Source organism: Lepisosteus oculatus, chromosome 18, assembly GCF_040954835.1.
Source record: "Lepisosteus oculatus isolate fLepOcu1 chromosome 18, fLepOcu1.hap2, whole genome shotgun sequence".
In the NCBI taxonomy this organism is placed as follows: Eukaryota; Metazoa; Chordata; class Actinopteri; order Semionotiformes; family Lepisosteidae; genus Lepisosteus; species Lepisosteus oculatus.
The window spans coordinates 2,973,173-3,036,535 of NC_090713.1; the positions used below are offsets into that span (position 1 = coordinate 2,973,173).

The window sequence follows — 63,363 nt, forward strand, 5'->3', positions numbered from 1 at the left end:
GTTAGCAGGCTCCATCATGCCTAACAATGCAGCCATACCAAAAAAAAGTCTTCAGTGTCCTATCCATATCAACACTAACTAACCAAACCAAAAGCAAAAAAGAAAAGCACACAACATATCTTTCCCCCATCCCTAAAACACACCACTCAACTAACCTCATTCACCATCTCCGATCTCTCAGTGTTCTCTTTTGCAGTCTCATTTTCCCTTTTTTGTTTCTGCCTCATTTGCTTAATATATTAATTGGCAGCACACGGAGAAAAAACGAGAAAACAATTAGAGAAAAAAAATAACTCTCCAACTAAGGACTATAACACAGGCCTAGTGGTCATTTTCTTTATGATTAGTTTAATTTTCCATTGCACCTCAAAGTGGACATTGAAAAGACTGTAGACAACAAAGATTTAACACAGAAACGCAAATTCCAATCTCCAGCTTTCAAAAATCACTGTTTTTTTTCCAAGCTTAAACTATGCTTTATTAGAGCAAAGCAGCCAAAGAGCAGGTGAGAGAGTGAGAGAACTTTTACAGTACAAAAGGAGTTTTGCGTTTGAGTCCAATGAAGCCAAGATAGCTTCCCATTACGTGTAAACTATTTCATGAAAAGAAAGATCAAACTCTTTTCAAGATTATTTTTATTTCCTTCAGTTATTTAGATTGTACAATTAGGATTGAGTCAAAATTAAATTATTTTAATGTGCATCTTAACCTGAAAACACATCACCTTCACAATAGACTAAGCAATAAACTATTTTTCAATATATGGAACTAAGTGGTCTTACTGGAAATATCCCCAGACTGTCACATATGCTACAGTAACTTTGCAAGTCATTGCTACTTTTACTATTAACATTAACATACTGTGATATACTGTATGAAAGTCATTTAAAAATTGTATTGTATTATTTGAGAAAGAGTCTTTATTATCCCCAGTGGAAATTTGTTGAAAGTACAACTAGCACATTGACCGGGAACGTCACTCTGCTTGGAGTTGCGAAAATAAAAAACTACAAGCTTTTCATTTTCCATTACACTGCAAAGAAGCATTATACATAATATATGAATGACAAATAATTCAAATTAATGATGTTATAATTTATTGCAGAGGAACTGAAACCTGGGAACGCTTAGAAGCATTTTGAATGAAAAACGCTGAATGAAAACTTACACAAATTTCTGAGAAACACACTAAAAACAGTTTTACAGAGTAGTGCAGCCCTGCGTGCCAGAACCTATCTTGGAAAGCAATGGGCACAAGGGGAATACACAGTCTGAATGACACACCAATGGTTTGCAGGGCACGACAGACATGCACACACACACCAGGGCCATTTATTTCAGAAGCCAGTTAACCCACCAGCATATTTTTTGGGCTGTAGGAGGAAATCAGAGAACCCAGAGGAGACCCATGTGACCCAGAGCAGAACATACAAACTCAACACACCCAGGAGTCCAGCGCTACCCACAATGCTACCATGCTGCCTCAACAATGTCCTATTTTGTCGAACTGCACATTTTTTGGAAGTGAATAGTTTTAGTATTTTAAAATGCTTGTTTTATTTAACACTTCAAAACAGATCATTAAAAAAAAATACAAAGTGTTGAATGCTAATTCATCCATCTCAATCAAAATTTGGTATAAGCAGCTCTGACAGCTTTTATAGCTGTGAGTCTTTTTCGATCTTTGGTCTTTGCCAACTTCCTCAAGTTCTGTCAAGTTGATCAACAACTATTTGTAATTCGTGTTACTGACTTTCTGCCTGAATGGTTTGATTTGTCACTAATGTCACTGTAATGACATGTAGTTTCCCTCTGCTTGGGGGAGGTCTGCACACCATGGTGGCTCTCATGGGGACTTTAACTGAGCTGGGAGCTAAGAACCTGCTGGACACCATCATGCACCTTTGTGGAGTGTCAGGATCCACCTGGTGAGTCTGAGACACTGGGCTCTGAGGTCAGCTGTGAGCCTGTGAATTCAGCTCAATTCAGCAGTGTAACCCAGGATATTCAGATTTCAGTCCAGAAGGTTTAAAGAGAACCGTAGAGTTAGCTGAGTAGAGTGCATGCCTTGGGTAAATGTTTTCAGTTTCTTTCCTGATTTGTTTGTTTGTGTGTGTGTCTAATGCTGCAGGTGCACCTGTACCGTGACCCACAGTGGTCCTCTCACGTGGAGGAGGCAAAGACAAAGATGGTGGAAACACTCAGCATAGACAATTTCAGCTTTTTTAAAATGAGGCAAAAACTCCACGAATCAACAGAGGATGAGAAGTTTTCCTTAACAGATGTATGGCTGCAGGTTTTGTTTACAATGTGGTGAGAAAGGTCAGCATTGCTTCTTGTGTGTATCGGTTTCTTTACTCAGTGTATCTTTCTCCTTGTGTAGCTGTTTCTTTGTGAACTAGTCTGACAGAAGTCCTTTTGTAACTGAGCGTCTTGTACAGCCAGTGAAAAGAGTCTACTGCCTGTAGACATTGTCAGTCTTTTTGCCCCTGATGAAAAAGGGTTAAAATTCCCAAATGTGTCTGAGAAGTGGAGAGGGGTGACTATTTAAATTCATCTTCAGAGATAAAATAATGAATTAAACTGTAATTAATAATTCTAACAACAAAAACATGATGATTTAAAAAAATAACTGCAGAACAGTAAAACAGATTAGCACAATGAGGGAAAGAGGTTCTGTACAATTGGGTGTACTGTAAGCACCTGCACTCTCAAGAGAGATTTAGTTTATAGAGTTGACAGGTTGCAGGATCGTGTTCCTCATTTACACTTTAAACAAGTGACCTAATCCATTGGGAAGGGTTCTCTCAAGCTGAATTTGAAGTCTGAGAATCACAGTTACAGTACCATACAGATATCAGAAATCTTCCACAGCAGATAATCATTCACTGAACTTGTAATGGGAAAGGAAGCTAGGTTCCCCATATGCATACTGTCATGAAAACGATCATCTCTGCTGCATCGATAGGCAATGATTGCACAATATACAACTGGAAACACTGGTAAAAATGTATAGTACTATTAATGCAGATCAACAAATAAGAAGAAACACTTGGTTTAATAATTGTTTTAATAACCACAACTCACACATTTTCAGGCTGTAACATCAATGCAGTTGCATTGTAATTAACCAGTTAAGATTAAGGTTAAGGTTAACCAGTTCAATCACACGGTCCTCGTTGTTCAACTTATTGAATCTGTGCCCAATCCCGACACCTGCAGCAACATGCTGTGAGAGCTTGATCTGGTTGAAATTTAAAATGGTGAGTTACAGTGACAATACAGTACAGAATGGGACAAATGTACTGTATGCTAACAAAAATAATGATACTGTAAAATGATTTTTAGTTTCTTTAGTTGTTTTTAGAGCAAAACTTTCTTTAATCAATCACAGAGCAATTTTTGTGTTTATATTCATAGCTCTTTCTGTCTTCTGAGGTTTAAAAAATAGTAAGAACAAATTAATGAAATTAGCAGATACTGTATGACATTTAAAGATGTTATAACATATACAGTTGCAGCCACTCAGAACTTTATTTCTTAGAAATGTGGTGACTATAACGCAGTGCGGTACGTTATGTGATTCACTGGCCAAAGACTATCAATTGGTGGCACTTGTGGTATGTTAGATGTTAGTGAAACGATAGCTTCATTTAATCTGTTTCCCTACTATTTATCATATTTAAATCCACTTAATGTGGATTATTAATTAGTTATTTTGTAACTAAAGGGAAATATTGGTATATGACCATAAAAATAACAGAAACATAAAGTCTCTGAATGTCATAAACGATATTCATTTAGGAATATAAATATATTATACATTCTGTATATGGCTGGTAGTGGTAACTAAAAAAAATCTTACTGTATCCAGCTTCTTCATAGACATTTTCTGCATCAAAATCTTTAACTCACTTATTGTGGTTATTTTGGAAAAGTTCTGACGATATTAAGTTTATATACTTTATGAAAAGCTATAATGTTTTAACCTTTTCTGTAACTACTTACTGTTGCTATTGTTATAAAAAAAGTTGTTGTATTTTATTATATCCACTGAATAGGGAATATTAAAATGAAATAATGTAACTAAATAAAATTTGGTTGCTGAAAATAAAAATAATTTCTGAATGTCATTAATAATGTTAATTTATGGAACAAGTAAAGGTGTATTTCACGCTGAAAAAAAAGAAATGCAATGTTTCGGCTGTTTAGCCTTCTTTGGGTGAAGAACTGAGAACACCTAAAGAACATGCATACTAAAAAAAAAACAAATTCTGACTACACAAAACAGATCAAAGATCCTGGACCAGCCCCCAAACATATTGCAGAGATAGTTATGTCTAGGGGAAAAGAATAAATAAATGAATGCACACACAAATTAAATAATGATACAAAGTGTATTTACAAGAATAAAGATAACAGTAATACACAGTAAAAGGGAGGTTGCTCACAGAAGAAGGCTCCACGGCTAAAACGTTGTGTTTTCTTTCTTCTCTTTTCAGCATGGAATAAACCTATTATTTGTTACTCATACAGAGTAATACACTGTTATATTAAAACTAACACTCAATGGGCACTACACGGTGAGGGGTGGCATGATCAAACAGCTGACTTCCAATCTGGTGAAAAACAAGGTACAGTAGCATGGGAAAAGATACCACTTTTAATAGCACAAACTGTCCCAAACAGAACACAAATGAATGTGGGGGGTTTCATTGTTTGTGCTGTTTATAGAGGGGTCAACTTCATGTAGCTAATTTGCAAATGGATATTTGGAGTCATTAACTGTGTTAAATAGTGAGGGAATTAACTAAAAGTTTTTACTAAACGTTTGTATTATATCTTGTTGGCTATGCATAGTATTTCTTTACTTATATTTTACTAACTCTGTCTCAGGATGTCTTGTCTCAAAAGATAATATAGCCACACTGTATCTTTACGCATAGCTGGCATGGTTCTCAGGGAAATGTCTGAGTGACCTGGAACAAATGGTCTATTCAGTTACAAGCAGAAGGGGCTTAGCAGTAAAAAAATATATAGGTACTGGTCAGCTTTCTAGAATGACCATATACTGTACAGCCACAATGCAAGTAGAGATTAATGTGGGAGAGTATCTTGTATCATTTGTTTCACTGTATAGAAGAGCACTGTAAGAGTTGTCGTTTGAGTGTTGCGTACAAGAGCAAGACTCCCATATGCATATGAAATAAAGATGAATTTCAACACACAAACTCTCGGCTGATGCCCTTTGTTTGGCACAAAAATAGGGCCCCGGTACTCTCTGAATCTTCACACCTTCAGTATTAATTAGTGCCCACCTGATGGGCACACTGTGAGTGTGAAATACAGCAGGGTTAATGACTTCTGTTTTAAAAGATTTCAGATTTGTCTTAAAATTTGTATCTGTTTGTAGCTAATACCATGGTGAATATAATTGTAATCCTACTGTCTATCTCCTAATTTTGTGAGTCATGTGCGTGTTGTTGGTTGAGTGTACAGTTACTCACAGGTTCAGTCTTAAAATTTTCACACTGAAAAAAATAAGCATGTGCTGTGTCGATATTAGTGGTTTTATAATAAATCAGCCTGCTTTATTACTTCAACTCTCAATAGCATTCCTGAGGTACTGTAGCACACAAACACTACTTTCAAAAGCACATTGTTTGTGTGATTAAAGGATGTGCAACCCTATTTTTATCATAAGATGGGCTATTTAAAATGGAACAATTTTCATTCACAACTTTACTGTAATTTTAAAATGTCGGCGATACGAATCAAATACAAGAAGAAAGGCTGCAATCCCTGACGTGCCACACATCTCATGAAGTCATATCCACAGAGATGTCACAATAATAGTGTACAATGAACTGCTGTATGATCAGTATACTATATAAATATACTGTATATACAGTTAATACAGTATGACAACATATAGTTTTAAAGCCACTACAGTACAGTATGTTTGAAATATATTTTTCACCATCAAAATCTAGACTAAAATTGTTGCTGAAATTAGCATTAAGACAAAATATAGATAATTTTAATGTGGATTTAAACCTCACACAAGCAAATCACATTCATAGCAAGCTATAATAATAAACTATTTTATATATGTGGGTGAGTAGATTTGCTTTGAAAAATAGCCCTTTGTTACTTTGTAAAACAGACCCTTTCTAATATTAATTTAATATAGTATTGAATATAATGTAATATGCAATCTAAAATCTAAAGTCAAAACAGTATGTTAATAAAATTCTGTAACTGGAAAAAGGTTGTCCCCACGGGGCTGAGTATTGACAGGGATTCTAAACAAGACGTTTTTGCTTGAAAGCCCAAAAACTTCCACATGCAGTCCTGCACTAGATTATTTCAAAAATGTGTTGCATTGTTGTATGTATGTATACTGCATTATCATGCATTATTTGTCACATATTTTGAAATCTACTAAATGTAGATTTAAATGCTATAAAATTAGAACCATTCAGTACACAAATTTCTTAATATTCCAAACACAACACAACAAAATTTGGTTAAATCTTTATTTAACTACATATACCTTATATGACTACATATACTTTTTACTGTATTTCAGTTTTAGTTGGCTAGAAGTAAGTTGTTTTAGTAAATTTTTAGTTGACCAAACCACTTAATTAATACATCTACTGATGCACCTAGAAACATTATCAGTGACATTCCTGGGTTCACGGGGTGTTTCAGGTCTTTCAACATCATACAACCTCTTGCAGGTGAGGCTGATCAGATCTCAGCTTGTGTCTGATCACTAAACTTAACCTCAAGAATCTCCACTCTTAAGCCAGAGACATCTTGAGGCTCTTTCTCCAGCTTCAGGTTTGTGGATGACTCATCTCCTTCTCTCTCACCACAATGCCCGGTGCACTGAGAATCCTAAACAGTGATCAAGCTGCAAAACCTCTAGGTCTAACCTTGGCTGGCATGCATCTTACGTTCCAGCCCCACGTACTTGATGAATTTCCTTTCAAAGGCCTTCTCCAAATAGTCTTCCCAAGGGAATAAGCTCCAGGAAGAGCTCCAGGAAGATAACGATCTCCAAGACCAGCACAATGTCTGGTCTAAAGGTGGTGTTTGCAGTGTGTTGGAGGAATTTAAGCTGTTTCTCCAGGTCTGTCAACAACTGACAGTCCCCTACAGAAACCAGGATCCCTACTGATGAGTTTGTTGAGGGCTTAGGGTGTTCTCCAGCTCTTATAAATGTGATGGCTTGTGTAATAGCAGTTAGCATAGGGATGGTAGTAGTATAAAGCGACACCTTTCGTCAAACTTTTTTGACAGGTGCCACGCCCCCTTTTTCAGCCACTGGAAGTCCACGGTGGGGCGGATGTCCCGCCCTCTCAGGAGCCAATAGTGTGTCGTTAAGGGGCGGATGTCCCGCCTTCCCCCTGCCGGTCGGGCCTGAGCCTCAGGGTCCAAAAGCCCCGGCCACCGCATCCCTCAATTTATAAATAAGTGTATGAAAGCGTGTGTTAGGGTTAGAAGGCGACCATGTCTTCCGCGGGGTTAAGCATGCTCTATTATAACCCTAGGGAATCAGGGAGTTACAGTGAGGTGGGGAGTCTGGTGAGGGCCGCGAGATACTGTGGTGTGAGCGGCACCAGCCGCTGCCGGGTGGACGAGTGGTTGTCTGGCCAGGCTGCTTATACGCCGCACAAGCCGGCGCGCATACGCTTTAAGAAAAACAGGACTTTGGTGTCTGAAATGGACTGGCAATGGCAGGCCGACTTGGTGGACATGAGAGAGCACCGCGAGTTCAATGACGGTTTCTGTTGCATCTTAACATGTATAGACATGTTGTCTAAATATGCCTGGGCCGTGCCGCTGAAAACCAAGGGGCCTGGAGGGGCCGTGACAGGCGCATTCCGAAATATAGTTCAAGAGGGTCGTACTCCTAAAAAGGTACCAACGGATGAGGGTAAAGCATTTCTTAACAGGACCTTCCAAAATTTTCTCAAACGTGAGAATATTGAACGTTTCATTACGGCCAGCGATGTGAAGGCTAGCGTGGTCAAGAGGTTTAACAGAGCTATTAAAACAAAAATGTGGAGGAACCTGATACACAAAAACACCTTTCGATATATCAACGTCCTATCAGATCTTATTTACTTTTATAACCTTAGTTACCACACGACTATTAAACGAACCCCGGCTTCTGTTACGGTCGACAACTCCCTTGAGGTGTGGAGAACGGTCTATGGTGAACACTTTAAGAGAAAACCGTCAAAGTTTTCATTTAATGTGGGTGATCGCGTACGGGTGTCCAAAATAAAGGGAGTGTTTGAGAAGGGATATGAACAGACCTTCACAGATGAAATTTTCATTGTCAAAGAGCGGACCTCGGCTCTGAGACCCTATTACAAGCTGCAGGACTACGCAGGCGATGACATTAAGGGCTCCTTCTATGCAGAAGAGCTACAGAAGATAAACCCCAATGTTGAGAACGTCTACCACATTCAAAAGATTTTAGCAGCCAGGGGGTGTGGCAAAAACAAAGCTTTTGGTAAAGTGGCGGGGCTGAAGCGATAAATTCAATAATTGGGTAAAGGCTTCTGAGGTCCGAGACATACAGATGCAGCCATTCAAAATGGGTGGGGTATTTCGCGGCATACCCCGGTGGGCGTGTCGCGGTATCACGCAGTATCTCGCGGTATCATGCAGTATCACGCGGTTAATCGCGTCATTTGACGTCATACCAGAAAGTATCCGGCGTCACCTTGTAAAACCACTAGGGGGAGCTTAACCTCTCATGTACAGCATTTGAGCTTTTAAATTTGAACTGTGTATTACAGCATGTTAATCATCAGTCATTAAAATGTTGGTATATTTTATGAAAGCAAGATTGCTCAGTTGGACAAAAGTACACAACCTACCTTTATCAGAAATATTTATGCATCAAAGCCTTTACCGAAGATATTACTAATAGTATTAATAATGAATGACTTTGGACAAGCTGTATACTCAAAGTATAATTTCTTTAGCACATTTGTACAAGCACTTGGAATCTGTCCAAGCCCTACTTTGTCAGGCATTTTGTTTTACTTCAACGGGCATAAAAACTCCCTTGCTTTTAACAGGGCGTTTCATAATTTCTAACTACGAAAATGATTTAAAATGCGACACTTATCATTCAGCTAGAGCTCAAAATATCACAAGGATCCTCAAGAGCACAGCAAAGACTGTATTAAAAGATACTTGTATGAGATACATGAGAATCCAGGCTTTTTTATCAATGCTTTCTTTTCCGTATACCAGATATTATGGAACCACTTCAGAAGGGTGTCAGCCAGTCAGATTCCAGGAATCGGTACTTTAATGGAAAAATACACACCGGTATTCCATTTCTCCCTAAACATTTTAAGCATCGAAGTATTTAACTAACATGTGAAATAGCGTGTGAAAAAGTGGTAGTTTTAAGCTTTTCTGCTAATATAATATGGAATCGCGTATCTAAAGAAATTAATAACGATAAGATTATATTCGTGTACTGCAACAGGGCTGTGTAGCATTGTTTCGCCTCTCTCTTCATGTGACTTCCCTTGTAGCCCACTGGTCTATGTGCCCGATTATGAACTCATGGGTTGTGTGTTCAAATCCAGCTGGTGCTGGACTTTTCTTTTAACAAACATTTCTTGAAAAAATAGAATAGCAATATTACGGACAATCAATTGACTTTTATATTTCAAAATATCACAACATGATCGATTCTAAGTCATTTTTGATAACAATGAATAGTCACCTTCTTCCCTTCTGACAACGGTCCCTGCTTCTGCTTCCTGCTTCTATTGTGTGTGTTTGGGGGGGGGGGGATCCCTTCCGATCTCCCTTCAGATTTAAAAGGTTATTAATCATATCTTCGGTGTCGCATCTTAGCAGTGCAGCTGATCTTTTGCTGCCTGGGTGGGTCAGCTATCACAAAGCTTTAGAGAACCTAACATTTCTATTATCAACAAATTGTAAATTTGTAATAGAGCAAATTTTTATGGAGAAATGGAGGCTGGACAGTATGCGTTACAATATAAACATTTATATTGATTTAAATCGTGTTTTGATTTAAATCGCAAGCGCGTGTTTAATTATATGTGTTTTTTTCATCATAATCAGACTAACGCAACATAAATTGATACAGTATCTTTGTCTTCTAAGTATCTTAATAAACTTTCAGTATAGCTTTCTACCCATTTAGATTTATTTTTCTTGGGATTTTGGGATCAAACGTGGAAGGATTAGATTGTAATCGTTTTTATTTTTCAAATACGTTTTAGAAAAGTGTAATCTATACCTGCCCAGACTGTACGCCTTCCTAAACCCCGCCCTCACCACTTTCACTCCTGTCCTGCTCTTCCCCGCGCACCCCAGCCGGGCGCTCTTCGGCGTCTGCCCGGGACGAATGTATATTTTGCTATTTACACCGGCGCGGCACCGAGGGAGCGTCTGCATATATAACTTAGTTTTTAAAATTAGTCAAGCAATATGAAGCATCTCCTTTTACTTTTAAGTCCCTTAAATACATTGAGCACAGCTTTCTCACCACTTAAGATTACTTTTTGATACCATCCTTACACAAAGCAGAAACGTCCTGTATTTTCCGATGACACACAGTACAAGTGGAAAGATTACAGATTTTAATCGTCTTTAATTTTGTTACGTTAAACGTTTTAGGAACGTTTCATCTAAACAAACACCACAAAACTATTCTCGATTGTATTTCTGAATGTTATGTTACACCTACAGTAGTTCACTGCTTTAAATACATCGAATTAAGAAAGGTGTAGCACTTTAGATCTTTTTTTCTGAACCAGGGAAAATCTGATCATGTTTCTCTATAGCAATAATAAAAAACTTTATTTTACATATCACCTTTAAAAGTGGCATCTCAAAGCAATACAGTACATGGAAAGACAGTTAAAAGGGACCAAAGTAAATACCAGACAAACGCAGACGCGTTTTTAATAAAATGCTTTTATTCATTCAGCAGAGAGAGAGGGAGACATCCAGCAGAGAGAGACACACACACCGGTTTTCATTGACAAAAAGTAATTATTTTTTTTTACATTTTTTACATTTTTTTTACATGTTTTTTACTGTCTTTCTCAGACTCACATCCCCGAATGTCCCCCATCCCGGTCAACAATCCTAGGAAGAACACGAAACAGCCTGTTAATAAAATTGTTACAATTTTGTTCGGTCAGTTCTTCCTCCCAGAATTTATAGATCGCATCGATCAGTTCCTGCTTTGTGACGGGCTTAGCAGTTTTCCGAACGTAGTCTTTCAACGAATGCCAAACCATCTCTATCGGATTTAGATCTGGGGATCCGGCTGGAGTTTTCACCCAGTTCACTCCTTCTGCTATAAGCCACGCACTTGCTGCTGTGTGTTTCGGATCGTTGTCTTAAAAGAGACGGTGCCTTGATCCAAACTGCTCCCTGATATATGGGGCGTCATGCTGTGTGACCACGACTTCCTCGAAGAATTCACGGTCCATAATTCCTTCGAAAATAAGAAGTGGTCCCGGGCCTCTTCTAGATATACCCCCCCCCCAGACGTGAACCTGGAACCTGGAAGTGGATGTTTGGGCTTTGGTTTGTCCACATATCTCCCCTTTTTGCAAAATGCCATTGTTGAAAACTGTTCCAGAGCCACTGTTGTTTCGTCGGTGAAAAGTACACAATGAAATGCCTCCCCCTGTTCAATCCATTGGAGCGCTTGTTTGAGTCTTTCCTCTTTGTTTTTTAGCCTTATCATGGGGCATGTGTTGGTTTTTCTGTATCTCCATCCAAGCCTCCTGCGTACTCTTCTTATCGATGTAGGGCTAACGGTCGCACCGAGGTCAGTCCATAGCCGTCTTTGGACTTGCATCGCCGGTAGCTCATCATTTTCATCAATCAGTTTGTCGATAGCTCGCACAATTGGACTTGAAAAAAAAGAGATCAACAGTTAGTTTTAAAAATAATGTGCGTAGTTGTATTTACATGCAAGAAAGGTATTTTTAGAAATGTATTTACCTTTGAATCGTCCTCGGTTTAGATTCTCTTTGCCTCCTCTCCCCTTTATAATGCCGTCTCACTGTGCTTTCAGAAACAAAGATGTCCATCGAAGCCAACTGCTGTACAATGTTCTGTGTTGACTTCCCGTTTCTTTTCATCTTCATTATTTGGTGTGAGAGAGTCTTCGTGATTTTGGCCATTGTCCATCTCCTTACCAAAGCGATACAGTGGTGCAGCTTGAATTCTGTACCTATATACTGTATGGTATGGTACAGATAAAACTTACACCATACCGATGAGCTAATACCAGGGAAAGACACTCCTATTTTATTTAAAACACAATACACCAGGAAATGTGTCTGATGCATTAGCAAGCTAAAACAATTGGGTCGAAAACCTGGGCGTAAAACCATTTCCTTTTTCTGATCACTCGCTTTCTAGATACACGTCTCACCTGTCCTGTTCTTTGTTTTCCTGGTTTGCTGATTATGCCTGCTGCTGTCCACTCCTACCCTCACACGTAAAGAAGACTATTTTAAATTTCTTGGCGCAGTTCATTGTGCAATTAACCCTTGTATGTGCTGTCCGCGCTCAAAATGCAATTTAAAAAAAGTCAAAAACCGCGCTCAAAATGCAATTTAGAGCTTTCTGGCAAGAGGAGACACCCAAATCAATAATGTAACATGCCACTGTTTGTGCATGAACAGGGTTATACTACTATTCCCTTTGATACCCGATTAAAAAAAAATAAAAAATGTTTTGAATCCCCGGCGGAACCGGGCATCCATATGAATCAAGTAACAGGTTTATTCCATGCTGAAAAAAAGAAGAAAGAAAAACACATTCCATAAGAATTGACTGAGCTCCGCTCTGTACCACGCAATGATCCCCCCAGAGTCTCTGCCCCGGGTTATTTGGGTTTTTAGACAGAGGGTAAAAAACTCTCTCTCTCGCTTGACCTCCCCCTCCCTGTGTATTGTCTGTTTTTTTGTTAACAAGGCTCGCCAGTGTAGCGGCGAGGCTTATTAATAAGAAAGAATTAAGTGTTTCTGAGCTTTCCCAAATTAGGGCTCATCTCTCTGTTCATCTCTGTGGTGCAGCCACAGAGAAACTATTCATGCAGGCTGATTTAAGGTTTCCTTTGATTTAAGGTTTCCTAGGACAGCTCCCAAAGGGGGATGCACTTAGCTAAGCCTGGCTATCATGATCAATGGTCATCCATTGGCGCCTATCTGTCTAAGGAGTGCCAGATGGACATCTGGACTGCATTCCTATGTGTCAGGAGTAAGTGACTCATATCTCACGTTGATCAACCAATCAGGGACTTGTAGGGCCGAGTAACCCACGTGGGACTCTGATGCCCATGGAACTTTCAGCCAATCAACGAGCTGAAGTTCCTCCAGGTAAAAACAGGCAACACAGTGTAGTGATTCATAGCCGTTCAGGGACGCCAAATATGTAGTGATTCATAGCCGTTCAGGGACGCCAAATATGTAACGTTGCCATAGCCAAAATGTAATGTAGTGGCTCTCTGAAGGCACCAGTTCTGTAGGGTTTGGGCATTTACTGAGACAATTATTAATTGTAGCAGTAAATCACAAAGTTGATTCTTTTGATGGCTTTAGAGTTCAACCATGCGACATAACTCAAACAACGCACACACACAGGTACTAATACACGAGGATACATTTATTAATACATAGAATATGCCTTAAACCTAACAGATCTTATCGAGAGGTTTATCAGAATACAAAAGGTATGTATTCAGTCAGTTACAAAGTGTTACACATATCAAGAGGACATACGTTCAGTATATCATTCATTTAGACTGTTTCGTAAATGAACTTGGTTATAACTTCTACATTAGATACTCGAAACAAGTACATAACTCTTAAGAATTAAATTGATATCAACTGGTTGGGATAACAATTGAATTCTCGAGCTGTAATGCATTGAAGTTGAATACTTATCCAATCTCTGGGGATTCAGATCTCCTGCGGACTCAAAGAAACAGTTGCAGGCTGTTGCTGTCCAATCCGTGCTCTCTGGCTCGGTGCCAGGCTGTGCTGTGCGGCTTGCGACGGTGCGCTGCTGATGCTCACTGAGCGGCTAGTTAGTGTTGGCTTTAACTAGCAAGGTTTGTGCACAGGAGAAAAGATGACTGTGGGTCCCAGCAAGTCAGGAAGAGGACCGGTTCGTTCCTGATGAAGAGCTAGTTCTGAATAGTGATTCAGCTGTCCACAGTTCCGACCTGTTCATGAGGCCTGCTGCTGGTTACTCTCTGGCAACCTCCACTCTAGACCCTTAGAACAAAGGAAAGTTCTGGCACTCGGACACACTGGCCGTTCCGTGGTTGTCCGGGCTGAGTCTCAGGATGGTCAGGAGGCGCGCTGCGAGAATGTCCTGCCCTTGGGAGCCTTCTGCTCCTGGGCCGTCCTACCCTGGAATTCTCCTTTGAATTCCCTTTAGAACAGTCCACAGAATCCTCTCCAGAATCTTGCTGAATCTTACTGAATCTCACTCTGAATATCTCAGGCTCTCTGTGTTGCCTGTTTTTACCTGGAGGAACTTCAGCTCATTGATTGGCTGAAAGTTCCATGGGCATCAGAGTCCCACGTGGGTTACTCGGCCCTACCAGTCCCTGATTGGTTGATCAAGGTGAGATATGAGTCACTTACTCCTGACACTTAGGAATGCAGTCCAGATGTCCAACTGGCACTCCCTAGACAAATAGGCGCCAATGGATGATTATTGATCATGATAGCCAGGCTTAGCTAAGTGCATCCCCTTTTGGGAGCTGTCCTTATCAAAGGAACCCTAAATCAGCCTGCATGGTTTGAACAGAGAAATGAGGCCTAATTTGGGAAAGCTCAGAAACACTTAATTCTGCTTATTAATAAGCCTCACTGCTACATATCCCCCCTTTTTGAAGGTCACGAGGTCCCGAGGCATTGTTGCCTTCAAAACAAAACAGAGTTAAGTGATGTCCCTTGCCATTAGAACATTAATCTTAAATGTCTACATTACTCCTCGAGAATTCATACCGGAACCAGTATTGGATACAAACAGGATGAATAACATCTGGAGTATGTATAAACACGGTAGGAGACATTATCTAAGTCTAGGAATTACACATTAGGAAGTTCACTGTCAATATCTGATACCTCTGTAGTAGATATTTGGGGAGAAGTCACTTCCTTTCTTTTGACATGCTACCTTTGACTCATTCGTGCTACCCAGAGTACATCTTGATGTGAGAGTACATCATTCAGAGTACATTGTCAGTCATGATCCAGCTTCCCGGCAGTAGTGTTACAATAACACCAGTTCCTGTTCCCAGCCCCCCGATAAACCACAACACCTGTGTTGGTTATCTGCTAGGGTGGTTTGGAGGTTTGTTCCATTAAAGCAAACTCAACTACCTGTACCTCTTCAGGGCTTACTGTTTCTTGGATTTCTATCCAATTCGTTAGTGTGGCACCTGAAGGCATCCTCAACTTTGGTCCTATATTGTCTGGTTCTAGACAGTACAGTGTTAAGTTCAAGAACACTGTGGCCTCCTCGGGAACTTGCAGGAAAACTGTTTGATTAGGTAGCTGCATTGCGGTAGCTGTATCATGCCTGTCACAAGTCATAGTGTCAGTTAAATGTGGTGTGCTGACCAGCCATTTACTTCCCACCTGCTCTTCATGGGGTTCATTAACCTCCCTCTGCCCATTAGTAGCTTTACACCCTTCATTGGTGAATCGTTTAGACACAGCCAATGGATAGCTTTGGTTGCCATACCCATCTCAAGATTTGGAACCGAATTCAATCTTGGATTGCCTTCTGGGTGAGCTATGAGCGATGGGGTTAATGTCACATACTCCTCTACTGAGAAGAGTGGAATCAAGTGGGTTGGGAATTGTGCCATGTCTAGACTGGCTACAGTGGCACTAAACTCCCTTAACAGGTCTTGTGTCAACATTCTGGCCTGTTGCACACAAGCATAAACCCACTGTATAACACCAACAATCATGTCCACTGGTTGGGGAATAAGGTTTAACCCTGTTGCATAGGAAGTTGCCTGTAGGGTTTTCCCTAAGCTTTCCAACTTTTGCTGCTGTCGATACAGTCTGTCACTACCCTCTGGCATCTTTGACACCTGCCTTCTTGGGGCAGTCAGGGTGAGAGTGCCAGTAGCACACAAACCTACCAGAAATAGCAAACGTGCAACAGTGGTGGCAGCAATCAGTCCTCCCAAAAGTCTTTTCGGGTGGCTGATCCCAGTCATCTCTTTCTGGGTGACTGTTGCCTTTCTAAGCTGGCGCAGCATGTACATGGTGTCTTCCTCACTATGCCATGTGGCATCTTGGGCACCAACCTCCTGGAAATCTGGGGAGATCTGAAGCAGCTGCTGATGCTGCTCCTCCTTTTCCAGGGCATCTGCTTTTTCAATTTGTTCATGCCTGTGCTCTAGGAACCCTGCAGGGGGTGGTGCAGCAGTGGAGCATGCCTGACCCTCGGCTGAGTGGTCATCTGGAGCACCTGAGTGATCTAGGATTGTTATCCCAGTCTCACTGTTCAGGTCCACCCTGCACACTTCCTGATTGAGGAATCCCTCTATCGGCATGTTTACAATCGTTCGCTGGGCGTGGGTGTAGGACACCTGCTCGCTCCCCCCTTCCCTCGCTAGGGGTTCATGGAGCTTCCCCAGCAGTGGGATAGCTAGTTCACTGTCTTTGAACTTACTATCACCCACCAGACCCATGTCAGTGCAGGCAGGGATTCTGCGATGTCCTGCACTGGCAGGCGGGTGACTTGACCATCCAGCTCCAGTCTGGCTGAACCACTGTTGGTCAGACTCAGACTGACAGGCTGAGCTGGTGGCTGTAAGAAAACCGGCTCGGCTTTCATTCCCTGTCCCTTCTGGGGGACTGCATGTGTTGGAAACCCTGCCGTTGAGGCAGGAACAATCAGGTCAGTCTCACTCACTACCTGGTAGTTGTGAGAAATAATGTTACCTGACTGCAGGTTCCCTGGGTCAAAGCAGAGGGAATCGGCATCTGGGATCAGGTGTGTCCACAGCGCAGTAGTCTCAGCGTCCAGCTGGACCTCCTGTCTAACCTGTGAATGTTGCACCAGGGGCACTTGGCGGTGGCCCTGTGACAGCTGCTCAAGCAGATCCTCACTAATAGAGGACCTCTCAGGGCTAAGGGTGAGGGCTACATCACTAACCTGCTCTCCTGCCATCTGGATTCCTTCCACCACTGCAGGGTGGTGTTCCTGACCCCTCTTGGGTGCCAGGGTGCACAGGGAAAGCTCCTTTTCATCGCCAGGTGGGGAGATCTGCTCCTCTTTAGGGATGTAAAAGGTGTGTGCTTTACCTGGTGGATCAGGCGGCTGCTTGGAGCACCGCTCCTGTGGCAGGGAGGCTGTTGTGACCTCAGCCGGGACACAACTTCCCTGTATATCCGGGGAACAAGAAAATATTTTTATTTCTTGTCCAGAGGGAACAGAAGGAATCTCCACATAGGCTTCTGTGTTCGGTGGGCACTGTGTGAGCACAGTCTGCCTCTTGGCCCCCCTTTCCTTCTGTACAGAAGGCTTAGGAGCCTTGACCTTTTTCCACACTTTGCCTTTCTGGTGATCCACCAAAGGTTCCACTCTGAGTCGCATGCCCTTTTCTTTTTCAACCCGTTTGAGCTTGCCGTGTGACATCAAACACCTTTCAACCTCAGTGTCAATCAGTGTCTCACTGTGTAAGACATCTCCCATGGCAGCCTTGAGGTAAAAGCTTCCTGCTTTTCCTCTGTGTTTTACTGCCTGCTCTGTGACTTCAGGGGTGGAGTCAGCACTCACTTGGGAGTGGCTGAATTCATCCAGGCAGGAACCCTTCCGCTCAATCAGATAGACTGAGGGAGGGAGAGGGGGCGGGTCTCCGCCTCCTCCAGTGGAGAGTATCAGCTCATTCACGCTTCCGGCAGCCTTGGGGAGCGGTTGTCCCTGTCCTAATAAAGCTTGTTCAAGCCTGGCCAGGCGGGCGGCTACTGAATCCTTTTGTTCAGCCTTTTCTAGCCCTTTCCCTTCCCAGGTGTTCTCATGGCACTTAGGACGCTGGGTGCGGTCCTGTGTGAGTGCTTTGGAACAGGGCTTAGCCAGCTCAGGAGCCTGTGCTCCTTCGAGCAGGGGGGAATTAACCCTGCTGGCTCTGACGGCGAACACAGTCGCTTTAGCAGCTTTTTTCTCAGAGCGACTTTGGACATCATACTCCCAGGCTTTCTGCACGAATCTCTTAATATCAGTCATTTTCATGGTCTGTGCATCTGTATGCATTAAGATCATCTTTCTGACTGACGGTTGGAGATTCGCAATGAATAAACCCTTGAAATGTGTGTTCTCTTCGCAACCCTCATCATTTCGCCCTGCAAAATAAGTTCGTCTAAGTCTCTCGTAATATTCGCGAGGGGACTCTGCTCTCTCGTGCTTAATGTTAAGGGCGGTGGCTATCGCGGCAGTCGGGTCAATAAACGCACTGTATTCTTCGATAAGTGCATGACAAAGTTGCTCAAAGTCATTACAGACTTCTTTCATCTGCCTAGCCATCCACTCATGTACAGCTCTGCTGGTAGTTTTCCTGACCAGAAACACTTTCTCCTGTTCTGTGGCGTTTGGCAGGTACTGCAGGTTATACCTGAGGTCTTGAATATAACTCTGGATATTATTCTCTGACACTGCGGGGTCAAATCTCTCTATGTCCTTCGCTAGCTCTCTCAGAGAATGGAGATTTATCCTTCTAGCTTCTCCGCTGACGGAGATATGGAAGAGATCGTGGTCAGACCTGTCGCTGCTAGAGAGAGTGCTTAATAGCGACTCGAATTCAGACCTTTTAGTAACCATCGTTAAACTTAAAGAGTATTACTTTTAAGTACGAAATCACAGTTTTACCACAGAAAACCACAAGATCAAGTATGCAATCAACCCGGTAGATTGCAAAAGATCACAAAACAATCAAGCACTGCTTAAAGAGCAAGGGGAACTTTTTTCCTTTCGGCTTTCAGCACACTGTATTGTCGTGTATGAAACCCACGGCGTTTTATATTGAATTATTCCGCTTGGTTGACTCATTTCAGTCTTGCCACGCCCGTGCCAGGGACGCCAAATATGTAGTGATTCATAGCCGTTCAGGGATGCCAAATATGTAGTGATTCATAGCCGTCAGGGACGCCAAATATGTAACGTTGCCATAGCCAAAATGTAATGTAGTGGCTCTCTGAAGGCACCAGTTCTGTAGGGTTTGGGCATTTACTGAGACAATTATTAATTGTAGCAGTAAATCACAAAGTTGATTCTTTTGATGGCTTTAGAGTCCAACCATGCGACATAACTCAAACAACGCACACATATAGGTACTAATACACGAGGATACATTTATTAATACATAGAATATGCCTTAAACCTAACAGATCTTATCGAGAGGTTTATCAGAATACAAAAGGTATATATTCAGTCAGTTACAAAGTGTTACACATATCAAGAGGACATACGTTCAGTATATCATTCATTTAGACCGTTTCGTAAATGAACTTGGTTATAACTTCTACATTAGATACTCGAAACAAGACCATAACTCTTAGGAATTAAATTGATATCAACTGGTTGGGATAACAATTGAATTCTCGAGCTGTAATGCATTGAAGTTGAATACTCATCCAATCTCTGGGGATTCAGATCTCCTGCGGACTCAAAGAAACAGTTGCAGGCTGTTGCTGTCCAATCTGTGCTCTCTGGCTCGGTGCCAGGCTGTGCTGTGCGGCTTGCGATGGTGCGCTGCTGATGCTCACTGACCGGCTAGTTAGTGTTGGCTTTAACTAGCAAAGTTTGTGCACAGGAGAAAAGATGACTGTGGGTCCCAGCAAGTCAGGAAGAGGACCGGTTCGTTCCTGATGAAGAGCTAGTTCTGAATAGTGATTCAGCTGTCCACAGTTCTGACCTGTTCACGAGGCCTGCTGCTGGTTACTCTCTGGCAACCTCCACTCTACTCTTAGAACAAAGAAAAGTTCTGTCACTCGGACACACTGGCCGTTCCGTGGTTGTCCGGGCTGAGTCTCAGGATGGTCAGGAGGCGCACTGCGAGAATGTCCTGCCCTTGGGAGCCTTCTGCTCCTGGGCCTTCCTGCCCTGGAATTCTCCTTTGAATTCCCTTTAGAACAGTCCACAGAATCCTCTCCAGAATCTTGCTGAATCTTACTGAATCTCACTCTGAATCTCTCAGGCTCTCTGTGTTGCCTGTTTTTACCTGGAGGAACTTCAGCTCATTGATTGGCTGAAAGTTCCATGGGCATCAGAGTCCCACGTGGGTTACTCGGCCCTACCAGTCCCTGATTGGTTGATCAAGGTGAGATATGAGTCACTTACTCCTGACACTTAGGAATGCAGTCCAGATGTCCAACTGGCACTCCCTAGACAAATAGGCGCCAATGGATGACCATTGATCATGATAGCCAGGCTTAGCTAAGTGCATCCCCCTTTGGGAGCTGTCCTTATCAAGGGAATCCTAAATCAGCCTGCATGGTTTCTCTGTGGCTGCACCACAGAGATGAACAGAGAAATGAGGCCTAATTTGGGAAAGCTCAGAAACACTTAATTCTGCTTATTAATAAGCCTCACTGCTACAACAGAGAGCCTGAGAAATTCAGTAGAGATTCAGTGAGATTCTGGAGAGACTTCTGAGACTTTTCTAAAGGGAATTCAAAGGAGAATTCCAGGGCAGGACGGCCCAGGAGCAAAAGGCTCCCAAGGGCAGGACATTCTCGCAGTGTGCCTCCTGACCATCCTGAGACTCAGCTCGGACAACCATGGAACGGCCAGTGTGTCCGAGTGCCAGAACTTTCCTTTGTTCTAAGAGTCTAGAGCGGAGGTTGCCAGAGAGTAACCAGAGGATCCACCAGAGGTTAGCACCAGCAGCAGGCCTCGTGAACAGGTCAGAACTGTGGACACCTGAATCACTATTCAGAACTAGCGCTTCATCAGGAACGAACCGGTCTTCTTCCTGACCTGCTGGGACCCACAGTCATCTTTTCTCCTGTGCGTAAACTTTGCTAGTTAAAGCCAACACTAACTAGCCTGCCAGTGAGCATCTGCAGCGCACCGTCGCAAACCGCACAGTACAGCCTGGCACCTAGCCAGACAGCGCGGATTGGACAGCAACAGCCTGCAACTGTTTCTTTGTGCCCGCAGGAGATCTGAATCCCCAGAGATTGGATGAGTATTCAACTTCACTGCATTACTGCTCAAGAATTCAATTGTTATCCCAACCAGTTGATATCAATTTAATTCCTATGAGTTATGTACTTGTTTTGAGTATCTAATGTAGAAGTTATAACCAAGTTCATTTACGAAATGGTCTAAATGAATGATATACTGAACGTATGTCCTCTTGATATATGTAACACTTTGTAACTGATTGAATATATACCTTTTGTATTCTGATAACCCTCTCGATAAGATCTGTTAGGTTTATATGCATATTCTATGTATTAATAAATGTATCCTCGTGTATTAGTACCTGTGTGTGTGCGTTGTTTGAGTTATGTCGCATGGTTGGATTCTAAAGCCATCAAAAGAATCAACTTTGTGATTTACTGCTACAATTAATAATTGTCTCAGTAAATGCCCAAACCCTACAGAACTGGTGCCTTCAGAGAGCCACTACATTTACATTTTGGCTATGGCAACGTTACACCAGCTAATGTGATTCGAAACCTGTCTTTCTAGCTTTTAAAGTCGTGCGATGTGTAAGCCACAATTCAAATAGAGAAAAAAGAGCTGACTGACAAGATTTAAGATGTGGGTGTCAATGTTGGATTAAAAAAAAACACATTGCCCGACGTTTGTTGCATTGCTTGAAAAATAACTTTATTTCGAGAGACTGGATAAGTAATTCAAGTGTTTTTTTTTAACTTCCTGAAAAACAACTAATAATTTAAATATATGTGCAAACGTTTTATGATATGTCGCTGTTGTGAATGTCTGTGGACATGTGCTGGCTGGACAGGAGGCTCTACTGTACACAGAGAGGGGCGGGAGGAGGGGACAAGCCGATACATACTCTTAGAGTTTGATTAGTAGGGAATGTAATACAAAAATATAGTACTAAAAATAAGATGCAATCTACAGACATTCACAACCGCGACTGTCAGAAGATAGGACACAGTGGCTCAGGCACCCGCTGAATGGAAAAGGGGCACTTTAATGTTCTGTATGGCTAATACTAAAGCCAATACTTTAATATTATTTTCTGTATGTTTAACAATAGTGGGTACTGGCCTAATTCGGCCCTGCTCCCGTTGTTAGGCGTTAATGTGTTGTTGTTGTTAAGTGTGAATTTGTACCTGTTTCCCTGAGGTCTGGCTTTTATTCTGGAAAACCATAACTCTGGTCTTGTCCAGATTGACTGTCAGCGCCCAGGTCTGACAGTGCTGCTCCAGCAGTGCCAGGTTCTGGCGCAACCTCTGTTCCTAGGGCGACAGCAGGACCAGGTCGTCTGCAAGGAGCAGGAACTCGATTTCCATAATTAATACAGATCAGTAAATCAAGGGACAAAACAACTATTGCGCCCGGGTCCTCAATGGGCTTTGACGTGCTAATGCGTTGGTTTAACAGTCCGGGTGTGGCAAACCTTTAATGTCTCCCGACTTCAGCAAAAGGCACCCACCTTACATTGGAAGACGATGATCACACTGTAGCCGTACATGTGAATATAGCATAAATACATCAAGGGATTGGGTGAGCTCCCATCACAAAAAAAACTGTGAACCTGCACTACAGTGACCACAGTACAGTATGGAGACCAAGACCTTTTACAGGAAGAGACGGGGTGCTTCTGCCGCCCCAGCTTCCAAAGAGCGAAGGGTAAGCAAATACAGCAGACTTCATCTGAAATACGCGATTACAGCGCATATTACAAGGTATTATTGCCATTTTGAATTTTAAATTCAATTATAATTATTTCTTTGTAGCCTGTTCTTCAAGAAAACACCGCACGGGCGAAACGATCTTCGAAATCTACCACCAGGACAGTAAAAAAGAAAGCGGTAAGACGGAAAAAAAGAAAAGTTTATTTTGACGTCTGTTCCACGACTGATGAATACTACTGTGTGACTTTATTTCTTACATGAATTATGTTATTTTGCCACAGGCCGTGGGTCTCTGCTCTCAGCCACTGGCCAGGGTGCCAACCTGTAGAAGCAGCACCTGTGTGGAGACTTTTCGGCAGCAGCGGGAGCAGTACGACGCATTACTGGGGAGGATTGGGAGGCTAGAGACACTCCTGAAAATGCAGAGGAAGGAGACAGTATGTTCCAGCAGTCAAACAGTTGAGCAGCTGTCTCCCGAAAAGTGCCTCTCCCCGCCACGCAGGTTGCAATGCCTGGCGGAAGCTCTGCCCCCCGCAGAGCACACACCGCCTCAGAACACTCCATCCCGGCCTCTCCGCTCACCACCGCGCAGGAATTTGTTGATGCTGTCCCCGCTGCCTATCTCCCCCCAGGAAGCACCGTTTACAGAGCGGAATTCACAGACGCCAGTGGGACGAATTATTGTCCCAGATATCCAACTGTTACCCATCACTCAGGAGATGGAGGGGGGGTTGTACTTGCAGTGCATCGTCATAGACGGGAAAGCAAGAGCCAACCGCTACGCCGCCCTCGTGTTTCGAAATCTTGTGACTTTTGAAATTTACTGGGGGTGGACAACGTCGATAAATTTTGATGGGTCCAGAGGCAAAAGTGCCTTGCCTTGCAATCTCCGGGAAACCATTAGTAGCATGGTGAATCGGAGATTCTCAACCCTTACTTCGTGCGACTGGAAAAGAATTTGTGATCGGATCAACAAAATGCTTCGTAGAAGGAGGCGCTCTTTTCCTCTAGTCTAACAGTCTGTCCACAAACAAAACATTCCTGTTAGACAAGAGGAATTGAAAAAAAAACAATTACTTTTGTCAATGGAAACCGGTGTGTGTCTCTCTCTGCTGGATGTCCCTCTCACTCTCTGCTGAATGAATAAAAGCATTTTATTAAAATGCGTTTGCGTTTGTCTGGTATTTACTTTGGTCCCTTTTAACTGTTTTTCCATCTACTGTATTGCTTTGAGATGCCACTTTTAAAGGTGATATGTAAAATAAAGTTTTTTATTATTGTTATAGAGAAACATGATCAGATTTTCCCTGGTTCAGAAAAAAGACGATTAAAATCTGTAATCTTTCCACTTGTATATCATCGGAAAATACAAGAAGTTTCTGCTTTGTGTAAGGATGGTATCAAAAAGTAATCTAAGTGGTGAGAAAGCTGTGCTCCTCAAAGCGCTTTACAGGATAAAAACAATAACAACAATAGTGGCTGGGCAAACGATTTTTTTTTATAGAAATACAAAATTAGATACTGTATAATGATGTGCATGAACAAAGTTATACTGCTATTTTCCTTAGATACATGATTAAAAAAAATAAATGTTTTGAATCCCTAGCGGAACACATTCCATAAGAATCAGCGCTTTTATATATCGCCTTTAAACACATATATTTAAACACGCGTTTACGATTTAAATCAAAACGCGATTCAAATCAATATAAATGTTTATTTTGTAACGCATAGGTGACTATTCATTGTTATTAAAAATACTTAAATCCGATCATGTTGTGATATTTAGAAATATAAATTTGTTTGGTGCGAGTGAGGTTTTATTTAATCTCTGACCAAGGGAAACGTTCATTTTTTCAAAGAAATGTTTCTTAAAAAAAAAGTCAGAGTTGCAGTGGGATTCAATCACAGACCATGTGACATGGGAGTCAGGGACCTAACCCACAGCACCACCAGCAAGGTCACATGGAGAGCGCTGAAAAAGCACTACAGAAACATTATCGACAGACAATGTACAGCATGTACTATTCTTTGTTGTACATGAATATAATTATATCATTATTAATTTTTTTAGATTCCATATTATATTCCCTTTTAATCAAATTCTAAAAGTATGCTTGTTGACTCCGGTATCTCTTTAGTTAGACTTCGATGCTTAAAATGTTTAGGGAGAAATGGAATACTGGTGTGTATATTTTCTTTAAAGTACCAAGACCAGCCATATACTGTATGTTTATGTTCCAAAATTAATATTGTTTATGGCCTTCACACACGTTACAGTATGCTCCTATTCTTTTTATGCTCAGCTACTAAGATTTCCCTTCAGTGGTAAAATTCAATATCTACAACGGGCACAGTAAAGACGTTTACTGTAAGTCTTTCTATGACAGACTAACGGACCACGAGTGCCCCTGTTGGTCAACCAATGACGTACCGCGGTACTGCGCGTCATCTTGCATCACAATGCGCGACGCCGTAGCCAATTGCCTCCGGTACGTGTCTGTACCGCGCACTTTGAATGGCTGCATCTGTATAAAGGTGGTGAAAAATGAACCCCAATGGCTTCTATGTCACGCTGGCCAGTAATTCATCCTCAAAGATGTTTCCGAATAACACCAGCGCATGCTTCACAGAGCATCTAGCAAAGGCTATTGACCTGGACGGGAGCTGGGAAGTGGGCCTGGTCGAGCTACACGAACCACATACGCTAAACAAGTTTGATGAAGACGAAGTTTTTCTGTTCGGCAGCGAAGAGCTCAAGACTATATGGACATGTACCTTACCTAGAGGGTACTACAGCAACATCGAGCAGCTCTTGCATGAAATGAAACGGGCTGCGGAAAAATCCAAGTTCACGACTGTAAGTCTTAAATACAACCCCATTAGCCGGTCAGTAAGGATTGTTGGTGATAACCGGTTTGTTATACATGTGCATAACCGTCTGGCGAGGATGTTGGGGTTCAAATCAGGTGTCGGAAGTGTAAAATTACCGCACCCAGTCGATATGACTGGCGGATTTAACACCATGTATATACACCGATATCATAGAACACCAGTTAATAGGTGACGTCTATGCACCGCTTTTGCGTTGTGTGTCCTTCAGAGGCGTGGATGGTGAATTTGTCACAGTATTGTACGACAAGCCCCATTATGTGCCGGTGAGCATTGATCATTTTAACAACATGTCATTTGCATTTGGTAAGGTCATCTTCAAGCTGCATTTCAGACCCGTGAAAAGGGACAAACATCTAAAAGGATGACGGTCCTTCTTGGTGGATCCTTCTTTGTATACACACTACTACAAACAACAGGCTGGTTACGGATTACCAGGATTTTCTGGGCTACCTGTTCAGTATGGCGCTGGTATAGGGGGTATTTTCAGGGCACTATTTAGAAAAGCCATGCCTTTTCTGAAACGAAGCTTTGAAATAGCTAAGCCGCACATGGCATCGGCAGCTAAAAACATAGTCAAAGACGTGGTTAGCAACGTTACAAGCGCGGTCATGTCTAAGGTGGCAGCACATCAGCAGGAAGGTTCGGGTCTAGCATACATCCGCAGGGGTGTCAAGAGAAAAAGAAAGATGTCATCATCTCATCGTCGGGGGCCACCGAAACCTGATAAAATCAATGAGATACGAAACGAGACATATTTTAAATATGGCTTCTGTTCACGGCGGGTCTGCAGAATGCGCAAAGTCGGAGCTGGACATATTTCTATTAGCGCCTACCCAAACAAGCATCGAGAAAAGCTTTTACATAGAAGTTCCGCCCCTCACGGCCCTAACAGAAAGCACACCTCTGGAATTCTACATTGCAGGCAACGGAGAAGATTATTTAGATTTAAACAACACGCTGCTCTATTTGACCTGTAAAATAACGTGAAGCAGACGGTCGGGACATTGATGCGGCAGCCCGTGTGAGTCTGGTGAATTACCCCATCGCTGCCATCTTCAGCCAGGTTGACATCACCGTAGGAGACCGGTTGATCAGCCAGAGCAACAACTGTTATCCTTACAGAGCTTTTATAGAGTCTGAACTACATTGAAGAGATGCTGAAGACGCAGTATTCAACCGGGCTCTTTTACAAAGACACAGCCGGGCAACACGAGTCCACAATTTTGGATGGACCAAATCAGAGGTACCGAAAAAGTGCATCATACACGACGCAAAGCCGAAAACTGGAGCTCCTAGGTCACATTCATGCAGACCTATTTTTTCAGGACAAACTACTGACCTGAAAATAAAACTCACGCACAACAGAACTTTCTGCTTAATGAACAACGCCGGAGAACACAAACTGAGCATACTCTCGGCATCTTTGTTTGTGAAAAGAGTCAGAGTGCCACCAGGGGTCAGACTGGGACACGCCGAAGCACTCCTGACGGCCAATGCTAAATACCCCATAGACCACGTACAGATGAAAGTCTTCAGTCTGCCTGCAGGGAGCCGTATGTGTAACCAAGAAAACCTCTTTCTCGGGCAGTTACCCAAAGTGGTAATTTTGGGGTTTGTGGACAACGCAGCATTCAGCCGCAGTTTTACACAAAACCCCTTCAATTTTAAACACTACAACGTTAACTTTCTGGCTCTCTATGTGGACGGTGAACAAATCCCCACTTAACCACTTCAACCTGACTTCCAGAATGGACATTGGGTCTGTGAATATTTTAATCTGGTGGAAACATCCGTGAAGCATCTGAAAGACAAACCCTTCTGGTGTATGCGCACGGTTACACATTGTTCGCATTCAACCTCAGCCCCGACAACGAGTGCATAGGTCATTATTCACTTATCAAAACGGGTAATCTGAGAGCTGAAATATGCTTCGCACTACCGCCACCCACTACAGTTAACATGGTTGTGTACGCACTGTTCGACAACGTGATAGAGCTTGATATGAGACGTCAAGTCATTTACGACTTCAGCTAAAAAACACGGAAGGCCACACACATACACATAAAGGTGAACACCAAACAGCTGGAAGACATTCTAACCCGAGACCGCTACACCCGCGACAGTTTTCTAGGCGTGTTCCCCAGTGATGCACTACCGATCGAGAGACTGGCTCAGCGCCCTCTGAGTTTAATAGTTAATACACACCCACACGACCGCCCCGGAGAACACTGGCTCGCTATTTACCTACCCATGATGACGGAGCAGAATTTTTCGACTCCTACGGATGTTCACCCGAAGCCTTTTTCTTTCCCAAGAACATTATTGATTTCTTAAACAGAAATGCTAATTCCATATCTTACAACAACAGACAATTGCAAGATTCTTTTGCAGTGACCTGCAGACTACATTGCGTCTTTTTTCTATACCATAGATGTAAAGGCTTATCTTTTAGAAACATTTTAGAACTTTATTCTACGAATGCAATCCAGAATGACTGCATGGTTGAAATGTTTCTGAAAAACCGACGACGTGTGAGACGGAGACCCCTGTACCCTTTTAAGCCATTTGAAAATACGAATATTCAATTATGCGGGTGCCTACGCCAATTTAAAACATGTCATAAATGTTAATCGACCGTCTAAAATAAAAATGAAATCGAACCATTTCATTGTCTGTGTGGTTATTATTTAAAAAGTAATATCATACAAAATATGAATTAAAATCAATACAATATTTTTCTTTTACATTCGCGGTTATATACGGTTATAATGCTCAAGCTTTTTTTAATACACATTACATCCAAGCCATTTTTTTTCAAACATTTTTAACATAACTATATTGCTCACGCTTTTTAATATACATTTCAAGTCAAGTCATTTATCACAAACACACATACCCTCAGATGAGAGAAAAAATGTTACAAAGACAGCCATGTGGGTCTAGGTATTAATGATTGTCTCCTTTCTGCGGTTATCTTAGAGACCAGGTCGGGCGTCGACATCTCTACCAGGTGTTTTAAAGTTTTGACAGATGCTGCACACCCCAGCAGGACACACTTGAGTTTTTCAAGTAGCTCTCAGTTACCAGCGTTGGCTAGCAAGGTGCTCAGCACGTTGATTTCGGCCATAGCCTCCATAAATACATCCCAACCTTTAACAATATCTCGGCATTTCTCCGGAACCGCTGAGACACGCTGTCCAAAATATACCCAAAATCAGTGTCGCTCGATGATGGCAGTTGTGGTAACGTGCGTGATAGCTCGGTGGGTGCATTTTCGGGTAGTACAAAGGTTAAAGTCCCCTTTTTAGAAGCCTCCTGGCGTACTAAAGTCAAATACCGTTGTAACACCTGACTGTACAATTTCACTTTTTCATATTCAGCCAGTTGTGAGTTCTGAAGAATGTCTCTCATTTCATCATCCAACCGGCGGGCTGTTATTTTTCTTATATCACTTTCAATGCCAGACCGCTCTTGGAGTCGATCGAGCTGTTTCTGAGGTACCAGGTACATTTTTTCAGCGTGCTCCATTATTGACGTTGTAGAAGCCCCGTAATCAATGGTACTGCAATACTCAACAGGGTCCCAATAAAAACTGGTTCACCAAGAGTCTTTCTTTTAAGAGAAAGACCCTTTCGACTCAAAGTCTTTATAAGTTTGCGCTTTCTCTTCAGGGTCCCAAACTGCTTAGCAGATAATGGTATGTTCCCTTTCAAGGTATTCAAGGCGATTTCAGCTATGGCCTGTACAACATCATTTGAAGCCCTGCAGAGAATAGCCTTCTGCTGATTGGAGTCGGCTTTTACCAGAAAATGTAAGAGAGTCAGGTTTCTCTGAACGCGTGAAGACATGACGACGGTCCGAACGTGTTTTTCAACTGAGTCTATGGTTGCGAGATCACCGAATTTTAGATTTTTTAAATACATAAGCCGTGGGTACATCTGGGGGGAAAAGACCTGTTCGCAAGCGATAGTCATCTGGGGTGTCGGCATTTAAATCCACCAACAAGTAACTGAAAGGTTTTTTAGTAGCGTCATCGAACGCTTCCCCAAAAAATTTGGCTCTTCTGGGGTACATCTGCCGGGACAGGGTTGTAATCTGTAGTTTATCTCTAGGGTTTTTAAACAGCACCATGTACTTTGTATTTAACGCTATGGTTCTACTTTTCCGGCCTTGACATAACACATTTTGGACGATATACATGATGCTAAGGTTTCTGTGGTGTACGTATTTGGTAAAAAATATCTCATTATTTTCACACGCAGACTCCATCAAATCATCAACTATAATCAAATTTACTCTACCTGGCGGCAGTAGCTGGTCGTCGGAAAACGACGTCGGTAGTCCTTCTATAAACTGAATGTATTGAAATTTCACAAGCAGCTCAGCGTACAGAGGTTGCCAGCAGCTGTAACACCAGACTATGTTTTCGGGTTTACGAGTCATAACGGTTGTTTTATAAAATAACTTTTACCGCAATTCGAGGGTCCGGACAAAATGCATGAAAAAGGGTGTTTTAACCTGACATCCATCGTGTTAATATCCGTAGGGGAACGATATCAAATTTTCTTGCAGCACCCGCTTGTCGAACACCACCTTCTGGGTTTTCTTTAAGGTCCGGGTCTCAATGCGCCAAACCTTTTTAACACGCACGATCATCGGCTGTTGAATAGAAATGTGGTTAAATTCCCGGCACTCTGCATAAGGGTTAACGCCATAGTCAAAAACCAAGTCCCGCAGACTCTCAAAGTTAACTTTTTCACAATTGTTCACATTGAGCGTAATGCCTTTCACCTTTAAACAGGCTTTCCCGCCAGACAGCTTGTACCCGTACGACATGGGTCCTGTTGATACAAACTCGGTGATGTGTTCTCCAGCATCGATTTCACTTGTCAGCTCACCCTAGTAGTCACCCAGTTCCGGATTACACTCACCCCCCCGGCTCACAAAGATAACAGAATCTGTGTCGTGGTACAGATAGCGGTTTTGCAAAGCATTTAGCAGCTTGTATAACTCCAAGCAGGCATAGGCTGTTGTAAAGCTAGCGATGAAAATGTTAGTGTTTGAATGTCCTGTATAGTGGTCCTTAGTGTGTTTTCACATAACACAGGCTGTGTTTTCATTGATAAATTCATAGGCTGACACCTCATGATAAGGCGCAAAGAAGCACTTGAACAATTCATCAGGGTTTCTCACAATGGTGGTCTGTGGTAAATTGAGTCTTTGACCATACTTGCCCCACAAACTGTTCAAGGCAATTTTTGAAAGCTGTCTTTTGGCCGGATTCTTTTTAATGTTGCCGGGGTCCAGTCAGACACCCTCTTTTTCACAATATTCGCTGATATATCTTTGTTGTTTCACGACATCAGTACACCACTCTGGAAACCCCGAAGCTTCCTGTTTCCCTTTCAGATGCAGCTTGATATAGTCGGAAAAAAGATTGTGTGAGGACTTTTCGAAATTTAGTAAATTTTACCCACTCTATACCCCAGATCTAAGGCCGTCTGTAATTCCAGAGTGCACCAGTCACCAGTCAAAGCGCGCTCTTCATCACTGTGCTCACAGGGAGTGGTCTGTTTTGTTTCAGCACACGTGCGACACAGTGTGAAAAACAGTTTTTTGCCAATTTTGGTTGGTAGAACTGGAAAGTACAAACATCTGGGTGGGTAAACTTTCATCTTCACTAAACCAAAATACCATTTTAAATCTCCAAAGTTGTTATAAATTATTCGGGGGTGACCCAGGGGGTATTTTTTAGTTTTGTTCACAAATGGATACAGACTGGTGAAATCATAGTAATGAATTTTTTCACCGGGTTGTGCGATGTAATGCAAACAAATAGCATTTGTTCTACCCCCAAAAAGTGAATCGTGTTGTTGCAGACGCTCTGGTAACTGCGCAACCGCTAGTTGTCCATTTCTCCATTTTCAACAAGCATGTCTCTGAACTCGTCTCCCACAAAACCTCTCATTTTGAGAAAATTAATTTTCACCATCGTCTTTCTGTGCAACCAACCAAAAGTAGTGTTTTTTTTCAGTGGATTAAAATAGTTTTCACAATAACAAACGTTAGAACCGTGAAAAAAGCAACAGTTGAACTCAAAGGCTGTCTGCACTCCGTCAATTACAGCATAACCATCCAGAAAATATGGGCCAACCTTGAACTCACCGGCCGTGGTTAACGTGTGTTGGATTTTAACGTGCTCTGTGTGCTTGATGTACATAAGCCATTGAATGCTGGGTGTAGAAAATCGTTTATGCTGGCGGTGGTAATTGTCATGGGGTAGCAATGCTATCGTCTCTTCCTGTAAAAACATAAGTCTGAACATAGCCATGCAGACACTAGCGATGGTTACAAACTGAAAGGGGTCGATGCACACAACGCAGGCAGCCCCCGACTCAGTCAGACGCGCCTGTCTGGTCATATTCATGACCTCGTCCCAAAACCTGACACAGCCTTCTCTTAGAATTGCCACATCCAGCTGGCAGTAGCATTTCAACTTTCTCTGTAAGTTAAACACAGTTCCCCTGCATTCTTCACACCAAGCCAAAAACTCGGCTTTCTCGCTCAGCAGCATGTAGTTAACGCCGTAAAGTTCTGGTGGCGGCATCGGGCCTACATAATTTTGGTTTTCTGAAGTGTTCATCAAGTGTGGAAAATAACCCTTTTTGTTTAGAGAATCGATAAATGTGATGTTCAGAGCTTTTACGGTTATACACATTATCTTACCACCCTGATTAATTAGTTAAACGTCCATCTTTACATCTTACAACTGTCTGATTACAAGGTAATTCTCATAACCCTTGCCACTGTGCGAAATGAATGTATAGTTTTTGAAACGACTATCGATAAATTTTCACACAAAATCCTTTAGATAAGTTTCACCATAAAATTCCCACCTTTGTTTATTGTTAATATGAAGAGCATGGACGTAATTTGGTATGTGTGTCCCAGTCAAAAGTCGAAAAAAATGTACAAATTTAGGGTTTGTCCAAAGGCTGTATGTAGCACAAATGTGTGTCAGGGGTGCCGATCACGTTGTTACAACGCAAGCACAGTTTCTCTTTACATTTGTGACTTGCGAGATTATAAACCCCATATTTCTCACAAAAGAACCTGCGCTCACACTTACTAACACCCGTCGCCACATTCTGAAAGTGTCTCGCCAAACACTGAGAGCTACGACAAAAGACCTTACAGGCCGGACAATTCTGAATTTCTGCATCAATTTCGCAACACTGGGGATCTAAACAGGTTTTACAAGATTTAACACAAGCGTGTGCGTTCCGATGACTATACGCTGCATGGCAGTTAGTGCAAAAATACTCCGCCCCCACAAAAGCTTTAATATTTAAAACACCGTAAAAATGCTCTTCATGCAGTAGAACAAAAAGTATTTTAGAATTTGGCGGCATGGGACCCGTTGTAAAATATTTCCAATCACCCTGGTCGGGTACAAAATTTTAATGACCACCTTTAAATGTTTTTCAAAAGCTGTAATGTCTGACAAATTAATTTTCCAATTCTCTGGAAAACCCAACTCTTTGTGCATTCCTTTAGCGCCCTGTAACATTTCCCTAACCTTCATTTAACAAACTGTACACACTCCCGGCGAAACACAGATTACCCCCCATGTAATGTACTGTAAGTCGATAAGGTGCACTTTTTTCCAAGCAATTACCCTGCTGTACAGAAATGATTGAAATCTTCTGCGGGCACCCCCCTGCATATTCTTAACTATCGTCACCACTAATCGGAGGCTGTCATCGGTGAGAACTTCTGTGTGGCTCTGTAAGAGGTTTGAGATATGGTTTAAAAAATCGGCAGCATTTAATTCTCTGCGGCATCTCCTGCATGAGAACAAGGGTTTGTTAAAACCACCCAAAGACAAACGCAGCTGTACAAAATCATTCACCCCTATGTTTGGAGAAAGTTCATCCAATATATGTGTCTATAGCATGTATATACGATGCTCTTCTGTCAAGATTAACAAAACTAAATTCTTCATAGTGCTCTGTTGCTCTAAAATTATTATAAGACCTGTTATAACTACGTATACGCTCCAGGAAAACTAAGGGTTCTCTATTCACAGCGACACCGTCACCAGTCTGATTCACATCGTTCATCACAACATGTTCTCGGTTTTCAAAGTTACCACCATCCCGTTCTGCTACAGCACCCCCGGCCATTAAGTTATTTTCTACCAATGCATTCTCATTGTGTGGTTTGGACGGCCCTTGGGAAATCTGATGCCTCTCTCTGAATCTTTTACGTCTCAACAAACATGCTTTTGCCAGTTTAATTCTTTTATTAATGTACAAACGCTTGATGTTGGCAAGAGGTCGGTCTTTTAAACACTTTTTAAACCGCATGTTTAGTCATTTATCACTGGGGATCTTCGCCAATGAACCATGAAACAGCATTATCAGGTTTTGAAATCCAGTGTTTAGAGCGCCATCCTCTTTAGAAATTACGTCTAAGAGGCTAGCAGCGTAAGCCTGGATCGGTTTTGGAAACAAGGAATGTACACTTGCTTAAGCCGCTCTTAGACACTCTAAATCTTAACAAAAGGCTTGACAAAGGCTCCAAAGGCTTGACATGCTTGGATTTCGTCAGCGTATTAACAGCCGTCTTCGACGCTGTCACCACCTTAGGGCCCGACGTTTCCTCCAAACTTTTTTCACCGCTCGTCGATACAGCTGCTGTGTGAATAAAAATAAAAGACTTTTTAATACCACGCCAATGCGCCATATCTCAAAATCAGAAAACTACACTAACCAGTATAAAAATTAAAATAAAAGACTTTTTAACACACCAACCAATGCAATCTAAACAGTCAAAATCAGAAAACTACGTTAAGTAGGATAAAAACTCCACACATGTGGCGCATCCTTACACAAAGGGCTGTGGGTGAATGGAACAAGCTACCCGGCCATGTTGATGTTGTTACACCGGTTTCCTTTAAGACAGTGATGGCGCTACTGGGACAAGCGGTTAGGTTAACAGCATATAGACACAAGACGCCGACCAGTCATTTTTTAACTTTAAATATGAAGTCTTAAAGGCTAAGCAGATTTAAAAATAAGACTTTTTAATACACCAAAACGTAAAACTACATGAACTAGGACCTTTCAACGAATTAACATTCTAACAAAAGAAGTAACTGTTGCAAGAAGTGGTTCATACCACATCTTGACCACTCTTAAATTATATTAACCTTTGGTTGCTGATTTTAAACATTTTGAGTTCGCTGTTTCAGTTAACATCTTAGCGGTTACCAAATTAATTTTTATAAATTAGTTATAGACACCTTTAAATGTGTATGCTAAAAGAATGTTTTATAACACGGCACAGACAATTCTTAACTAATACCGACCTTTTCTCACAAGCGATCTGGTAATATGCTCCGCACCCTCTGGTATAACGTGAACATCTGCCTGAGTCTCCACAAGGTTTTGAGGGGGTATTGTAAATCACAAACAAGGTTTTTTAAACTTGTAGCTCATTCCCTTACCAGCATCTGCGAAATAGACACAAGGGTGTATTGATGTGGAGAAAGTGCCCGTGTGTCTTTAAGATGGACATGGTCGTAAAGCGTTTTTCAAAACATTGTCGTAATTACTCACCGGCGTTGAAGTGTATCGCCATAACTGGACGTTTGTCACCTGTTGTTTTCGTTGCATCTAATGGAAAAGAATGGATACGCGCAGTCACTGCCATATTACTGAACAACTCCCTTGTAATTCCATTATAATAATTCAATATTGCATAATATACAAATATTATACAACGTTTTGCATCTATAGCTAACAACACGACTACATGAGATGTGCAATGTGACGCTGTAATTTTATCTCACAATAAGCCAGAAATACATACCTGAGAAATGTTGGAAACCCTCGTCTTCGTCTATCAAATTATGTAGTGTTAAGTCAGAAAATAAGACGTCTTCAGACTGTTGAATTTGATCGGTGTGATCCATTCTGACAAGTTAGACGATAACGCGGACTGATAGCCTTGGAATCCTGCCAAAGTTCAGATACCCCCCCCACCCCCTCAACCTCTTGTAAGAATCACGTTTCCCCCTAAATCCTTTAACCTTAGGTTTCATGGGGTGTGCACGTGTTGGGCTGTAGAAATTATTTTAAGAAACATTTTTAGAAAACATTTTAGACAGTTATAATGTTAAAATCTATATAATTTTAAGACATACATCTGTGTCTAAATTTCATAGCTGTTAAAACGTGGTGAAAATGTGCACCGGTGTCTATGATTGATTCAGCAACAGACCTCTAAGAATATTATTAAGAAAAATGTTTTTTTATTAATGGTATCGCTATAAGAAAATGTATCTGTTCTTTATAGCGATGTGTTCACAAACCATCCTTGACGTTTATTGTCACTGTTAATTGTACCCGCTTAAAATTTAAAACTTTTATTAACTTTCGCTATGAGGTCAATTTTAGCGCCCCCACCCCGCTGACCAGCCACATCCCTACTTCAGGACTCCTCACGGGGTGCGCACGTGTTGGGCTGTAGAATTTATTTAAAACCCTAACACAAAAGAGGCGTTAAATGATTATTTAAAGAAACATTTTTAGAAAATGTTTTAGACTGTTATAATGTATCTATTCTTCGCTATGAGGTAAAATTAAATTATTTTATAACTTTAAGACCAGTCCGTTAAAATATAAAGAACAACACCACATCATTTGTGTCACACTTTTGAAAAGCTGTTGCGAATGTGTTATTAAAAATAAGCTAAATGTGTCTTATTAAATTATTTTATAAGTTTAAGACCAATCCACGCGTGTTTAAAAGTTTCTACGAAAAAAAATTATTTTCTGCACAAACACATCATTTGTGTTTGAGTTGTGTGTTAATACTTTTAAAGTTTAAAACTTATAAGCTGATAAGTGAATACTTTTCGCTCTTGATAAAACACATGTGGCTTTGGGGGGGGTGGGGGTGGAGAGATGCAGCTGGTCGTTCTAAAACACCACAACCAATTGAAAAATGTCTTGAGTTATGTAGGCGTGGTTACACCTTTAGCTCATATTCTTAAATGCACCGGCTTGACAGGGGTGCCGCGTGTCCCTGGAGCTGTCAGACACCACCACTGTGTTTGTAGCTACGAAGATGGCTTCTTTGTGTGGAGAAACATGGGGTTCCTCTGCTCTACAAAGTGAAGAGGTAGGCTGCTAAAATATTTTTTCTGATGGTGGAATTGTTGTTTCAATCGGTGCTTAGCATATGTCATTTTAATACTTGGTCTTCTTTTTAGCAAAACCCGACCCCGCCCTCTGTGACGTGTGACAGTGGCTGTCGTGTGAGTTCGGATGGGGAACCTGGTGCTGAAGAACCGCCAGGTAGTGGTGATGAAACGTCGCTACAAATGGTAAATATTAACGAAAAACCCTAACACAAGAGGCGTTAAATGATAGATATTTTAGGTACAAAGCATGTCTAATTATTTTGTTAAGCCTTCCTTTTCTTTTTCCTTTAATAGAATAACGAAGAGGTTGACGCATCAATCTTCAAACTACCATCGTGCCTGAATGTGTCGTGTCTATGCCTGTGTGTTCATCTAAATGTTAATAATGATGATGCACAACCAGGTTTAGCTAATGATGTCCCTAATGAGCCCGATGTTATGGCCCAGATTGTGAAAGCAGTAGTTTATTGCATCTTCAAACACTGTTTAAAGGGGGTTCTGGTTGATGAATGCCCGGCCTGTTTGATTAACCACTCCGGTCAACAGGGTCACACATGCCTGGCTGTCGGCTACACAGATGGGTTTGAAGATGTGAGGTTTGCCGCGTTAGAAATGTATAAATCTCTCAGTTTAGCTCGAATTTCATCGGCTGTTCTGTACATCGCCAGGTGTCTGGATTTGTACACCGTTACAAATGACACTGAGCGGAGCATAAAACACTTACTGAAAAACATAATTGACGACCGCTCGCCATACGAGCATGTAGGCTCCATACTTGAACGGCTAGATGAAAAATTAGTAGGAGTGACTTTTGATGCATTGCAAAAGAAACATTATTCTTATTTTTACAGACGCAAAAAAAAAGATCTATGTAAAATGTGAAATACACGCTATGTGAATAGAGCTTTCACTCTGTTTTACAGACCCTGGTGTGCCATCGTCCGAAGAATGAAGAATTTCGAATGTATACGTCTGAATTCTTACAAAGAGTGCTTTACATACTTCTTTCTACAAAGCGTGATATGAAAAACAAAGAGTCGAATGCTAATGTCCTTAAATTTGTTAAAGAGATAGATGTGTATGTCAAGAACATGAGTGAAATTATGTTTTCAGATCAGAAATGGAAGCCTGGTGGCTTCTGCAGTGTGTATTCCAAAATACGTGTTTTGCACAGAACCTGTGGTAACACCATCCCGCTGATTATGCAGGCACATTTTTTTTGCTCTGCTAGATCGAATCGCCCAATGCAGCTTGCATGGTTTTAGACATGGGGAGCGGAAGGGCATTATGAATACTTTTTCAGATGCCTCAAAGTTCCTAAGCAATGTTGGGGTGGTAGTTACGTGTACTGAACTAATTTTCCGCACCAACATTTAATTGTTGATTGCAAACCGGTAACATGTGTGTACTGTGATGTTTCTGTGTTTGAAAACCTACTGTTGAAATAAAGTGGTTCACATTTCACATGCTTGAGAACAGGAACATTTGTGAAAAGTGTGTACTACAATGTTTCTGTGTTTGAAAACCTATTGATGAAATAAAGTGGTTCACATTTCACATGCTATTTGTCCTGCAAGTTCTTTCCGTGAGACTTTACACTATCACTGTGTGTGTCTGAAAGCTTACACGCCCTTGATGTTTTTTGAGACTTGTTGTCAGGGTCAACCACTCAGCCACCCAGCTGCGGCTGGTGCCGCTCACACCATGGGATCTCGCGGCCCTCACCAGACTCCCCACTCCCCCGTAACTCCCACATTCCTTAGGGTTATAATAGAGCGTGTTTAACCCCGCAGAAGACATGGTCGCCTTCCAACCCTAATACACGCTTTCATACACTTATTTATAAATCAAGGGATGTGGTGGCCGGGTCTTTTGGACCCTGAGGCTCAGGCCCGACTGGCAGGGGGAAGGCATGACATCCACCCCTTAACAACACACCATTGGATGGCATGGGGGCGGGACACCCACCCCACCGTGGACTCCCAGTGGCTGAAAAAGGGGGCGTGGCACCTGTCAAAAAACGTTTGACAAAAGGTGTTGCTTTATACTACTGATGGTTGCATGAATCCCTATGCTAACTGCTTCTACAATGTCCTTCAGGGCTTGATCATGGCGTCTCTCCTAGAGCGCAGGATGTGCTCCATGGTTCCTTGTTTTGAGCACAGAGGACACCATTCTGCTCGCCTCAGCACTAGGAGCCTTTTCCCCAGAATGCTCTGTAACTCAGCCAAGGCTCCTCATTCACACTCTTGAACTGATTTTAAGGGTTTTTAGCTCCTTCCTGACTTTATGGATCTTCACTGTTCTCAGGTTCATGGAATATAGTGCTTTAGCAAGTTTCTCCTCCTATGGACCAAACCTCTATGAAGCCTTGTCATAGTTTGCAGCTTTCTGTCAACACCAACTTTCTTTACCTCCAGCACTTTGTTTACATCATCATTAAACTGGTGCCACAGTGACTTTTTGCATGACGCTGGCCATCTGATTCATGTGCTTTTTGACTGGATACCGTTGGAGGCAGCATACGACACATGGAGGTTCTGGGCACTGTGGGGTGACTCTGGGGCTGGCTCCTCCTGCTTCCCACCAGATTGGACACCTGTGCATTGTGTCACATTTACTCCCTCCGAACATCTCATCTTTGCTTACTGAATTTTCAGACTCCTCGCATACTTGCAGGCTTTGCCACCGACCCAGTTCCTCGTCGTCTCCTCCCCGTGTCCATGTCCACTTACTTCTGGATTATACCATCTGCGTAGGGTCCTGATCAACACATCGCTACAGCCCCAGCCCCAGTGAAGGAAAAGTCTCCATCTGCCTCCTCCACCTTTGCAGGAAAAATTCAAAACCTTTACCAATCTGGTGTTGAAATGCCAGTGAGATTTTGAACTTTGAAGGTGAAGGAACAATAAAAAGAATGACATTTATAAGAGCTGGTCTGAAAAGCCATCTAGGTTAATAGAATAACCAGTGATTAAATTAAGTTGATAGGAATAGTAATAAACTCTTTCCAGCCTGGCTAAGAAAACCAGATCAGGTACAATTTTTGCCCAGATGTATTGCCTGGTATACAAGTTGATAATCCTTAAGACATCGATCATTGCAAACAGATAGCACTGTGCTTAGCTCCTTGGCTGTGCTAGGGTAAGGTTCTGAGCTAGTCCTTTCCAGCTACTCATTTTCAGTACAGTTAATATCCAAAATCACAATCAGCAGATTTGCACTGTCTCCCCTCAGGGCAATGTGCTGCCCCCCATCCTATACATTCTGTATATACAGTATACAGGCTATGGAAGCCCTTTTCAGGACAGACACATCATTAAGTTTGCTGATGACTTTGTCATTATAAGGACAGAAACTCAGTGCTTCTAACTGTCTCCACAGGGGAGCCGTTGATGTACAGTTGGGATCAATCAGCGTGGGCCCTCCTGAAGTCAATGATTATCTCTTTTGTTTTGTTTATGTTAAGAGATAGGTTGTTGTTTGTGCACCAGTCCACTAGTTGCTCCACCTCCTCTCTGTATGGTGCCTCATAATTGTTGTTAATGAGGCCCACCACTGTCGTGTCGTCGGCAAACTTGATGATGCAGTTTGAACTGTGCTTGGCAGTACAGTTATGATTCATCAATATGAACAGCAGTGGACTGAACACAGAGCCCTGGGGGTTCCAGAGAGGTGTTAAGGGGATGCACTTAGCTAAGCCTGGCTATCATGATCAATGGTCATCCATTGGCGCCTATCTGTCTAGGGAGTGCCAGATGGACATCTGGATTGAATTCCTGAGTATCAGAAGTAAGTGACTCATATCTCACGTTGATCAACCAATCAGGGACTGGTAGGGCCGAGTAACCCACTTGGGTCTCTGATGCCCATGAAACTTTCAGCCAATGAACGAGCTGAAGTTCCCCAGGTAAAAACAGGCAACACAGAGCTCCAGAGAACTTTCCAAAAAGAAGAATCCCAGGGGAGAGACAATTCCAGGGCAGGACGGCCCGCAGGCCAGAACAGTTCCCAAGGGCAGGACATTCTCGCAGTGCGCCTCCTGAACATCCTGAGACTCAGCCCGGACCACCACGTAACGGCCAGTGTGTCCGAGTGCCAGAACTTTGCTTTGTTCTAAGAGTCGAGAGCAGAGGTTGCCACGAGTAACCAAAGGATCCACCTGAGGTTAGCACCAGCAGCAAGCCTCGTTGACAGGTCAGTATTCAGAACTAATGCTTCATCAGGAATGAACCGGTCCTCTTCCTGACCTGCTGGGACCCACAGTCACTTTTCTCCTGTGCACAAACTTTGCTAGTTAAAGCTAACATTAACTAGCCGGTCTTCAGAGAGCAGCGCAGCAGGAATCTCTTCAGCCGCACCGAGCACTGCCTGGCACCGAGCCAGAGAGCGTGGATTGGACAGCACCAATCCTGCAACTCTTTCTTTGTGCCTGCAGGAGATCTGGATTGGATAAGTATTCAACTTCACTGCATAACAGCTCGAGAATTCAATTGTTATCCCAACCAGGTGATATCAGTTTAATTCCTAGGAGTAATGTACTTGTTTCGAGTATCTAATGTAGAAGTTATAACCAAGTTCATTTACAAAACGGTCTAAATGAATGATATACCGAACGTATGTCCTCTTGGTATGTGTAACTCTTCGTAACTGACTGAATATATATCTTTTGTATTCTGATTACCCTCACGATAAGATCTGTTAGGTTTACATGCATATTCTGTGTTAATAAATGTATCCTCGTGTATTAGTACCTGTGTGTGTGCGTTGTTTGAGTTATACCACAAGCTTGGATTCTAAGGCCATTAAAAGAATCATTTTGTGATTTACTGCCACAATTAATAATTGTCCCAGTAAATGCCCAAACCCCTACAGAACTGGTGCCTCGGGAGAGCACACTACACCAGTTACAAACATCTTGGCACTGTTGTCGATTATAAATTAACCTTTGAGGAAAACATATATGCCACATGCAAGAAGAGGCAACAGTGGTTGTTCTTCTTAAGAAAACTCTGCTCTTTTAATGTGTGTTTATGACTTTATTCTTTAGAACTTTCATTGAATCTGTCCTCATATTCACTGCAATATCCTGGTTTGGTAACCTTAATACTGTACATGGAATAAAAGCAGAGTGAGCAAGATTGAAAAGGTAGCCAGAAAAAATATTGGTGCACAGCAACTACAGCTTTCAGATATCTACTGTACTGTACGTCAAACAAATACTGTAGTGCAGAAGGCCATTATAATCACTGATTGCAAGACCACCCCTTGCACAGAGAATCTGACCTCCTTCCATCTGGGCATCGATTTAGACTGCTTAGATTCAAGAGCAATAGAACTAAGTCATTATTTATTCACACAGCTATTAACCTGTTCAGTTTGGACAATTGACTGTATATTTTACTCTATTTATATACCTTAATTTAATTTCTCATCATACATGTACTGTATGTCTTTTATTTGTTAATGGGTTCATGTTGTGTAATGGTATTGTGTGATGTGTTATGTCTTTACCTGCAAGCAAAGCAAATTTCTCATCTGGGACAATCAAGTAAGTGACTCACTCTCATGCTCACATTTTGTATGCTGCTATAGGAATTGTCAGAAAGACAGACAAAATGCACTAATTATTATTTTTTTATTTAGACTAAATTAAAATCCAAGTGAACTTAATCTTCTGTAGTTGTTTCAAATCCTTCGGATATATTTGTATATGATACTTATTTTACAAACATTTTTAAACACAGTAACAGCTTTTCAATGAGGCCTCCAACATTTGGCATTTCGCAGTGTAGCGGCAAGGCTTATTAAAGTACAGGAATTAAGTTTGCTGCTCCATTGCCAGACTCTCTCCTTCATCTCAGTAGTGCTTGATACAGAGAGGCCATTCCATGTGGTTCACAATGAAGGTGTTTTTTTTAGCTGATAGAGTGTCCTGTGAAATGGAAATCTAATAGGTAAATTGATTCTTAAAATGTAGAGAGCTTTGCAAAAAATATATTGGTGCTTTTGGAAAATATATAACTGATATGTAACTGCTGTGCTATGTGCAGGTTTTTAGAAGACAGTGCGTCAACAAAGTACACACTGTCTAGGTTACTTTAGAAGACAGTGTACCAAAACAATATATACTGTCTGGGTCATTAGATTAGCCGAAGGTAACTGACAAGCTTTGAAAAAAAATCTAGTGGTGCTTCTTCTTTTGTTTTTATGATGTAATCTGTTTTGTCTTAAGGAAAGGGGAAGTGTTAGAAGGGACAAAGTGCCCTTTGCAACATCTTATAAAAACCCTGTACTGCTTGTAACAAATTGAGTCTCTGACGCACTCTGCAGAGTGACAGCAGGGCTCCTATATTGCAATATGAATAAAGACCTTACTAAGTGAATGAGAATACCTCTCCTGGCTCTTCTTTGATCAAATTCCACGACACCTGATGAGGAACAACTCCCAAAGCTGAGATTCTCCAGCAACCCTAATAAATGGTCATCTCTGGTGCCTTGCAGTCTTGAGATTCGAATGCAGAGTCTTATCCCAGGTTGTTTACAACCCTAAGGTCAGAGTGCATTGTAACTCATCCTCAGCCATTCAGGAATTGGTAGGGCAGGTTAACCCCACGTGGGTCTTGAATTCCCATGAAACTTTCAACCAATGAACGACCGTAGTTCCTCCAGGTAAAACAGGCAGCACAGAGCCCAGAAGTTGTGCCTTCTGGACATCCTTAGACTCCAGAAGACAATTACGTAACGGCCAATGTGTCTGAGTGCAGGACTTAACTTGTGTTCTAAGAGTCGAGAACGGAGGTTGCCAGCGCGTAACCAAAGGATCCACCCGAGGTTAGCCCAGCAGCAAGCCTTGTGAACCCACCGCGAACCCTCACCTGATCAACAAGTGAACTACGGTCGGAACTGTGGACAGCTGAAATCAGTATACAGAACTAGCGCTTCATCAGGAACGAACTGGTCTTCTTCCTGTCTAAACAGTGTGATCTGTTTGGACCCGCAGTCACTTTTCTCCTGTGCACAACTCTGCTAGTAAGTCAGATCTAACTAGCTGGTCTTCAGAGAGCCCACTGCTAGAGCATCGCAGCAGGAATCTCTCCCACTTCTCTCCAGCCGCAACACCACTGCTTGGCACCGAGCCAGAGAGCGCCGATTGGACACAGCAACAAGCCTGCTGCTGTTTCTTTGTGCCCGCAGGAGATCTGAATCCACACAGATTGGATGAGTATTCTGCATTACAGCTCGAGAATTCAATTGTTACCTCAACCTGAGTTGATATACTTTTGAGTATCTAGTGTAGAAGTTGTAACCAAGTTCATTTACGAAACGGTCTAAATGAATGATATACTGAACGTATGTCCCTCTTGGTATTTGTAGCTCTTTGTGACTGAATATACCCCTCACGATAAGATCTGTTATGTTTATATGCACGTTATGTATTAATAAATGTATTTTCGTGTATTAGTACCCGTGTGTGTGCGTTGTTTGAGTTATCCTGCAAGGTTGATTCTAATAGCCATCAAAAGAATCATTTTGTGACTTACTGCTACAATTAATAATTGTCCCAGTAAATACACAAACCCCTACATTTACTGGTGCCTCGTGAAAGGATGCCTACATCAGCATAACTAATTTTTAATGTCTTGTTAAGAGCAATGTTCACCAAAGAATGAAGAATGCAAGATAAACTAGCTTGTACAAGAACATTCAAATACACTTCAACATACAGTAAGTGCATGTTTCAGTGTTTATTTGGTATTCCATATGTACTGTACAATGAAAAACTTATATCTTTAGTTGAGTCTTGTCTATGACATGTCTTTTAGATGTTTATCTGCTTTCATCTTTACCTTGTTCTCACACCATTTCAATCTTTTTTTCATATCAAACTCGAACTTAGACATTAACGACATAAAAGATATGTCATAGATAGGACTCAGCTAAAGATATATTTTTTTCTTTGTATGTATGGAATGCAAGACAAACATTGAGACACATACTTATTTTGAAGTGTATTTGAACGTTATTGTCCAAACTCGTTTTTACGTTCCCAGATAATACAATTCTTTAAAATTACACTGTCTAGTGCCCACTCTCTTGCTACTTAGATATACCTCACTCTCTGAAGGTCTGTGTTATTCAGAAAAGGAAATATCTGTTTGATGGTCTGGAGTACATAGCTCAATATAGAATGGCAAGAAAGTGATATTTTTTTATATTCTAACTGGTTTGCTAAAATGTTTCCCAACTTATGTTTCCTTAATTGATTTTGAGTTTTTTCATTGGATTGTTAGCATAAACATCACTCAGTTCTTTGATTTTGTTCCTTTTTTTTCCTGAGATGAATATGACAGAATTTTGTCCCTCAGTACTACTTTGATAGTTACCTAAAGTAAAATAGTAAACAGATCTGTTGAAGTCCTCATCTTTTAGGAGCAATGTACTAAAGCACCAGATTATATTGGGTTGTTTTAAGTTGCTTACTACTGGAAATTAAAGCAACAGGGTATGATCACTAATTGTAATGTGGTAATGTTAGTATCCGAAATGTAAGATATGATTGAGTTACGGTACTAGTGAGAAAGAAAACAATATGAGAAAATGACTGATGAAGGGGTGATACTGTAAATAAGAATATATGCTGTTTTGGTGTGTTTCTCAGTAGTGTTGTGTAGGTATTTGTTCAGTTTTTTTATTCATATCGTTTTATTTTTTGAAACACTTTGTGCTAGTTTGATTTCACTTGTTCTGTAAGCAATTAAAATATCATTCATTTTAATTATTGCTGTTTATATGTAATGTTAATATATAATATATAATGTTTCTTTTCAGTGTAATGGAAAATGAAACTTCCTAAAACATCAAATAAATTCATCACTTAGCAACACTTCTAGTTTTTAATTTGGCTCATGGCACTAAATACATGAACTAAGAAACTACATTTCCGACTTGTCCCACACATTCAGCCATTTAAAGTGGTGCACCACTGCAATAACGTGTATGTTAGAAGAAATATTTTTCATAGTGAAAATGTTAAAACCATAACTGTTAAGTAATACTGTACTTCCAACGATATTAATGGTACAACACATTTGTGTGACTTGCAATATTAAATGATAAACTGTTATTGTATTAAAAGATGTGGTTTATATTGCAATTGAAATATAGATATTATACAGTAATTACAACATAAAATGAAATAACTGGTTTTTTAATCATTATATGTACGCAATGATTTGTATCTTTTTTATATATAGTGCTAATAAAACTGGTAATTTAATTATAATTGTTACATTGTGATAAATTGCGTTAGAAATTATCACCATAGTTGAAAAGGGGTTTATGTACAAAGTAGTTTGACAAATTGTTTTTCACTAGTATGTTATCAGTGTATGAAAGCACAGACACTTACTGGCTTTAATTTCGATTTGCACCAGTACCTGTTTCTCTTGGCCACACGCAGTTACAATGTGCTCTTAAGGCAACAATTTCAGCCTTTTTCCACCCGCAATACACTTTATAAAAATGATTAAATTTCTCTTTCTCAGAAGCCAGAACAAAATTAATAATTACCCCATTCTTTGTGTAAGCAAGTAAAGCTTATTCTAAACATTCTAAATACTCTTTGCTGTGTCCAACAAAGGAGACACGATCCGGGTATGTATGAAGCAGCCATTTTCTTTATTACGTATGCAATCGGGAGCCAAGGCCGATGAAGCACTGACTCAACTTACTGATACAAAAGGATGCTTTTTATACAAAATCACAAACAGAAAACTCACCCAGAACAGTTTCAGGACAATTCCATGCCATATATGGTGTAAAGCCAAGGCTGCTAGCCTTGGTACGTGATAAACTGTAAGAATATTCTTGGGTTCCTTTAATCATTGTTTAAGCAGACATTATTTACTTCTAGATTTTGTTAATCATGGCTTAAGCAGATATCGCGCACTCTCAGTTCTGGACAGGCTGCCCGAAGCTGGCTCTGCCCTTCATGTTCCAGGCGCGCAGCCAGCTCACACTTAAGTTGCAGTTAATAATTTTCCATTATTCTAGCAGGATAATTAGTAAATTATATTAGTAAATTATTCACACAGAAAAAGCAAACTAGTGAAATAAGAGAAATAAATGTTTGATCCCTCACCTTTTAAAGTTTTAATTAAGTGATCTGGAATTTATTGATGATTTTTTTTTTTTACTTTTTGAGTGGTGTTTATTTGTTTTACATGTTTAACAAAACATTTGTCTTCTCTGCACCACCTGGCAGTGTTACACAGTAGTGCAATCCTGCATGGACTACTGGGGAAAAATAAGAACAAGATGTCGCATGTCACCTCTGCACAAAATAACCTACCGCAGCATGCCTACAGATAGCTTACTCATTTTTAGATGGCTGAATCTGTATTTAAGTTGTAAAATCATCAATTTTATTTTTATTATTGAGGGAATTATTCTTAATTCCTTCTCGGATAAGTCTTTTTATATTTTAAATGCTTGTGTCTTGTAACTTTTCACTGCAGCAGTTGTGAAAGTATGTAGTTTTGCTTTTGTCTATATACAGTATGCTGAATTGTCAACGTATGTTACATAAACAATGAGGAACTTGCTTGACTGCTCTTCACGTGCACAGCCAATGTCTAATCCCTTTTATGGACAAGTTTTACAGACTTTACAGACTTTAATGTTTAAAAAGACCACTCTTCTCTTAAATACTTGTTGGAGTCTGTCTAGGCTCCCCTGTGTAATAATGTAATAATGAAGACTTCTGCTACCCTTGCTGTCATTTGTTTGACACAACATCATTAAGCAATCAATCAAAAAGTATTGATTCTGTTCTGGGGTATTGTGAAGAGAGGTGGACTGCCATGGCTGGAGGAATAGATGAGTGTGTTGTGAAGTGTCCACAGTGCTTCTTAACACCATCATGTCCTTGAGCATACAGATTTTATACAATTTAAAGGTGATTAGCTACAGTACAGCAAATTAGGTTCAACAAATAAAAACAGTAAAAACAACACGATCTGGTGGTAAATTAATTATTTCTTGAGCAAAGTAATGTCAAAATGAGTAAGGAAAGTTATCAAGTTAAAAAAATCTGAGAAGCAATATTCACAGATAATATTGTCATGGAGCTGGTTCGGACTCCCGTTAAATGTGTAATCAAAGACCAGATGCAAGATGGTATAATCCGGAAGTGACTGGAGTAGGATATCAGGGAAGACACAGCAGGTTAAGGTCGGGTAGAAACAAGGGGTGATAACAGCAGTGATCTAGTGCCTGTGGGGAGCACAGGCGAATGACTCCAAAAGGAAGTCCAATGGGGGAAATCAGGGCACAGTCCAGGTGCTGGGAGATCCATCCAAGAATCTTGTCCCGAGGCCAGTCAAAGTGTCTCATTTAATTAACATAAAAGGGGAGAAACACTGAGTTTAAAAACATATCTGAGTGTGTGTTTGCACAGGCACGTAAAACAAACCTGCTCTTTGTATGACTGTAATTCCCTTCCCCTAACTTTTAGGGCATTTTCACATGTACTTATATAAAAACAAATATTTGTAGTGTTATTTTCATGACAGAAATATCGATTGACTCAATGATTTCAAATATGCAAATCAGTTTGAGGAAGTGTTACTTTATTTCTCAATGTATATTCCTAGTACACGCCCCTAACAAGTTTGATCAAGTGTGCGTATACTCTGTTGTCTTTTGTTGAGAGGGTGTTATCTAATTTCGAGATATACCACAGACGTACAAACTCTGTCAGTCAGGTAATTCAAGGAAATACATCATCCCTCAGAAATAAAATAAAAATCTCAGCTTTTTGTTTCTAATTATACTTTTGTACATGCTCAAACACATTGTGGTCCTCAAATAGCCTGCCTGAACTGGAGATTTGGTTTGTACAAAGGTGGAACACACTCACATGCACCTTTTCCTTCATCATATCTTAGTTTATAGCTTATCTTTAGCTACTCTGTTTTGATCAGGATGTGGAGGAAATTTTGTCCTGAGTCCAGTCAAAGTGTGTCTGTATATGAATATGCAGACACTTTGATCTGTATCAGTGAAGTACATCTCAGTTTAAGTTTGCACAAACATTCTCTATGTATAACTTAATTCTATTGTTTCCCATCATTTTCAGGTCGTTCACTCAAGTACTTATAAAAAAACACATATGTGAAGTTTTATTTCTATGTCCTGTGGTAGGCATTTGTAAGACACACTGATTTGTGCAATGATAAAGCAAAATGTGAAATATGCAAATCATTCTGAGGTCATTCTGAGTGTCATTTTATTTCTCATTGTAACCGTATATTCCTACTACATAAATGTGTGTACTTTTTTCACACTCTGCATTTGTTCTTTACTTTACTTTAGTTTACTTTACTTTAGGTGTGCCTGTTCCATAGAACAGCTTGTAAACTTCAAACTAGGTTTTGAGCATGTTGACCTTGCTGGGTTTTGTAATTTGAATGAAGATCAAAGGAGACATGAATGGGCAGTTTCATATCTGCACACCACCATCAATATTTTACACCTTGAGGTGAGAATTGAGAGATAGATCTAGTTCATAAAATGTATTATGCAGTTGTGATATTCCTGCTTTGCAAAAGTATTTATTTTAGTTTTGGCACTTTTCTTGGGGAGGCATTAAAACGGTTTAATATTACAAAAAGTAGTCTGTAAAAAGCACAATACCCTATTAAACCCTATTTGTTAATATGGTAGCAAGGTTTCACACAAACAGAGATTTATTTAGTTCTTTTAGCTCTGTCCGCTAGTGTGTAAGTGTGCCAACACAGTGGAGTTATTAAATCCTGGACCAGGGTACACTAATTTTCTTACTTAAGGTAAAATGAAATATACTATCTGCCCTCTGTCCCTCACTTTTATACATACAGCCAAAGGGAAGAGGATTAGAGTCAGACTGCAGGCAGACTCTGTATTAAAAAAGCTGTAAACTTAAAATGATCCACTAGTGATCAGAGTTTAGTATCACGTATATTGTTCCCATATTGGTTTAAAGGAGATGAAAACTCTGCCTGTAGGGAGTCTTTCATAATTAAGAACTTAACTTTATAATATTAGTCTCATTTCTTTGTACATTTCCCTTCTGCAGTAGGACCTTTGAAATGAAATAATTGTAAATGTGCTCTATTTCACCTTGGTTCTTTTACACTGTCAAGGAGTAGTGGAGATAACCAAGGGCTGTTTAGTAATTATTTAGGTATATTTTAGACAATGTACAGTACTTTGTACAAGTTTGAGTTGCACAGCAATATGGATTAAACTTTGATGATTTTGTCCAGCCTCGTTCCAGGCTGGAATCTGTCCCTTTCAATCAGAAAAATGAGACCTTCATCTTTACCAGATATTCAACCCCGAGATTAATATATTCAACCCAGATTGAACAGAATATTATCACGTAAAATAATGCTAATCTGTCATTTTTTTCTATGATACACCCTGTGTCCCTTGAGGGAATGTCTTTCAGAACCTGCATTTTTTTCACACTTTTTAACATTTGCCAGAGAAACAAAAAAGTCACGACTCAACATGCCTGCCTTAACAGGGACAATGAATGATCACTTGTTTCTCAGAGTTAACTGAATTTTCCAAACACTCTCTGTCTTTTCATTCAGTGGTTATTCTGTTCCTCTTTCTAACATTCGCCTTGTGTGCTTGTTACCAACTTATAAATTAGAATTGAAGAAAACATATATGGGTACAGTGTAGAATAGGCAGAACTTGCCACTGCAGTCCTTATTCTAACTTGACTCAACTCACTGCTTTGACGTAAACGCACACAGCTCTGTATCATATGAACACTTTCCCTCAGAATATAAATTCATCTAGATAAAAAAAAGGTTCAAATGGAAAAACAGTCCCCTAAGACATCCACTTACAAGCTTGGCAGTAAAGATAATCTGAGAATCATTGTGGCCAAATAAAATCAATTTTACAGCCTTCACAGCCTTCTATTCGATTAGACAAAGGAAGACAAGTTCTGATCAAAAGAGGTGGATGGACAGCAGCCAGAAAAGCAGATGCAGAGGGGAGCTCTGCAAAGAAGAGAATTAAAACTAAATGGAAAGACTGGGAGAGTGTGAAATCAGACAGAAGCAGACTCTGAGGGGGTATAGGTCAGGCTGACTGAGTGTTGAAGTGTGGAAGAGTCTAACTCTCCCAGAGGGACTGGTACAGTAGTTAAAGATGGAAGATTGTGGTATAGCTTGAAACAAGTGTGTATGGGTGAAAGAATGCAGGTTGTAAGACAGGTGTCTCTTTTACTCAGCAAAGAAATGTATTTGGCAGTCAGGCTCATTAAACATTTGATGACTAACAAAAAATCCTTAAGTTTTAAATATGATATATCTATAATAAATATGATATATATATATGAAATATGAAGTATGAAGCATGTCTGTCTAGACATGCCACTTACTGTATGTATTCACTTTTTATGTTATGTGTTAGGAATATACTTTTCCCTCAGAATCAGAATTGCACCTGAACTGAAAGGGGGGAGATTTACAATACATGCATTTTCAACCTCAGCAGTGAGGAGCGGACGGGGAACTCCACAGCCCTCTTAAGTATATTAGAGAGAATTTTAGAATACCATTATTCAAAACCCATGGATGGAAAGCAGCCAGAAAGTGGACTGTGACACCAAAAAAGTACCAACCCACCAGAAGGGCAAATTTCAGACATAATTTAACACTGTTTCCTGTTGCAAAAGAACAGTTGTGTAAGAGTCAGAGAATGCATACTGTAGCTTGTTCCAACTTGCTCTACCAGAGCCCAACTGTAGTGATTCTGAAGATTTCAGAATAAAATGATCTTCTAGGTCTCCTCTGCTAGGTTGTGTCTCTCAAAGTAAAGAGTGTACTATAAGCAACAAGAAGAAATCAGAAAACCTCTAGGATAATGTTCTGTAAAGGCACAGAAAAGGATATATATTGAATACAAACAGTATATAGATATAAAAAGATTTAAAGGTCTCAAATATCATTTGGAACAGTTAAGACTATCTGTTTAACTGTACTTATTTTACTGTAATGTGTTCTACTGTAATGTAACTACTTTGACATTTATGAAATGGTTTCACAAAACATTATGAGACAATAGTACAAGACTGTATTAGAGAGATGAGCTGGCAAAGACAAGAAATCAAGACAGCATCCACACAGTCATGATGGAACACAATCAGCAGTTTGCTTCTGAATTTCTCTGTCTGACACACCCTGCTGATGGATCACACAGATCAGCACACTGGCTGCACAGACACTCATCACTTCTTGTTTCCAGAATGGAATGAACCTGAACTTGTTTGCTTGCAGGCCCCACACTGATAACTCATTTCAGAATATGCTGCTTCTCAGAAATACAGTATTCACCCCACTTCCAACTGTCCGTCCCATCAATTTTCTGACCACTTCATCCAGTACAAGGTTATGAGGATGCTGGACCCTATCCTGGCAGAAATGAGCACAAGGCAGAGTACACCCTGGATTGAATGCCAGTCCATTGCAGGGCACACACAGGTACAGACATGCACACACTCACACCAGGGCCACTTTTTCCATGTGAATGTAACAAATACGCCCCTGGATATAACAGGGATCTCAGCCACCTGGACTAAGGGAGTTCTCCTTTAGCTCAGCCGGCAAGTTCCCTGCTGCATGACGCCAGAGACCTGGGTTCATGCCCAGGCAGTGAGGGACAAACTGGCACTAACACAGGAGAGACCCACTGTGCCACCGTGACATCTACAACAATGCTTCACTTTGTTGAACTGCAGGTGAGTTCAGGGCATTTTTTTAAATAAGTATTTTTAAAAGATTATATTATATATATACTGCACTTGCAAGCTCAAATGGAAAGTTTTCGAATACACTGCTTGCTATTGCACCCCATTCCCCCCCCCCCACCATGCAATCAAAACAAGAGAGTGAAATCAGTTTTAGCAGATAAGTCACTACCAGCTTGGCACAGAAGTGATTCTTATCACCTCACTTTTTATCGCCTTGCTGCTATAGGTGGACTTTGTTCCAAACAAGCTGGGAAGCTAAAGCACAGTAAAACCCATTTTTTTGCATTTGTTTTTTGCATTCCTGGCACCTTTTTTGCTTTCTATATGTGTTTCAAACAGTAAAGAGACAAAAACATGTTTTGTTTCACATTCGCCTTGCTTTTTCATACTTAAAACATCAGTTGTCGCTCTCTTCTGCGTCTGTTCCCCAGTGTCCAACTAAGCCTCAGGATTCCCCCTCCTGGCACTGTTACCCCTGATGCTGTCTTCTTGGCCCTATGTCTGTTCAGCATCCCATCCTATGATTACACTATCCCAGCTTCCAGTTCTTCCCCGGGTTCTCCAAACAACCCCCCCCACCCCCACCCCCAGCTCAATGCCATCTCCTCACCCACGGGTCTGTCCAGTGTCCTGTCTCCAGTTTAGTCATTGGGTATCCTGCAGCTTTAGATGTCTGCCTTCTCCTTTAGCGTTATGTCCGTGTTTCCACGTTCCTACCTCTCTGTTTATGCATCTGTTACTTTGGGGTTTGAGCAGCCCTGAGTTGAGCTGAGGTGGGCAGGGGGGGGAATAACAGTCAGATGATGCTGTTTTTTATCTGAATACTTAAAATTATAATGTGAATCTCTATCGTAAGCAGGGAAATGTTGCACAAATGAAAAAAAAATGCTGATTGCATTAGCATTCACCCTTCTGAGGAAATATTTGATGGAAGCACATTCAATAGCTATTGCATCTTTGAAAACTCAGAGAGAAAAAAAAATGAAATGCTTCAGCTACGCTATTTTTTTTTTCTTTCATTACTTCAAGCAATTTGCATTTAACAAAGCCACTGCTATGATTTATGATCTAGGATCTATGATATAAATCTGTGGGAAACTTGACAGGTGCACTTTCACTGAAATCAGGTTAAACCAGTTATGATTATACATAGAATTTGTGTCCATGACTGGTAATTATTATTTTTCTACTCTTCCAGTGATTTTCAATGAAACAGCCACTGCTATGAAGAACAAATGCACTGTGGGATCCATCTGCTCGTTTTTGCGCTATGAGCCCTGAAGAGTCTCCACCCAGGTGATCACCAGAGAGAGGGGAATTGTTTAATCTTACATTTCATGAGTGGAATACTATTACAGTCAAGTTATAAGAGCTCATTAACAAATATGGGCAGATAAGATGGCCATCTGTCCTGTGGTGGATATGTATGGCCAAAGTCAGGAGTCTCAAATTCAATTCCTGTAAGACCTATCATGTCCTACTTTTTTGCCACCTTAGCTCTCAGTTGCATAATTGTCAGCAGCTATATCGCCCTGCAGCTTACAGCTGGCAACCCACTGCATCTAAGCAGGTATGAGCCTGGTTAGTACAGTACCTGGATAGGAGAAAAACTAAGGTTGCTACTGGAAGAGGAGTTTGTGGGGCCAGCAGGGGACGCTCACCCTGCATTCTGTGTGGGTCCTAATGCCCTATACACTATACTGAAAAAAAGACCGCTTTCAGATGAGATGTAAAACCGAGGTCCTGACTCTCTGTGGTCATTCCAAAGACCAGGGTGTTTCTTGAAAAGAGTAGGGGTGTTACCCTGATATCCTGGCCATATTTTGGCTTTTACCAATCATGGCCTCCTGATAATCCTCATCTCTAGCAACACATACAAACACCGGTTCAATACATGAGATACATTTATTAAACATAAATTGTGCACCAAACATATATCAGTCTGCCTGGATACAGGTGGCAGACCTTACTGTGAGGGTTATCAAAAATACAAAGTATATAATCTCGAAGAGATGCAAACACAAAGAGATACACAATAGAGAATATACTTCAATATACCGTTCGGCTATTTCATATCACTAATCAGTGTCATTACCCACTGTTACACTAGGTAAATACAGTACTCATGAATTAAATTGATAACAACTTGTGTTGAGGTAACAATTAAGTTCTTGAGATGCAATTTAGAACATGGGGTTTACTTATCCACTGTGTATGGGTTTGGATTTCTCGGCACGAGCACCAAAGCCAGCTGACAGGCTCTGTTGCAAGCTCTGTCCCAGCTGTCGTCCAATAGGCGTCGTCCCGGCATCCTCTGGCTACCGGCCAACCAGTCGAGGTGCAGCTCAGCAAGCAGTGCAGTCGTTTCTCCCAGGTGTCTACTAGTAGTCCGGCTGACTAGTAGAAAGTCTCTATGCACAGACTTGCGTGTCCTCGCAAGTCACTCTTTTACACGGGAAGAAAACTGGTTCGTTCCCAGTCCAGCACTGCTTCTGAATAAACTATTCAGGTTGTTGACAAGGGTCCAACTGTAGGCTGCCGTTGATCAAGAGGAGCATTCATGTTGGTCGTTGCAGAATTCTCGGCCTTGCGCTTAGAACAAAGTCCAAGTCCCAGTGCAGACAACACTGGTTGTCATGTGATTGTCCCTGAGATTATGCAAAAATGGCAGAGGAGAGCAAAGACCTGAGCTTGTGCCAGTATTTTAACCAAGACACAGATGTGCGATTGGTTTAGAGTTTAGCGGAAATTGATAACTTACGTGGCGTTACCAAACCCTGCAAGTCCCTCATTGGTTCACCAAGGTGAGAGATGAGTTAATGACCCCTGACACCTAGGACAGCAATCCAGATGTCCCTAGGGATGACCATTTACAGATGCAGCCATTCAAAATGCGCGGTACAAACCCGCGGTACGGTAATCTACCCACAAGCCACCGCGGGGCACCGTAGGGCAAAATGACCGACAGGGGCACTCGTGGTGCATTGGTTGGTAGTGAAAAGATTTAATCATTTAATGTCTTTACTGTGCACATTTTAATCCGCTTAGTTTTGAATATTTATATGGAATTTTACCACTAAAGGGAAATTTTAGTAGCTGAGCATAAAAAGAAGAGGAGCATAACGCATCTGAAGGTCATAAACGAAATTAGTTTAGGAACATAAACATTACTGTATGTACGTAAACTGTACTGTGTATGGCTGGTCTTGGTAGTTTAAAGAAAAAATACACACCAGTCTTTCATTTAACCCTAAACATTTTAAGCATGAAAGTTTTATGAAACGGTCCCCAAATATGCGATTGCTGTATAGAATGAATTTTAATTTAAAAAAATTATTTAACATGAAAATTAAGCTGTTTACATCTTCTGCCTGAGAACAGTCACCCGTTGCTAAATAAATGATTATTTTGTTTATTTCTTTTGGACATATATTTGAACATTTCCATCGATTGTACAAGCACTTGGAAACTGTCCAATCCCTAGTTCATCAGGCATTTTCTTTTACGCTGCGGGCATTCTCCCGGTCTGGCACCCGTCTGTGTCTTCTAGGATATAATGCCAGCAAACTCTTGTTTTTATGTCCACTATAACAGACAATCTCCTTTGCTTTTAACCGAGCGTCTAACCCCTCTGATTGGAGAAAAAAGACATGCTGGTTTCCGATGACATACAAGTGGAAAGATTACAGATTTTAATCGTCTTTTTCCTGAACCAGGGAAAATCATGTTTCTCTATAACAATAATAAAAAACTTTATTTTACATATCACCTTTAAAAGTGGCATCTCAAAGCAATACAGTAGATGTAAACCACAGATTACAAAGTAAATACCCAGACAAATGCAAATGCGTTTTTAATAAAATGCTTTTATTCATTCAGCAGAGAGAGCGTAAAACCTGGGCGTAACAGCTGTTCCTTTTTCTGATCACTCGCTCTCTGGATAAACGTCTCACCTGTCATGTTCTTTGTTTTCCTAACTTGCTGATTATGCCTTCTGCGATCCACTCCTGCCCTCACACATAAAGAAGACTATTTTAAATTTCTTTGCGCGGTCCATTGTGCAATTAACCCTTGTATGTGCTGTCCTTAAGGTGATATCACATAAAGATGATATGTAAAATAATGTTTTTTATTATTGTTATAGATAAACATGATCAGATTTTCCCCGGTTCAGAAAAAAAGATCAAAAGTATACTAGTTTGTCACTAGTATACTTTTAATACAGTCTTTGCTGTGCTCTAGAGGATCCTTGTGATATTTCGAGCTCTGGTTGAATGATAAGTGTCGCAGTTTAAATAATTTCCGTAGTTAGAAATTATGAAATGCTCTGTTAAAAGCAAGGGAGTTTTTATGTCCGCTGCAGTAAAAGAAATTGCCTGACAAAATAGGGCTTGGACAGATTCCAAGTGCATTTTTGCAATTTATGTTGCATTGTCCATTGTGCTGCTGTAATACAGTTTAAAATAATTCAAAGTCTAAACAGTATCAGCTTTATTTATGGGTTGCAGTTTAAAAAAAGCCAAAAACCGCACTCAAAATGCAATTTAGAGCTTTCTGGCAAGAGGAGACACCCAAATTAATAATGCAACATGCCACTGTTTGTGCATGAACAAGGTTATACTGCTATTTCCTTAGATACGCGATTAAAAAAAAAATTGAATTTCCGGTGGAACACATTCCATAAGAAACAGTGCTTTTATATATCGCCTTGTGGCTTCTCAAAATGCCTTACAGGATAAAAACAGCAATAACAGCAACAACAACAATATTGTATTTCATTGCACTTTGAAAACCAAGTAATAACTTAACTATGTGTGCAAACGTTTTATGATATGTCGCTGTTGTGAATGTCTGTGGAGTGTATCTTATTTGCCTGTCTGTCCTGGCTCTCTCGCTCGCCCTCCCCACCTCTCTCCCTCAATTCAATTCAATTCAAGGTGCTTTATTAGCATGACAGATGGGTGCAATCAGTGTTGGGTATTTACTTTGCTTTGAGATGCCACTTTTAAAGGTGATATATAAAATCAAGGCATTAACTTGCTTTAACTCCGCAAGTCTGAGTTCTCGTGTCTGTCCTATCCGAACTCGAAAGTATTACAATATGTATCTTTATAGCAGGTGTTGTACAGCTTTTTAGTTTAGATTACACTTATCTAAAATGTATTTAAAAAATAAAAATGATTACAATCTAATCTTTCCACGTTTGATCCCAAGATCCCAAGAAAAATAAATCTAAATGGGATGAAAGCAATGCTGAAAGTTTATTAAGATACTAAGAAGACAAAGATATAAATTTATGTTGCATTTGTCTGATTGTGAATGAAAAAACACATATATTTAAACCTGCGTTTGCGATTTAAATCAAAACGCGATTTAAATCAATCTAAATGTTTATATTGTAACGCCTAGGTGACTATTCATTGTTATTAAAATGACTTAAATTCGATCATGTTGTGATATTTAGAAATATACATGTTTGGTGCGAGTGAGGTTTTATTTCATCTCTGACTCAGGGAAACGTTTCATTTTTTCAAAGAAATGTTTGTTAAAGGAAATTCATGGCTCCAGCGGGATTCAATCACAGACCATGTGACATGGGAATCAGGAACCTAACCCACTGCGCCACTGGCAAGGTTACATGCAGAGTGCTGAAAAAGCACTACAGAAACATTATCAACAGACAATGTACAGCGTGTACTATTCTTGTGTTGCAGTACATGAATATAATTATATCGTTATTAATTTCTTTAGATACGCGATTCCATATTATATTCCCTTTTAATAAAATTATAAAAGTATGCTTGTTGACTCCGGTATCACGTTAGTTAAAGACTTCGATGCGTAAAATGTTTTGGGAGAAATGGAATACTGGTGTGTATGTTTTCTTTAAAGTACCGAGACCAGCCATATATTGTATGTTTAAGTTCCAAAATTAATATCGTTTATGGACTCCACACGCGTTGCAGTATGCTCCTATTCTTTTTATGCTCACTAAGATTTCACTAAGATTTCCCTTCAGTGGTAAAATTCCATATACAGTGCCTTGCGAAAGTATTCGGCCCCCTTGAACTTTTCAACCTTTTGCCACATTTCAGGCTTCAAACATAAAGATATAAATTTTTTATTTTATGTGAAGAATCACCAACAAGTGGGACACAATTGTGAAGTGGAACGAAATCTATTGGATTTTTGAAACTTTTTTAACTAATAAAAAAATGAAAAGTGGGGCGTGCAAAATTATTCGGCCCCCTTGCGTTAATACTTTGTAGAGCCACCTTTTGCTGCGATTACAGCTGCAAGTCGCTTGGGGTATGTCTCTATCAGTTTTGCACATCGAGAGACTGAAATTCTTGCCCATTCTTCCTTGCAAAACAGCTCGAGCTCAGTGAGGTTGGATGGAGAGCGTTTGTGAACAGCAGTTTTCAGCTCTTTCCACAGATTCAGGTCTGGACTTTGACTTGGCCATTCAAACACCTGGATACGTTTATTTGTGAACCATTCCTTTGTAGATTTTGCTGTATGTTTGGGATCATTGTCTTGTTGGAAGATAAATCTCCGTCCCAGTTTCAGGTCTTTTGCAGACTCCAACAGGTTTTCATCCAGAATGGTCCTGTATTTGGCTGCATCCATCTTCCCCTCAATTTTAACCGTCTTCCCTGTCCCTGCTGAAGAAAAGCAGGCCCAAACCATGATGCTGCCACCACCATGTTTGACAGTGGGGATGGTGTGTTGAGGGTGATGAGCTGTGTTGCTTTTACGCCAAACATATCGTTTTGCATTGTGGCCAAAAAGTTCGATTTTGGTTTCATCTGACCAGAGCACCTTCTTCCACATGTTTGGGGTGTCTCCCAGGTGGCTTGTGGCAAACTTTAGACGAGACTTTTTATGGATATCTTTGAGAAATGGCTTTCTTCTTGCCACTCTTCCATAAAGGCCAGATTTGTGCAGTGTAAGACTGATTGTTGTCCTATGGACAGACTCTCCCACCTCAGCTGTAGTTCTCTGCAGTTCATCCAGAGTGATCATGGGCCTCTTGGCTGCATCTCTGATCAGTCTTCTCCTTGTCTGAGCTGAAAGTTTAGAGGGACGGCCAGGTCTTGGTAGATTTGCAGTGGTCTGATACTCCTTCCATTTCAAGATGATCGCTTGCACAGTGCTCCTTGGGATGTTTGAAGCTTGGGAAATCTTTTTGTATCCAAATCCGGCTTTAAACTTCTCCACAACAGTATTACGGACCTGCCTGGTGTGTTCCTTGGTCTTCATGATGCTCTCTGCGCTTTCAACAGAACCTTGAGACTATCACAGAGCAGGTGCATTTATACAGAGACTTGATTATACACAGGTGTATTCTATTTATCACCATCAGTCATTTAGGACAACATTGGATCATTCAGAGATCCTCGCTGAACTTCTGGAGTGAGTTTGCTGCACTGAAAGTAAAGGGGCCGAATAATTTTGCACGCCCCACTTTTCATTTTTTTATTAGTTAAAAAAGTTTCAAAAATCCAATAGATTTCGTTCCACTTCACAATTGTGTCCCACTTGTTGGTGATTCTTCACATAAAATAAAAAATGTATATCTTTATGTTTGAAGCCTGAAATGTGGCAAAAGGTTGAAAAGTTCAAGGGGGCCGAATACTTTCGCAAGGCACTGTAAATATTCAATACTTAAACGGGCACAGTTAAGACATTAAATATACATATACATACTGTATACAGTACAGTTTGCATATGGTAATATGTTTATGTTCCTAAATCAGTCTCTTTTATGAGCATGTGAAAGGCATGGTGAATCGATTCTCAAAAATTACTGTACTTTGCATGATTGGAAACAAATGCGTGATTGCGAAATGCTGTGGTGTTACTTTTACAAAGACAGTCAATGAAAAAAAGAATGTGGACCAGGGCAATACTTTGAGTTTACAGCTTGTCCAAGGTCATTCATTATTAATACTATTAGTAATATCTTCGTTAAAGACTTTGATGGCGACAGCTCAAACATGAGAGGTTGAGCTTTATTATCTCCACCTTGCGGAAATTCCGGATACTACTGTAGATTATGCCGGTTCAGGGACGCCAAATAACGTAGATTATAGTGGCTCTCTGAAGGCACCAGTTCTGTAGGGTTTGGGCATTTACTGAGACAATTATTAATTGTAGCAGTAAATCACAAAGTTGATTCTTTTGGTGGCTTTAGAATCCAACCATGCGACATAACTCAAACAACGCGCACACACAGTTACTAATACACGAGGATACATTTATTAATACATAGAATATGCATATAAACCTAACAGATCTTATCGAGAGGGTTATCAGAATACAAAAGATATATATTCAATCAGTTACGAAGTGTTACACATATCAAGAGGACATACGTTCAGTATATCATTCATTAAGACCGTTTCGTAAAGTGAACTTGGTTACAACTTCTACATTAGATAATCAAACAAGTACATAACTCTTAGGAATTACATTGATATCAACTGGTTGGGATAACAATTGAATTCTCGAGCTGTAATGCATTGAAGTTGAATACTCATCCAATCTCTGGGGATTCAGATCTCCTGCGGGCACAAAGAAACAGTTGCAGGCTGTTGCTGTCCAATCCGCGCTCTCTGGCTCCGTGCCAGGCTGTGCTGTGCGGCTTGCGACGGTGCGCTGCTGATGCTCATTGTTGGCTTTAACTAGCAAAGTTTGTGCACAGGAGAAAAGATGACTGTGGGTCCCAGCAAGTCAGGAAGAGGACCGGTTCGTTCCTGATGAAGAGCTAGTTCTGAATAGTGATTCAGCTTTCCACAGTTCCGACCTGTTCACGAGGCCTGCTGCTGGTTACTCTCTGGCAACCTCCACTCTAGACTCTTAGAACAAAGGAAAGTTCTGGCACTCGGACACACTGGCCGTTCCGTGGTTGTCCGGGCTGAGTCTCAGGATGGTCAGGAGGCGCGCTGCGAGAATGTCCTGCCCTTGGGATTCTCCTTTGAATTCAGTTTTTACCTGGAGGAACTTCAGCTCATTGATTGGCTGAAAGTTCCATGGGCATCAGAGTCCCACGTGGGTTACTCGGCCCTACCAGTCCCTGATTGGTTGATCAAGGTGAGATATGAGTCACTTGGTCCTGACACTTAGTAATGCAGTCCAGATGTCCAACTGGCACTCCCTAGACAGATAGGCGCCAATGGGTGACCATTGATCATGATAGCCAGGCTTAGCTAAGTGCATCCCCCTTTGGGAGCTGTCCTTGGACCTTAAATCACCTTGCATGAATGGTTTCTCTGTGGCTGCACCACAGAGATGAACAGAGAAATGAGGCCTAATTTGGGAAAGCTCAGAAACACTTAATTCTGCTTTATTATTAAGCCTCGCCGCTACACTATTATTTTGCTTGCGGTTTTATAGGAGAATTTACAGTAATTCGCGGTAGACTGCGTAAAGCGCACCGCAAAATAATGCGGTATCGCACGCGCATTTTGGATGGCTGCATCTGTATCATGATGACCAGGCATAGCTAAGTGCATCCCCATTTGGGAGCTGCTCCTTATCTAAAAGAAAACACCTTAAATCAGACTGCATGAATAGCTTCTCTATGGCTGCACCACAGAGATGAAGAGAGAGAGAGATGGGGCCTTACTTAGGAAAGCACAGCAACGCTTAATTCTGTCTTCTTAACAAGCATTTCCGCTACATAGTTCAAGTAGGTAGCTGCGTCGGCATGTGTAGGCTGCAAAGGAACAGGTAACAGGTTTATTATATGCTGAAAAGAAAGGAAACACAACGTTTCGGCTGTGGAGGTTTCTTCAGGTTTGAGAAAGACAGGGTACTTGGCAAAGATTAAATAGCACAGGAGAACAAAAGCTGGAAAAGTGGAGGGAGAGGGGAGAGTCAGAGAGGCCACTCAGGAAGTGCAAAGTGGAGAAGGGTGAAGAAAGGTCTGAAGTCAAAACCTACATGAGAATAGAGAAGATTACACGAAAATAAGTCTTTCATTGAGAGAATGGGGAAGATGTGAACTTAGTTTCAGGATGAGTTTAGTTTTTGTTGTCTTTCTGCTGTGGGAGTTGAGAAACCCTTCTTTGAGAACAGACAGAGGGATCAGTGTGATCATAGCTATCTGGGGTGAAATGAGAAACTATGGGCTTGGAGAAATCTTTAATCTTCACAGCCCTAACATGTTCTCTGAAGCGATCTCCTTGTCTCCTTCCAGTTTCACCAACGTAGATAGCTGGGCATTTACTGCAAGAGATACATTGATGAGGTTGCTGGAGGTACAGGATGCCGTCTGAGTGATCCGGAATTGCCCTGGGGGACCCTGAATGAGCGTGGTGTTAGATATATATTTACAACTCTTTAAGGAAGAATTTTAGTTTTTGAATCAAATCACAGAATCCTGCCAAAACAGCGAACATCAGTATGAAGAATCACATCAACCATAATTACTTTCATCTCCAGGCATCATGAACAAAAAATTCAACCTCCCATGATGGAGCATTCAACACTTTGTTCACTTCACTTGCCATTTTCCA

The 63,363-nt window shown here is 41.0% G+C and overlaps 1 long non-coding RNA gene across 2 annotated transcripts; it reads right to left on the minus strand.

Annotated features, from left to right (window-relative positions):
* Nucleotides 1-34,103: 34,103 nt before the first annotated feature.
* Nucleotides 34,104-35,846, minus strand: LOC138224098 (uncharacterized). 2 transcript variants are annotated; one of them, XR_011182441.1, is made up of 5 exons: nt 35,688-35,846; nt 35,435-35,491; nt 35,185-35,328; nt 34,705-34,786; nt 34,104-34,510 (listed from the first exon to the last, which is right to left on the minus strand). It is a non-coding gene; the product is annotated as an uncharacterized lncRNA (long non-coding RNA). The 2 variants fall into 2 exon arrangements; XR_011182442.1 differs by lacking the exon at nt 34,705-34,786.
* Between the last annotated feature and the right edge of the window lie 27,517 nt (nt 35,847-63,363).